The sequence below is a fragment of the Barbus barbus genome, assembly GCF_936440315.1.
Source record: "Barbus barbus genome assembly, chromosome: 45".
In the NCBI taxonomy this organism is placed as follows: domain Eukaryota; kingdom Metazoa; phylum Chordata; class Actinopteri; order Cypriniformes; family Cyprinidae; genus Barbus; species Barbus barbus.
The window spans coordinates 12,512,615-12,566,844 of record NC_136723.1 but is presented as its reverse complement, the minus strand read 5'-3'; the positions used below and the strand labels follow the sequence as shown (position 1 = coordinate 12,566,844).

At 38.7% G+C, this 54,230-nt stretch overlaps 2 protein-coding genes across 2 annotated transcripts in view; both read right to left on the bottom strand.

Moving 5' to 3' along the window:
• Positions 1–12,751: 12,751 nt before the first annotated feature.
• On the bottom strand, positions 12,752–37,928 carry LOC306864334 (melatonin receptor type 1B-B; the record flags this gene model as incomplete). Its single annotated transcript, XM_079408297.1, has 2 exons — positions 12,752–13,599; positions 37,733–37,928. 2 exons carry the CDS (start codon positions 37,926–37,928, stop codon positions 12,752–12,754), a joined length of 1,044 nt encoding a protein of 347 aa, XP_079264423.1.
• Positions 37,929–52,544: 14,616 nt separating this feature from the next.
• LOC306864323 (protocadherin Fat 3-like) overlaps positions 52,545–54,230 on the bottom strand; it is a gene marked incomplete at its 5' end in the record, with an annotated part of 58,146 nt that continues 56,460 nt past the window's right edge. Inside the window, 1 exon segment of the mRNA XM_079408280.1 lies at positions 52,545–54,230. This exon segment is cut by the window's right edge and continues 838 nt beyond it.

Genomic DNA, 54,230 nt, shown 5'->3' with positions numbered 1-54,230 from the left:
TGAAACTATCAGCAAGGTACCACCATAGTACTTTTTTTGTTAACAGAAGGCAACTTAAAATGGGACTCTTCAACCCTCATAGGATATAGCAGGATATAGGAGACACAAATGATGTGATTTCTTGTTCCAGTTGTTAGACTGCAATAAGGTTAAATTGAGAGCAAATGAAAACATTTAAAGAGAAAAAGACCTCAATAATTTCACATGTGCCTATTTAGTTTCATGCGAGATCTTGAATGTCTCAAACTGTCTTCACTTTTGCATGATTAAAAGATCTCAATATGAACTGAAAAACGTCTTAGACCATTTAAAAAAGCAAATTAAAAGGGTCATATGACGATGCTAAGAATAACATTATTTTGAGTATTTGGTGTAATGCAATGTGTTTACGCGGTTTAAGGTTAAAAAAACACATTATTTCCCACATAGTGTACATTATTGTTGCTCCTCTCTGCCTCGCCTTAATGAAACGCATTAATTGTTACAAAGCTCATCGTTCTGAAAAGTGTGTGCTCTGATTGGCCAGCTATCCAGTGCGTTGTGATTGGCCGAATACCTCAAGCGTGTGACAGAAATGTTACGCCCCTTATACCGTATTTGGAAACACACAGCATCTCCACGACATGGCGGCGGCAACAATAATACAGCGAGAATAAAAGTTGCGCCTTCTTTTTTTTACGGGAACATTTGGGAGGTATTATTCAAATCTTCCAACACAGTGGCGTAGATATGTGGGGCGTGTTTAAATGAGGCGTTTTAGGAAGGTGTGGATGAGTTTTAAAAAGAACATCTCTTTGAGACTTTAGTCTTTGCAACTTTACGGATCTTATGTATGCAAGAACAGCTTGTAACACTCCAAACCCCTTTAAATGCTTAATGCTGAATTAGGTGAGAAACCATCAGGAACCATTTAGTCATCATTTTCCAGAACTGCAACCTTCCTGGAGTGCAATGTATCAGGTTCTCAGAGAATTTGCGGGTAAAAAATGATTTAAAATGGCACTCACTGAATAAGAATAACATGCTGAAGTGTTGTGAAATACATGAAGACTGATTTTTTTGTAGGCATTATGGACAGATAAGTTGAGAGTGACTCTTGAAGGACCAGCATCACATCCTCTTGTGCCACTGTTTGAAGAATTTATCTTCCAGAATCTGGCAGTAAGTTTTAGGAGCTCATTTTTAATTAATCCTGCATGTATTTCACAACACTTCAGCATGTTATTCTTATTAAGCGAGGGCCATTTTAAAGAATGTTTTACCCAAGCAACGTCTCTGAGAACCTGACACATTCCACTTCTGGAAACTCCAGGAAGGTTGCAGTTCTGGAAAATGATGGCATTGGAGACTAAATGGTTCCTGATGGTCTCTCACCTAATTCTTCACATTTATTCTTAATTCTTTTGCAGTTAATGTGTATTTTCTTCTCCGCCTGTTTTTTCTGACCGTGCTGACCCAATGAGCATTTCGCTGCCCAATTGTCATGCCTTAACTTTGCTAATTCTATTATTGCATAAGTATTGAATCCTTCTCATGGGCATTTAATAATTTTTCTACTTTTATTCTTGAGTTCAATCTCTTTTTTGGCTCATTTTATCTGTAAAAGAAAACCTGCCTAATAATTCTGCACACCTGAAATAAGGAGTTTTTGACTTTCAGCCTTCATGTACAATTATATATCACTTATAAATGATTAAATACAAAATCAATAGTTATTAAGATTGATGTGGTTTGGAATTGGTAAAAAGTTCTTGGAAAAAAAATATGACCAGAATATCAACTTGCCTAATAATTCTGCACACACTGTATTTTAAGTTTGCATTCCAACGCTTTAACATGTAATGTAAATATGTTTAATGGGGTAAAATTTGATATACTATATAACACAATAAAAACACTCAAATATATTATATTAATATAATATAATATATAAAATTTTTTTAAAGTTTAATTAATTAAAATGTATGTATTTATTTTTTTATTTATTTTTTTATTAACCATGACAGCACTGTAATGAAAAAATATATACGTGCTTACATGCAAATTTATCCCTCCTTCTCTCACCTACTCTTAACTCCACACATCTTGATTGAAACTGATTTATGTTTTTGGTCTTCAAAAGTCCCCCTCCCATCACACTATCCATCCTTACAAGCTTTGAGTGCAATTACTCAAGCCTGGTCAAAAGAACAACAATAGTATTCCAAGGTCATTGGCAACGAGCTGAGCTGACAGTTGGCAGGCCGCACAGATACACAGTAATTTACTCTGTCCTTCAGGACATCTGCCTTTCAGGAACCTGCCACACCACCAGAACAAATGCTCTGTCATTACGAGCATCTTCTCTCCAGAACAACCCAGCTGAGTTCAGAAGTGTGTGCTTATTATTTTATTACAGTGCAGATGGCATGCTGATGCACCTGTGGTTTTGCATGTGCACTTATGGGTGTTGTGACTTCCAGACATGTTAGAGCTCTGGGTTTTTGTTTGGGTTCGTGAGGTCACAGTTTGCGAGAGGATTTAAAGTCGCTGGAGGAAGTGAGGTTTATGATTTCGGGCTGCGGTTTCACACTTTTTCACTCAAATAGTTTGTGAGTGTGCACATACAGTGCCCTCCATAAGTATTGGAACAGTAAAGACAAAATTGCTCTGTTGGCTGTGGAGTCAAGACTTTTGCAAATATGATTAAAAGATGAATATGAGACAAAACTACAGAATGTCACATTTTATTATTAGCCGTTTCAACACATATATGTTTTACCAAATAAAAATAACAGCACTTTTAGAGTTCATCCCACTCATTGATGTGAGCATAAGTATTGGGACAGTTGAACATAAGGCAGATATAAAAGATTAAAAGCTATTATTTAGCTGCAGATTCCTTGCGCACAATCACAGCAGTGAATCTGTGACCCATAGACATCACCAGACTCTTGGTCTCATCTTTTGAAATGCTTTTCCCAGCCTTTAATGCATCCAATTCCAATTGTTGCTTGTTTTGGGGAGTTTCTGCCTTTACTCTCCTCTTCAGCTGGTCAAATTCATGTTCAATCGGATTTAAGTCTGGAGATTGACTTGGGCAATTTAAGACTTTCCATTTCTTTGCCCTTACAAATTCCTTGACTGAACTGGCAGGGTGTTTTGGGTCATTGTCCTGATGCAATATGAAGCACTTCCCAATTAATCTGGTGGCATTTTCTTGAATATTGGTAGGCAAGATGGTTTTGTACCCTTCCAAATTCATTCTGCTACTGTCATCATACATTACGTCATCAGTAAAGTTGAGAGGGCCTGTTCCAGAGGCAGCCATGCATGCCCATGCCACGACACCACCTCCGCCATGCTTTACAGATGAGGCTGTATGCTTTGGATCATTTGCAGTTCCCTTTTTTTCCTCCACATTTTTGCTTTCCCATCAATTAGATAAAGGTTCATCTTTGTCTCATCGGTCCATAAACACAGTTCCAAAACTCTTCTGGCTCACCTTTATGTTTGTTTTTTTGCAAACTAAAAATTAATGCAACAGGACACAGCTGATCACTTAGAAAGACCTGTGAGGCAACTGTTCCAATACTTATGCTCACATCAGATAAAGGGATGAAACTCTAAAAGTGCTGAACTTCTTAGCTGGTAAAACATCTATGTGTTGAATCACCCAATAATAAAATGTGACATTCTGTAGTTTTGTCTCATATTCATCTTTTAATCATATTTGTAAATGTCTTGACTCCACAGCCAACAAAGCAATTTTGTCTTTACTGTTCCAATACTTTTGGAGGGCACTGTATATACACACATTCAAACGTGCAGGCACACATTGAGCCTAGAAGCTATATGGACTGGTCTCAAATTAACAACTTAATGCATAATATTATAATATTTTATAATTTATAATTTAGTACCGTTAATGTGTTTTCAATTTGACATTGCAACTTAACGGGATAGTTCACCCAAAAATGACAATTCTGTCATTATTTACTCAGCCTACTGTCATTCCAAACCAGTATGACTTTCTTTCTTTTGTACAACATAAAAAGATATATTGAAGAATGTTGGTAACCAAGGAATTTTGGGGATTCCATTGTATAGACAAAATAACACTGAGACATTGCCCAAAATATCATGTTCCACAAAAGAAAGTAATTTTTTGGAACAATGATCAAATGATGACAGAATTGAACATTTTCAAGTGAACTACACCTTTATTGCTCCACCCAGAGTGAAATCTTACGGGTTCAAAATCATTCTCTTCATAAATGTGCTTTAAACATTTGAGCCTATTTGGAACTTGCACACTTGAAAAGAAAATGATTGTTATTGTAAACTAAAAGCAAAACTATTTTTAAAAACCTTTCGTTAATTGAAATAAAGCTGAAATAAAATATAACACACAAGAAGCCACAAAGACATTTTATTATTGTAAACTAAAACTAAAACTATCAAAAATATGTTTTGTTAAATGAAATTAACCTAAAAAAAAATAAGACATAAATGTAAGATGAAAATATTTTATTTTAAAAAGAAAATGTTGCCTTAGCAACTAACTGAAATAAACTAAGTTTGAGTACTAAAACTAAAATAAAACTCAGAAAAGCAACAAAGTGACTAAAACTTAAAATGAAAAATTAATGTAAAAAAATAAAAGCTAATAAAATCATAAAAATAAAGGCTAATTAAAAATAACTTTAAAGCCAACCAATATACTATAATAGTATATAAATAATACTAAAATATCAGTGAAGAGAAGTGATGAAAACGAGTATATACACACAGCTGACACTACTATAAGTAAGCAGACATGTATTAGATGCTCTTATCCCAAGCAACATATAGGGCCTGTATACACCTGGTCACTTCATGCATTTTCTCTGATCAGATAGCTATCCAATCTTGAAAAGACCAGGTGTAAACACTTTGAGATGTATTTAAGTACGATCGCTCAAACCACTTTAGGTGTAAATGCATCTAGTTGTTGAAACCACATATGCAAATTTTACTCCTCCCAAATTATTAAAATAATAAATGTGTGAGAGCATTTTATAGGCAATATGGCATGTTACAGTCAGATATGACAGCACTAATGCAACATGCATTGCTGCGGATGAGTAGCTGAGTATCTCTTCAGCAAGCCGATGCGCAAACTGCCACAAATGAAACTGAAAGTAAGTCGCAGACGCTCAACATACAATTATCTTCATGAAAAGTAGTGAGACTAACCTATCTTTCTAGTGCTGATGCCACGCTCTCTCCTGTTGCGGTCTTTGATCTTGAAATGAGCTGATAATGAATAAATGCAGCACTTATCTGATGCTTTTGTTAACGTGAACTCCGTTAAATTTGCATATAGCATGGAAATTGAAGACCAGATTATATATCTGTTTAGACACATTTATGTGGCCAAGTGTAAATGGAAATTTTTTTAACAAATCAGATAGATATCCGATCAGAGAAAACGCCTGAAGTGACCAGGTGTAAACATTCCCATACAGTACAATTCATTTGTCAGTTTAAGGGGCTTTCTTTAAGGACACAAAAGTGTTAACTAATGGCTCACCCCTCATGGGGTTTGATTCTACAACCAGGCAGACCATTATTTCAAACTGCTGAATTAAAGCACATCCTCATGATCTTTTTCATGAGATCGCTGAAATGTTCTTCAGCTCTCTCATTAAGAACAAGCAGCAGCTTTGCGTGCCACGTCCACGCCTTTAAGTCATAAATTATGCCTCTTTAGTCATTAGGCTGAAGAAGCATGAGTGCAAAATTATTCCACAGCAAGAAATAGATTTGCATAGAAGCTGAGGAGGAAGCTTTTATCATGTCGTGCAAGATTCAGATCAACATTTGACGGCAGTGGTGCTGGAACCCAGGGCGATTTTGTGTGTGTGTATGGTTGAGTGTTTTGCTTATTCATGCATGCATGTGACATTTCATGAGAAGGCGGTTTACATCAGAGCCTGTCTGTGGCCAAACAGCATTTCCTGTTTGTGGGTTGGCAATTCAATATCACATTTTCACAAGCCCAATAACCTCCTTTGCGATTTTGGAAAGACAAGGTCATAAAAGGTGACATCTAAAGTTTGAGAGCGAGAGCTAACCGATGTCATGATGTGTCGTAAGCGGTTGCTGATCCCTGTCATTTATGACACTCCCTCTTGTGCACTGTGGGACACAGTGTGTCTGTTTGTGTTTGTTTAACTCTTTACTGCATAGTGTCACCCTGAGGCAATACAAATTATTTTTGTAAGCAGTTGTTTACTTGATGTTTTAATCCAAAGTGACACACTCATTACATGGACAGTCTTTCTGTAGCGACCTGGGGTTTAGTGTCATGTACAAAGACTCAGTGGTGATTGCTAATGACTTGCTCTTTTTTTCATTTTAGCTTGTGATAATATACAAGGACATGTACTATAAGGACAGACAAATAGACAGAATAACTGAAGTTCTATAAACTCACAAATTGTTTTTTTTTGTTGTTTTTTTACATTACACAACTTTTTTAATTTTTTGATTGAACTTGTGTACCAGTTTTTTATCAAACTGACAAAGGTATTTATAGTCATTTCTATACATCAAAATAAGTTGTGTACTAATCAAAACACTAATAACCCTAATGGTGACTTGAAGCATGCAACTTACAATAAAATGTAAACACAAACACTACATAGACCTAAAACTACTTTTAATTACGAATAACTAATATTTATGTCATCATAACACATGCTGTGACCAAAACTGCTAATTATTCAAGTGCAACGTCAGCCTGTTTGTTTGGACCCTGATCACCAAACTTTACATTATAAATTCTTGATGTTTAATATTTCTAATATTAAGATGCTCATGCTAAATTGCCTTAAAATTTACTCTATTTAAATATGTATGTATTGTCAACAACAATCAGTAGTTAAATCTACCTTTAAAATAGAGTTTTTATATGATAAAATGGAACTTGGATTTTTGGTAATTTTCCTTTAAAAATACCTTTATTCAGCAAGGACACATTAAACTGATCAAATTCGACATTTATAGATGTTTTAATTTATTTAGAAATGTATAATGTTACAGAAGATTTCTATTTATATTAGAGTTTTCTGTCACACTTCATTTTAAGGTCCAATTATCGATATTAAAAAAACATTAACTATGACTTTTGCCTCAATAAACACCTAATTTGCTGCTTATTAACAGTTAGTAAGGTAGTTGTTAAGTTTAGGTACTGGGTAGGATTAGGGATGTAAAATATGGTCATGCAGAATATGCGCTTTATAAATACTAATAAACAGCCAATATGTTAATAATAGGCACGCTAAGAAGCAACTGGTTAATAGTGAGATTTGGTCCCTATACTAAAGTGTTGGCAAATTTTCTATTCATCAAAGTGTATTACATTTTACAAACATATATTACCATTAAAATATTATTTTGTATACTACTACTACTACTACTACTTTTACTTCAAATAATAATTGTAATAATAAAATGTTTGTTAATATATTATTTTTCATATATTTATTGGTTATATATTATTATTATTATTATCGATAACAGACACTGTGCAAGCTTGCTTGTATTCTACACACTTTTGAGATATGCAGAAATGTGCTTGCAAAAAGTATGCTGTATAGGCAATTTTAAGCAGAGGAGATTATTATTTGTATTATATGTGTATGATGGTGGGGGATTCTCCATGCTGAGGGTTCTGATGGGCTGGTCAAGGTCCCAGGTTTGTTTTTAGTCCCAATTCATCCCTGAACTGTTTTGACTACATTATGAGATATACTTGACTTTTTGAAGAATAATGAAATCATGCAAATGTACATGAATGTGCATACAGTTTTTCTGGCTTCATAAGAATGGAAAAGGGAAGCACAAAATGTTTGTGATATGCGTGTCATAATTAACTATGGCCTCTTTTTAAAGTGTTTTTAGAAAAGTGCACACAAGCAGGTTTGTGTTTAAGTGAAGTACACTGACTGCATTGTTGTAATGAAAGCGACTGCTGAATGAAAATTAGCAGTATAAATATGAAGCTGTGTTACGCTGCAGTGTAAACATGTTGAATACAAAAAAAAAATGTATTTAACCTCTTCCATAAATAATCAATTTACAGCACACAGGGAGCATTCAAAGGGATGAGGTCTTTTCTAAGAGCTACAATAGGAATTGAGCTCAAACAGATTGCAATAACTCACCGACCCATAGTTGAACCTGCGATTGCTTTTGCTCAATCCCATGCATTTTAGAAGTGTGCATGTATACACTCAGTCTTTGTGTGTACATTCATTGATTTACATGCAAAGTGTTTCTTTAAGCAAGTATATGTGTGCATGTGTGAATGTTTACCAGTCTCAGGGGCCTTAAAGTGTGCTGCATAAATGTTTTTAAATAAGGTATCTGTATGAGTGTAAGTGTTCGTGAGTGTGTTTGAGAGATGAAAGCAAGAGCAAAGGTAAATTAGAAGGCCTTGTAGTATGATCATTTTCCCACAGGGCAGTTTCATCTGCTGAGGGAACCGCTTAGTTCTCTCACTTCACGCTGTGCTATATGGTTTAATTTGAAGTTTAAAAATGACTTGTTACAATATTTACTTTCATTATGATTTTGTATGTGTGTGTGTGTACTGGCAGAATAGCTGTCTGTATGTTGCATTCAATACACCAAATCTCTTATATCTGTGCGAAATATGCTATAATTGTAGGCTGTTGTTGTGTTCAGTCCAAGATCCATCATCTGAATTTATTGAATATAACATAATACATGTGATAAACCAAAGTGCAAGATGATAGTGCACAAAAAAAGGGAAAGCAGCACATGGTTGCGTTATACTATCATATGACTCAAAGCTTCATATCTGTGTATTGATACATGATTTATGAATCAACACACCCAATCAAGATGAGTATTTAATTAATTAATTTATTTTTTGGGGTGCAGAATAGTTGTATTTTTATCTTTAGGATGTAGAAAATTAATTGTGTGTGTTTGTGCGTTAGCTGCTTTTAGATATCTTTGACTGGTTTGTCAAGTTGCTGTGTAAAGCAAGAGTGTTGTAAGGCAGGGTGAAGGGAACTCAATCTCAGAGTCTCTCAGCACAGACACGGCACTCCGACTGACTCACGGCTGGAACATCAAACCTGAACTTCATTCTCAAAGGTACTAGTTCTGATCCAAGAAGTGACCCACACACTTTGTAGTGCTGTATTTTTGTGCTCTGCCAACTTTCACCACTTTTAAATGACAAGCTTTTTTCCCCCTCAACAAGTAGTGGTATAATGCATCTAAATTCTACGTAGATATAATTTTTACAGTACCGTCATTAAGATCTTTTAATGTTTTTGAAAGAAATCTCATACAGTATGCCTGCTCACCTAGGTTACATTTATCTGCTCAAAACTACATTAAAACGATAATATTGTGAAAATTATTACAATTTAAGATAAGAAGTGTCTATTTACACTAAGTGCAAATAGCCCGCCTTTTTGGCAAAGGCTAACTCCACCCACCAATTTGTGATTATGCTAGTCAACTCTAAAAAACGACTCCAGTTAACATCAGTTTCAGTGGCGTAGCCGTAGAAGGTAAAACGCATGCTCTTTGACGCGATCGACACGAGTTCGAGCCCGCCTTTTACAAACTTTTTTTCTTCCTTTTCAAATCTCATATACGAAAGGCATTTATTTTCAATAAAAATGAAGGAAATAATCAAAAAGTTGAAAATAAAAGTATCGGGTAGGGTTAGAATAGGATAGGTGTAGGGAGGGCTTTATTGTCCCAATAAGGTGGCATCCATTTAATAATTGGAATTAAAACTATAATTTATACTTTATTGCATACTGTTTTATAATGTACTACAATACTGAGGTGCAGATAATTGCCACTATTTTCAATAAGTAGTATAAATAGTAGAAAATCATGCTATTTTAACATAGTGTAAATAGCATCCATCGCTAAAAAACATGCTATTTACACAAATAGTCGCTACCTTTAAAATAACAGTTTTCCATTTTAGTGTGTGTTAAAATTTGATTTATTCCTGTGATGGCAAACCTGATTTTTTTTTTAGCAGGCATTACTCATTCAGAAATTATATTATTATACTGATTTTTAAAAATAAATGTATTATTATCAATGCTGAAAACAGTGTTGCTTAATATTTTGTAAACTGTGGTGCATTTGAATACAAATCAATAGAATGTTAAAAAGAACAGCATTTATTTGAAATTTTTGAAAACTTGCGTAATATTATGTTTTAAATTATTATTTGTAATATAATGTCGTTACTGTGACTTTTGATCAATTGCCTTGTTGAATAAAAGCATTAATTTCCCATAGTAGCCTATACCATGGGTGTTTTAAATTTAGAGTATATATCCTTTCTGTAAATTATGGTTTTGTATTTAAATGTATATAAATTTAATATAAATTTATGTGGAGGCTTGACGCTGTCACTCTAATTAAGATGTGAGTGAACTACATTAAATCACGAGTAGTTTGTTGCAAAGTAGCTTGAAATTGTCCATGACATATTTATTTTCCTCACAAATAATCTTCTATATTCCAAAGCCTTGTCTGGTACAACTGCCATTAAATTTCTGCTGTGGTTTTCAACCAGATTCCCTCCCTGCAACCCTTCTTGATAATGCATTCAGCAAATTGACGACAAGATCGCTCTCAACTTGGCCAAGTGTTTATGTTATCAACTACCTCACTCCACCATCTGCTGGGGCGCCAGCCACACATCCCCCATAATTCCCTGTGCAAATGTGGCCATAAGGAGCAAGCTCATCCCAATCTCTCCATGTAATCCCTCTGCAGCCCATTCATACCAGAGAGAGGTTACACAATCACCAATAGACTTGGCTTTCATCAGTTTGGTTCTTTTCTTTTATTCAGGTCAATGGTGAAGCATGTTCTCACGCAGTACAATCACGCTGCATGGAACGTCTCATTATGGCGGGAGGATTAAATCGCACATTGTCAAATCAAGTGAAAACAAGCACAGATAATAATACATTCGAACCATGTCTCATTAATACTTTCCCCTTTTACCAGTAACCTTTATCTTAATCGGAATTCCTGCTGCGTTTTACTAGCAGGTAATTTGTTGAAGAAAATATATGGTTTCAGAGTCATGCATATTTCCTGGCAAAGTCATTACCCCAAAGTCATGAATGACATTTAATGTTTGAAAGATAAGAGGTGAACACAGATTGAAACCGCTGACTGACTGACCGCACATTGTCACCATTCACTTTGAAAAAGCTAAATTTCTCTTTGCGGAAAACACATGAAGTGCTTTTTTTTAAGTTTGTGCTTTATCTTGTTGTGCTGGAAGCTCTCTGCTCATTAAAGCTCTGTTGACGTTACATTTAAATTAGGATGCTCTCAGAATCTCATTTGGTTCGATATGATAAACTGATTTGGTATATCAGATACCTACTGTCAATGCTTTAACATTTGGCATTTTTTCATATTTCATGTGAAAGTTCAAGTGTAAGGCAGAAGTTCTGAATTGAAAATGACTAAAATATGAGATGCATACTGATTTATACAACATATATACAACAGACCCACAAAACTGTACAAAATGTCTTCAATAAATAGTCATGGATCATAAACAGTCCATAAATACATGGATTTAAAATTTACTTTGTTTAATTTTCAATATAAATTGTGAGTTAAATATTTCAAATTTTTCTTAATGATAATAATAATAATGTTCTGAAATGGATCACAACATCAAAAATATACAACCAAGGCTCACTGGAACTGCCTACATATTGCATTAACACATCTATATACATAATACAATTCGCTGTCCATTCCAGGTGAAATGAACACTAGAGACAGTAAAACAATAACTTTCTTTTCTTTTCACACAAATTGTGATTATGGGGCAGATTATTGATGAATAAAAGGCTTGTTTTTGCACGGTTCCTTCCACAATACTATGCAATGGCCTCAAAACACTTATCATACTGCATGATTTGTAAACTAATATGTTTTAACATTTGCATCACATAATTTGCTCAATTTGAATGGTTTTTCTGACATAGTAAACATTCTCGGTAGGTACAGCATTGCATTGAAATGCTGGTACGAGTCACGACACTCCACAAAAGAGCTCAAAGCTTTTAAGCTAAAATGGCATGGTTGCTTCAGCAAATGATTTCACCTGACATTTGCTTGTCTTAACACTGTCGGTAGGGTTTAGTGTAGGTGGTAAATTAATTTCAAACGCAATGGAGCATTTTTGCGCCACTAACCCGACATTTCATTTCTGATTTGCTGTGTTACAAACAATGTAATAAAGCATTAGCTAATTCATGTTCAGCTGTTTCAGAGAAAATTTAACTTGCTAGACACTGGATATTTTGCTTAGAAACTGCTGTGAAACATGCTACAAGCAATGCAATATCATTTTGCAACTATTTCATACACACAGGAATGTCATTTTTAAAAACTGCATCTCCAATGGAGAAAAAAATATTAAATGGCTTATAGCGCTGTTTGTAGATGTGTCACCTGAAAAATTCAGTGAAATGTACCCAAAGCAACACGTTTCAGGTTTTGCAGAAATTTAGGCACTCACAAATTTCCAATGAGCCTAGGTTGAAAATAAAATAAGCACCCTGAGTTGTACACAATGGTTTTGTAGCATTAAAAAAAAGAGTTCACATTTCAAAGCATATGAATTTGCTTCATGCACCCATGACTTTTCCTCCTGAACAGTGATTGGAAACAAAAGTCACTCATTGTTATTGATGGCTGGTGAGGGTTTGCTCCTCATCCCATCTGTGGCAGCCCTGGAGGTCTCAGTCACAAACCTCCTAGGAATCCACACTGACGTCATGATCCGCACATACTCCTTTCGGAAGTTCCGATTGAGGAGTCCGTAAATGATGGCGTTGAGGCAACTGTTGAAATAGGCCATAAAGTAGCTGACCACAAAGAGCCACTCTGGAATACGTGGAGCCATGGCCTCTGGGTTGATGGCCACCACGAGACCGATTAGATTGAGTGGAGCCCAGCAGATTGCAAATAAAACGAACACCACAAACATGGTGACGAAGTTGCGCAGGTCGCTGGGCCTCACCCTTGAGCGTTCCTCGCTCTTTACCTTCCTTCTCACCTGTATCACCAGAACCCAAATCCTCAGGTAGCAGAAGGTCACCACCGCGATGGGCACCAGGAAGTGAACCACCACCACCACCACAGTGTAGGAGCTGCTGGCAGTCTGTGTGAAGGTGCAGGAGTAAACGCGCGGGTCGTAACTCAGTGAACCCACAAAGAAGTTGGGAAGAATGGCGAGCACAGTGAGCGCCCAGATCAGGGCCACTAACAGCAGTGTGTTACGGAAGCTGTAGAGACGTCCGTAGGCAAAACTGTGACAGATGTAGCAGTAACGGTTGATGGCGATGCCAGTGATGTTGAAAACCGAGCCGATCACACTCAGGCCCATTAGGAATCCGCTGACTTTACACTGGGTTTCCCCCAGAGACCAGCCGTCATGGAAGATCGCGTACAAGACCAGCGGGTAGGGATAGAAAGCCACCACCAGGTCAGCGAAGGCCAAACTGACAACAAACACGTTGCCTGTGCAAAACAGAGTGAGAGAAAGAGGGCTTGTTAATAATCTCATTTCTACGAGCACAGATTGATGTCAATATGATAGCACAGTTTGTTATGTCTATTGTGGCAAAATCGAAATCGAAAAATGTATTACCTACACCTGCTCCTCTGTTCTGTAAAGTTTATTTCCAACCTATTTCAGCTCACCTGGCCTGTGATTTTTCAAGTGATCCTGAAGAGTGTGATTAGCTGGTTCAGGTGTGTTTGATTAGGGTTCAAGACCTCGGTTGTATTATGTGAATAAAAATGCTAAACTCGTGTTAACGACAAGCTGAGAACCAGTGAGCAAATAAGAGAGGAAACAAGAATCAAGACTGACAAAGGTACAGTGTGAAAAGAAAAGACAAAGAATGAATCACATCAACTTCAAAAAGCAGGATTCCCAGGGAGTGTGAAGCCTTTGATTACACTGTGACAACAGAAAACACATCGCTCTGTAAAACAATGCGCTCTCTTCTAGCCTCTGCCCTCTCAGATTAATCTTATGCATGGTCTGCTGTGTTAAAAGTTCTGTTATGTCGACCAATCCATTTGCTCACTTTCTCATGTTAAACAGTCACTGTTTACAGCCGCTGTAGAGACCGCTGACTGAGTCATCTAATTAGTCCAGATAGCCCTTCATTCCATGTTACTGGTAGCAAATATCTGCATACAGATCCATTTGCTACACATATATTTAAAGTGTAATTTTTGTGTTTTTCCAGTTGATTTCCCATCAGAATAATGAAAGTGGAAGGTTGAATCTCACAAAAACATGTCCAGCTCACATTTTACCCCAAAACTAAAAGTGAAAAATGTATTTAGCATAAAATAACAAGTCTATTTTCAGGATCAATAAGATTTCTTGAATTTTATATATACACACACACACACACACACAAATATTAATACTAATACTAATACAATTTTTATTTAAAAGCAGCATAAAACTTACATGATCTATAATTAGTGTAAAATATATTAAATATGCTAAGCCATAAATATTTGCTTTGTAATATGGTAATGATAGTTTTGGGAAATATGTGCTTAATTATAATAACTTTGCTTAATAAAAACTAATCTTTATGGTGCTAAAACTAAGATTAATTTTCTTTATGCAAAATATTCTTATTTTTCTTTTTGGAGTGAAATGTGATCTTGACATATTCTTGCCAAGTTTCAAGAGACTCACCTTTAAAAGAATAAGAAATTATTGTATCAAAGGCATGAGTGGTGAACAGCTTCAATGAGGCATACATTTTCCCCTCATCGCCTACAGCTTTTTAGACAACCAGACCATTTAAACATTCAGTCTGTGTCTTTCCCCCTCCCAGCCCTAAGACTCTGGATGAAACGTGAGGGCCATAAATGTAAGGACCCCCATTAATCAGATTTTCCTGTTGAAAGAGAAGCATAACATTTCACTTGGATTTTGCCAGATATCTCCAACAGCAAATAAAAAAATTAGAAGGGGGGAAGCTGTTTTTTCCCCATCCTTTTCAGCAAATGCCAAACATTATTCCCGGCACTTCTCAGCATGACATTAGAGCGATCATAACCCAATATTCTCTGCTGTTCATCACGGTGGCTTTTAAAAATGATCCAAAAACCTAAAATCTGTTTCAGTCTGTCATGTTGAAACAGCACTCACTTTACTCTTTTCAGCTATTCCCTTTTCTTAGCTTTATTCAGAGGATAAAGCTAGAGTCTATGAAATGATAAACACAATTACCCTGACCTACCTGAGCACAACCTTTCTTCTCTGAGCTTTCTTCTCTTTTCTTTAGACTTTTATCCCCACTATAATTCAACCAGAGACGAAGCACATTCAAGGTCATAGCGCTGCTCTGTAGATGAATGTTTCGTGAAATAACGCACGATGTCAGCAGGTATAAATGGTATTTTTGTGTTCACATATGTGAAGAAACCAACCTGTGTGTAACATGCATATTTTTAAAATCACTTAAGCCACTTAATGTGTGAACTTCACTATAATCCTCTAACAAAAGGTTATTTTTTTGTAATGCCTTTGGTCATAATAAAAACTCCTGTTTGAATTCATATTTATTTATTTACCTTTATATAACTCATCTCTGCATATTTAAGCATTATAAAGAGATAATTATGCAGAATATTGATGTGGTTTTAGACAAAGCTAAATACGTAAATGCTGCCAGAACAATAATTGCAGATCTACAATACAGAACTACATATAATGAAAGATAATATATTGTGTACACAGCATTTTTTGCAAGCTCCAACTCGCTCTGTCTTAAATATCAAAATATGACAACTATGAAAACTGATAATGAGAACCTAATGAGTAATGAGCCTGTGTTTGATTAATAGTGTACTGTGTGTGTGTGTTTGTGTCAGTGACAGAGGGAAACACAGCAATCTAGTCTGATGTGAGTACGTGCACATGACGTGAATAATGTCTAGGTGAAGTAAGAATAGAAAGAAAGCTAAAATGCCATTCAGCTGTGCTCATACACCTTACCACATTTAAGATCATGCACCAGGGTTCCCACACCTTTTGACACAAAAATGTCCATGATTGTAGCTGATGGAGGCTTTCAGATCTGCGCTTCACAAAAAAAAAATATAATTTTTGGAAACCTACATGATAGAGATTGTCTAAAATTTCCTGATAATTCCAGGTTTTCCAGGACTATCAGAACTCTGATACTCGTATTTAAAGAACAGTTCACCCAAAATGTTCGCTCAAAAATGTATTCACCCTCAGGCCATCCAAGATGCAGATTATCTTGTTTCTTCAAATCTCGTTTCAGAACAGATTTGACAACATTTTGCATTAGATCACTTTGCTCACCAATGGATCATATGCAGTAAATGGGTGCCGTCAGAATGAGAGTCCAAACTGCTGATAAAAAACATCACAATAATCCACAACACGACTCCAGTCCATAAATTAACATGTTTGTAAGAAACAAATCTATCATCATAAAGCATTTTAACTTTAACCCATTTAATCCCACCGGTCACAATTGATAGTTTTCACATGACGTCACACCGTCATAGGAATGCCCACCTGGCGGGCAAAACGAAGCTTAGCTGCACTGACCGCCAGCTATTTTTACACAGATTGCATCAAGTAATAATGTAAAACGCAGGTATTAAAAGGCGAGATTCAGTGGACACCTTATTGATGATATATATTTTGTACAGGCAAGAAGATGAAGCCAGAATATAAACGCAATGTGCAAAGTTTCACATTAAATGGCTTCCCATAGAAAACCATTAGAAGGAAAACACTGAACCGTTAAAAGGATTGCGTTCATATTCCTGGCCTCATCTGCTTGCCTGTGTAAACTGTGCATCATTAATGTGGTGATTACTGAATTTGATCTTTTAATATTACTGTTTTAAATATATTAAGGCACTTTTAAGTGTTTTTACAACGTTTTGACGCACTGTTTATGACTGAAATATTTCCGCTTAATATGGATTGCAAATAACCAAAACTTTCATTTTGTTCAGAAATACCTTTGTTTATACTTTTGAGAGGTGATCTAAATATTTGCGGCTGGGAAACAGATTAAAAATTGACACGCTTGTGCAGCAGCTCTGTGGATGTTTTGCCCTCCAAGTCTTCGAGACGGTCACATGACTGAAAACTATCAATAGTGACCGTAAAAAAGGTTTTCATTTATAAAGCTATAAAAACCTTACTGACTGCTGTTTTAGTGCACTTCCTGCAAATATGGAAAAAATAAAGGGTCTCAATTAAATTTGATTAGTGCAAATTGTCACATGACCAAAGCAGTTTATTTCCTGTTTGCACCTTGAGATAATGATGGCTGCATCAAAGCTCCAAAACAAAAGGCTAGTAAAGTATGTTAACATAAACATATGACAAAGATTTTAGGTATACATGATCTTTTGGGTGTCTAGTATTAATATAGGCATTTGCATATATTTAGTTTTGTTGAGTGTGGACATAGAATGAGTAAGCGTGTTGACGGTCACAATAGTGACCGGTCGGATAACAGTGAACTTAGGTATACAATATAAATAAAAATTGCAGTTGCTAGTGAAAATGATACGGAAGCGTATTGCATTCACTTGAGGAAAAAAAAATCTACTCTGTTTTTCTGAATTAACGAGTTAATTATCTCAGAATTACGAGAAAAGTTTTTGCTCTGTTTGAAAGCAACAGTTGAAAAACAGAGCAAAAACTTTTTTTAATTAAAAATTATCTCGTAATTCTGAGATAATTAACTCGTTAATTCAGAAAAACAGAGCAAAAACTTTTTTTTATGAAAAATTATCTCGGAATTCTGAGATAATTAACTCGTTAATTCAGAAAAACAGAGTAGATTTTTTTTTCTCAAGTGAATGCAATACGCTTCCGTATAATGACAATAAAATGTTGCGATGACAAAATATTGCACTAAATTAAAAATTCAAATGTTACAAAAAATGTACAATAATTATGTTGTAATACTCGTAGCATTAATATAAAAATTTGATGTTATATTTTGCAAAAATTAACAATTTTGAAATGAGGTGATGGTTGAATTTTTTAGTTTTTTATCTCAGTGTTCCTATCAATGTTGCATAAGGTTTTTTGGGTGTAATGCTCTGTTCAATATTCCGCTCTATGAATATGCATTCTTCTCATTTACTGCTCATACTCCCCGGAAAAGCTAAATTCGCTCAAATAACACGCCGACAAGAAATGTCTATGTAGTTGTCACGGTGCACACACGAGGGAGGAACCAGGAACACGCAGACGAGGATATAAACTCAAATAATAGTCTTTACTGAAGATCAGGACAGGGCAGGACAAGGCAAGGCAGACAAGGACATCACACACCGGGGTTAACGAGTAGACCAGACAAATTGTAACTCAACAGACAGGACTAATATACACAGGTAAATCATAGCTAATGAGACAAACAAGGCTGGACAAGAATTAAACTAATGATATGACAGGAAACAAACCAAATATGGACACAAGGGGCAGGAACACATGACACACACACGACAGTTCCCTGACATAACTCCCCCCTCCCGAAAGGCTCGTCCCGAGCCTTAACAGTTCCATCAGGGAGGGGGGGTGGGCGCTCTGGAGGCCTCTCAGGACAGACACGGACCACAGGACGGGGACCTCCAGAGCGGAACAGACAGACAGGACCCATGGCGGAGCAGGGAGCTCAGGAGGCCATGGCAGGTGGTAACTGTGGCCATGGCATCCTTCTTCGGCCCACCCACTCCACCCAGAGCTCTACTACCCCCCCCCAAAATTTCCATGGGGAATCCAGGGGGTATCAGGAGCCCTCCGGGGCTAGACAAACAAAACAGTACAAGACACGACATGAAACCCTCCAGGGTCAGACAAACACGACAGGACATCCCACAGGAACCAGAAGCCCTCCTGGGCTGGCTAGGAAGCTGAGTCTTCCTCTGGGCTTGACGAGGAGTCAGGGGCCCTCACAGGGTCCCTCAGCAACCTCCTCCACTTCTGCGACAGGGGGGGCAAGCGGCTGCGACTGGCCTCCATGGCCACAATTCAAGGAGCCGCCTGCCCCAGACGAGTCTCCATGGACAAGACAAGACATGGCATGACAAGGTGTTTCAAATGTTCCTGTGGGCACAACGAACACAAACACGGCTCTCCTGGCCGTGACATGTGGACTTGATCCACGGAGAGGGTATCGGCGACCGGCAGGCTTGAGTCAGCGGCAATCCGGTGGGCTTGAGTCAGCGGCAATCCGGTGGGCTTGAGTCAGCGGCGGACCGGCGGGCATTGAGTCAGAGGCGGACCGGCGGGCATTGAGTCAGAGGCGGACCGGCGGCGTGCACAGGGGAGCCGCGGACGGCGGCGTGAACAGGGGGAGCCGCCGACGGCGGGTTGGCTTTCCCCGCGGACGGCAGCGTTGATCTCCCGCGAACGGCGGGCACGGTGAAGCCGCCGACGGTGGGTTGGCTTTCCCCACGGACGGCGGACTTGGGTGAACCGCAGGTGGCGGCGTGAACTCCCGCGAACGGCGGGCTCGGTGTGCCGCGGACGGCGGCGTGAACTCCCGCGAACGGCGGGCTCGGTGTGCCGCGGACGGCGGCGTGAACTCCCGCGAACGGCGGGCTCGGTGTGAGCGGCGAGGTTGGGATAGCCGCGGGCAGCGGCGGACATCTCCCGCGATCGGCGGGCTTGACTCAGCGGCGATCCCGCGGGCTTGACTTCAGGGCTCGCGGCCAGCGGACTCGCGGCACTCGCGGTGATCCCACCAAACTCCCACGCCCACTTGACGCGGGCTAAGGCAGGATGACGAGCGGCGACTTCCATGCCGCGAGGGACAGACAAACAGGAACAAACAAAAGACTTTTAAAAAACGGAAAACAAAATGAGGTGAAGGGGCGCCGCTTACTGTTTGGGTCTGGTCTTCTGTCACGGTGCACACACGAGGGAGGAACCAGGAACACGCAGACGAGGATATAAACTCAAATAATAGTCTTTACTGAAGATCAGGACAGGGCAGGACAAGGCAAGGCAGACAAGGACATCACACACCGGGGTTAACGAGTAGACCAGACAAATTGTAACTCAACAGACAGGACTAATATACACAGGTAAATCATAGCTAATGAGACAAACAAGGCTGGACAAGAATTAAACTAATGATATGACAGGAAACAAACCAAATATGGACACAAGGGGCAGGAACACATGACACACACACGACAGTTCCCTGACAGTAGTATACTTGTTCCTGTTTGCAGTAGCGCTACTGTGCTGTGGCATGCTTTAGTACAGCTGTACTGGATGGGCAACGCTGGTTAAATCTCCTTCACTGATCTGCTCCCCGCTATGCTCTGCTCACATGCGCTGATAATATAGCTTTGCCAGGGTTTTTATATTTGTATACATGTTTACTTGATATTTATTAAAACAGAATCATCCTTTCTATTAATTTCCCACTGATTTACGCGATCTAATGAGCATTAACTCATATTACGCGATCATATCTCTGTATGAATGAATGGCAGAGACACGCGTTTTTACACAACACAGAATTTCTGAGGAAAAAGAAAACATTTCATAAGGCTATTTTAAGAATAAATAACTATAAAACATTAGGTGATAGAAACTAAACATAACTTTATAATTGTCATTTTCTTTAATCATAGCTATAATTATTATCAGTGTTGGGGAAAGTTACTTTTAAAAGTAATGCATTACAATATTGCGTTACTCCCTAAAAAAGTAACTAATTACGTTACTTAGCTACTTTTTATGGAAAGTAATGCGTTACATTTACACTTTTTAAATATTAATACAAGAAGTTTTAATTATTGCAAATGTAAAAGCCCTTTCACACCAAAAAGTGTAATGAATAAACCTCAGGCTGAAGGAAAAGTAAATTCACGTCTGTAAAGTAGAACGTAGGAGAAGAAAGTTCAACACTCTTCAGCAATAAAAAACAATGAAGCACAATTGTTAGTTTATCTAAAGTTATTTTTGCTTATTAGTATGGTTGAACTGGATCATCAGAGGTCAGCAGCAAAGACATTGGTTAATAAAATGGGTTTAGATACATTTGTGTTAACATTTAATTATTGCAGGTTTGCGTCAGTCTGTGTGACTGTTTTTATACAGTCTGTTTTTATACAATACTAAATCTGTTTTTTTGTGAGTGGGATGAATTAATGCTCATTCACATTTAGTCTAGAACTACAGTAACAGCATGTTCACACAGCCCACTGTCAGTCAATAAATGGGAAAAAAGTCATTGGCGTTACTTTTTTGAAAAAGTAACTCAGATATTTTCTTGTAAATTAAAAGGTAATGCGTTACTTTACTAGCTACTTGAAAAAAGTAATATTATTACGTAACTCGTGTTACTTGTTACCAACACTGATTATTATAACACCTAAAATATGTTGCATATAAAAGTGTTTGTTTCAGCCAGTTGAAGCGAGGGTACATTGTGTGCACATGATCAGGATCCTACCACCTCCGCTGCATTTTGAGAAAGTAAAAAACCCTGTTTGCAGGACTATACATTATTTGGATGATTAGTCAAAAACAACAACAACAACAGTTATGTCTGATTCTGCTGCATAGAACTGAATAAAAATAAATAATACATTGATATTTAATATTAATATATTTTCTGTTCCATTTTCTTTCAATAAAAGTGTGGTTATTTTATTGGCTTGTGTTTTTTAAAATTCTGTGTCATTAAAATTAAGTTAAATTAAAAAGTCTTACAAAATTACTTTATATTATTTAATAAAATAAATAATTATTACAAAGAATTTTCAGTTTCGGTTTTCGACCAAGCACATCAAGAATTCTCGGTTCCGGCCCAGAATTTTCATTTCGGTGCATCCCTACCATTTACTGTAAGTACATACGGAGCACTGTGTTTGCAAACATGCTCCTTTAAAGGATTACACACACACCGGTATGCAGAGAGACATTTAAGAAGGTTTATTATCCAAATAACTTTAAATTGATGTTGCTGAAAAATGTGTTAATAAATGTTATATGTATGGACTCTTGTTTATGTTCCACGTTAGTTTCCTGTCCACTATTTTTTGCCTCTTACAAAAGCCACAAAGCCTTCTAAGAAGACAGTAAAGGCTTATGTCATGCCCGAGCTGTAGTTAGGCTGAATCTTGAAAGTTAAGTTGCACAATGTTTAGGTTTTATTTTTATTTATTACTATTATTTTTATTTATGTCTTAGTTTTAGGTTGTAGGCCTACTATGTTTACCTTTTTTAAAGGAGACATATTATGCCCCTTTTTACAATATGTAATATAAGTCTCTGGTGTCCCCAGAATGTGTCTGTGAAGTTTCAGCTCAAAATACCCCACAGATCATTTATTATATAATTTTGAAAATGCCTATTTTGAGTGGAAGCAGAAACACTCTGATTTTCGTGCCTTTTTCTTTAAATCCAAATGAGCTGCTGCTCCCGCCACCTTTCCAGAATAGAGCTGCACCATTTCAGCTCGCACCTGCTAAAAACATCTGTTTTGGTTCAGATTATCATGTTTATTGCGCTGAAATCATTCATTTTAAACCATATTAGTTTAAACTTCTGATATACGGTTTTCTGAGTGCACAAATCCGGAGCACATGGACAGAAAGCAGCTGTCACAGCATGTGAGTAAACTAAGTTCTCATTCACACACAAGTTTATGTTAAAAACACACGAGTTACAAAAACAGTCAGTTATGTCTGTGAAGGTAAACAGCTGGGAAATAAATTGCATGATTATTTTAGATCTGTGTGGCAGCAGCAAACAGTAAATAAATCTATAAATCCACTGCTCTCTGAGGCTGGGACTAAATAGTGTTCTGTGCTCGTCTGTGCAGCCAAAGACAGAACAGTTTGCATGTTTTGCTCAAACTTTCACCATGTCAGTAGAACTGTGCACTGTTGTCGCTTGCAAAATCAAAATGACGGCGCAGCGGGTAGAAACTTACAGATTAAGGGGCGGTAGTATTATAATGAGATCCCTTTGCCACGTCACCAAGGGAGCAAAATCAGACGCGCTCGTTTTTTCAGAAGCTTGCAGAAAAAGGCTTACTAAAACAAATTTACTGGGTTAACCTTTTTCACGTTTCCTTGGTTGGTGGATGCACTGGGGACCTGATTATAGCACTTAAAACCTGGAAAAGTCAGATTTTCATGATATGTCGCCTTTAAAGTAATTTAAAATAGATTTTTATATTTTTAGATATTTGTATGTGCCTTTTGAATGTAATATGGCAATTAAATGCACTAAATGGGGTTAGTTTTCACAGTTATTAATATATGCAATTTCAGCAATAAAAAATTACATTTTTCTAAAAAGGAAATAAATTACTTGTTCATTTTAAGAGACCTGTCTTATTTTCTCTTGTATATTTAGTATGGCTCTTTAATAAAGAAAAGTTATTCTTATACGATTACTCGATTAATCAATGGAATTTTCGGTAGAACACTCGATTACTAAAATATTAGATTGCTACAGCCCTAATTTGTTTATTACAAAAAATGCAGTTTATCGTTTCACAAGACGATAATTGATGGACTAGAGTCACGTGAATTACTTGTGGATTATTGTGATGTTTTGAACTCTGTTTGAACTCTCATTCTGACGACGGCACCTATTCGCTGCAAATAATCCATTGGTGAGCAAGTGATGCAATGCTAAATTTCTCCAGATCTGCTCTGATGAGAAAAATCTTTTAGAAAACTTTCATTTTTAGGTGAAGTATTCCTTTACAAGCATATGAATGTCACATATTTAGATATTAAGAGGAAGAGTGAGATAAGAAAGGCAAGTAAGGACAAGAAGATGTTTAGTTATTTCCTATTTAAAATAGTTACAGTGTAATGGAAAACCTCACAGAGGAAGCTGGGGAAAAGTTCTGGAGGGAGAACAGAAGGCAAGGGTTCTTATTCCATGTCTAAGGCTCATTATAAAAGCACTTGAACAGGGTCAGGCTGGGTTATGAAACCCGCAGAGTACAGTATAAAATGATACGTGCGTGCCATGCTCACCTGTCAAAGACTTTAAGCGCAAAAAACAAGAGCTACAGCTGTAAGACACATAGACACTTCTGTTTCAACATGCCCACAAGACAGGTGGCCTTTTTTGCTTTTCCTTGTGGATCTGGACAACCTTTGTAATTTTCTGAAGCCATGCCAAGCACTATAATACATCTTGACCCTACATTTTCTAAAGATTTCTTCAGAAATCCTTCATTGTGCATCCAGCGAGGTACAGGATCTCTTGGGAATGAATGACCACACAGATCAACAGAATAAAAGTAAATGAGAGTCAGTATGGTGCACTAGAGCAGGGGTTTTCAAACTGTGGGTCGCGACTCACTTGTGGGTCGCAGAGTGGGACAAGGTGGGTCGCACAAAGTCACTTGGCTGCAGCTAAATTTGCTTTTCAATGACACACACAGTTCAGTCTAGTGCTGCACGATATACCAACATTCATTACTAATTGCGATATTGCTTAGTGCCTAACAGAGAGGGTCTCAGAGCGACGGTTCATTAATAAAGGCTTGGTCCACGTTATTGTTATAATGGTTATATTTTGTTTTGTTTCTTTAAGTTAATTTAGAAACATGATTGGAACATTTTATGTTTGTTCAATTCAAGTTGTATTTATTTTTTAAATACCAAGCGGCCAGCGCCAGACAGTGAGTTGAGCATATGTTTGATCAGTTTAGCCTACTCAAATAAACACGTTTGAGACATAAAAAACTTCATGCATTTCTCAATGTAAATTTACAAAATTTAAGATAAATGTGTGATAAATATAAAACCGTGGACATTTCAAGGACATGGAGGCGCTAGCGAGGTCACTTGCATTTTTTAATAATAGAGGAAAATTAAAATACGGCGTTAGTTTTTCCTCATAAAGGTAAGAGTACACATCATTCAAAGCTGCAAATAGTTTTATTTGTGTGCACTCACAATATCAACAAAATGTTTTGCTTTTAAAATAAAGAAAACAAATGGTGTCTTGATCTTGAGCAGGAACACTTCACAAAAACTGAACCGAAACTTAGCAAATACTTGCCTCACTGACATGATAAATATATTTATAGAATGCTATAAAATACTACTTTACAACAAATTAATTCAAATCAAAAATTAAAAACTCTTTCATTAGCCTATGTAATCCGTAAAGATGCATTTCTCTCTAAAGGCGCGTCCAATGAGGAGATATGGGGAGTCAGGATCGTCAAACTTAATACTATTTTATTTTTATTTATTTTTTTGTGTTGTTTTGTTTTTGGGCCGCTGTGCCAAGATTGTGTTTGCATGCAGTGCAAATACCCTACAGCGGCATTTTAGTGTCACACTGAAAAATCACTAAATAAGATTAATAATAATTTAATAAAATCAAAATTACGATAATAAAATCATATTATATTGCGTGAAATTAATGTGAAAATTACACTCTGCAAAAAAAAAAAAAGAAAAGTCTGTGGCATCCAACCTGTCATTCTTAACACGAAAACAGCAATAACACGTAGGCTTATAGATATTTTTGAAACTGTAATTGATCGATTTCATGAGACATTCGTTTGTATTAATTGTTCAGATTTTTAAAAAAAAATATGCATTCAAATATTTATTCATGTTTATTTTGTGATGCAAGTATTAAAGAGGAAAATATCATTGATTCACATGCCGCTTGAACTGAGGCTAATGTAATTTCCAAGCATTTATACCGTAATTAAAACAGCTTGTGAATAGTCACGTAACGGTATTTACGTCAACAAAATCAACAAGTTATGCGAGTTGGAGCCCATATCATTTTGGGGGCCCGTACAATTTTTTTGCATATGGACCAGGCGCTGAACCCCGCGATGAGCTTAACAACACTCGCTCACTCGACTCATTAACGTCTGTAAATGAAGAAATTAAAACTAAAATATTAGTTGGGAAATTTTGCATTTGTACTATGAAATAAAATGTTTATTTTTCTTAATTTCCACCATATTAAACTTTTAATTAAGAATAAGCTTACAGTAATTTCAATTGTTTTTTTTATTTTTTATTTCAAATATTTTGGTGGGTCTCGAAATAGATTATACTTGTCTAGGTGGGTCGTGGAATGGAAAAGTTTGGGAACCCCTGCACTAGAGGGTCCTTTCATATAAATGGCTATTTGACATTTTCTTTACAAGGTCAGTATAACTAGAGAATATGTAGAGAATATCTACAGAAAATGAATCCAAATCATCAGCAGAAATCCATACTGATATATCGTAAGACTTTATACTTTAACAGTGTCCTTGCTCTGTCCATGGTGCTGAAGTCAAGCACACTAAATATACACTAACATTCAAAAGTTTTTAGTTCAAAAGTCGGCGTCAACGCCTCTCGTTTACTTTGAATGGAGTGACGTCAAGCGTTGCCAAACTGAATTGTGGGTCCGTCGCGTCGCTTCACTGGCGTTGCTCTAGGCAGAAGTTGAAAACGTTTCAACTTTTCAAGTGCCAACGCAGGCGTCAGCCAATCCGATCGCCTTATGAATATACCCTAGCGCAGATGCTAGCCAATCCCGTTCATGCATCACCAGAAAAGTATGTGAATGGCTGTTGTCACTATGACGGCACGTTAGTACCAAGCTTCAGACACTCCCTCCGTCAAGCGTTGATGCCGACACCCCGTGTGAATTCGGCATTATGCTCACCCAGGTCGCATTTATTTGATGAAAAATGCAATAAAAATGATAATATTTTTACAATTTATTACAATTTAAAATAACTGCTTTCTATTTTAATATATTTTAAACTTTAATTTATTCCAGTGATGACAAAGTAGAATTTTCAGCATTTCAGCATCTTACTGACCCCAAACTTTACAATGGTAGTGTATTATTCCAGATGTAATGCAAGAAAGCTATTTGGAAGGAGAAAGAGGTTGACTTGTGCTCTGAATTGTTTCATGTTCCTCTCATTAAACCCAAAAAGAAAAACCTAACTTTGAATGATTTTGCCCAAAATAAAACTTCTTGGTCTTTCAGAGAGTGAAAGGTGATCCATGCGTAATTAGAGGAAATTGAACCTCTGATGCCCTTGTTCTTGCTGAGCATGGCTTATCGTTCACTTCGAGCTCAATTCCACTTTAGTTCAAAAAGTGTAATTACTAATGGAGGAGGATGACCTTGAGGAACTTCACATGCAGCCTAATTTATGTGCTCATTTGCACAGCATCTGCGCTGTTACTCATAATTGATAAAAGCTGATAGCACATGGAGACCCCTCGACTGCATATGATTAAGGATCAAGACAAAAAAAAAAAAAGAATTCAGATGAAGATCAAATGTTACAGAAAATTAATTTTGAGCCTTGGTGTTGACACAATATAATTGACAGCGATTATATTATTGATATATTTGGTTCTTCAATATATATATATATATATATATATATATATATATATATATACACATACTATTATACGTTTATCATTATTGATGAAATTAAAGAAATAAAGACAGGATGAGGCATGATGCAGAACAGATTCAAACCTGGATTACCAACAGTTTTCATTTGTCATAAGAATGTGTAATACATTACAAATAAAATAGATAAAAACAATTTTAAAGAATTAAAATAAAATTAAAATAATATATTATTATATTTTTTTTATATAACATTGTTTCCATTTAGATGTTAGTGGGTGAGCTCTTGAAAAATGAAATATTGGTTCAGTGCAGTATGCAACAAGAATGATCTTCTTTTTTACTCAAAGATTACTTCCCGATTCAAGAGAGAAAAAAACGACGTGTCTTTGATCACAACCTTTTTTCATTTCAAAGGTTTTTATCAGTGAAGAGCTTAGCATTAAAAGAGTAGTTTAAATGTTCAAAGTATAAGCCTTGATCCTGAAAGGTTAAAGCACTTATCGATATTAACCCTGTTGCGTATTTTACTCACTCCAACAATTAAATTTTCATTTATATATTACAACATGCAGCAGGGCGAAGGACTCGGGTCAAGGCAAATTACAGAGGAACCACTTTTCTGTTCCTTTGGTCATTTCATACTAGGTAAAATATGGAAATCACATTATAAGGCTATTGCAACTTTTGGGATATGCAGATGAGGATGGTGACATGTTTTTGTTGTATTTTTACGGATTGCAAATTGTGGCAGGGGTCCAATCCTCGGGGATATAAGAATTAGACATGATGAAAAACGGCTCTGAGACCCAAATAGAGCGGCACCAAGGGCTAATCTTAATTGGTACCCGGAAGCATGCACTCTCAGTAGCACCAAATGACAAGCACTACTATTGTGCCCTTGAGCCATGGCCACTGCCACTGCAGCTTCAAACAGCTGCCCTCACTTCCAAAGAATGTAATGTCCTGTAATACCCCTACAACAGGGGTTCCCAAACTCAGTCCTGGAGCCTCCCCTGCACATTTTGCATGTCTCCTTTATCAATCACACCTGATTAAACTCATCAGCTCATTAGCAGCAACTCCAAGACCTGAAATGGGTGTGTCAGATAAAAGAGACATGCAAAATGTGCAGTGTTGAGGAGGCTCCAGGAACGTGTTTGGGAACACCCTGCCTTAAACTGTTTATTTCATGACCAATTAATAAAATACATTGACATGAACTGGCATGAAAGAACTGTAGTTGAATTATTATTATTATTATTGGGGTACTTTAGTGAACGTGCGTCGACTGCCACGAAAGAGAAGAAATAGTTGAATAAAGTCGTTATTTTAGTTTACTTTGCGCACAAAAAGTATTCTTGTAGCTTCATAAAATTACGATTGAACCACTGGTGTCACATGGACTATTTTAACAATGTCCTTACTACCTTTCTGGCCTTGAATGTGGTATTTGTGTTACTGTCTATGCAGGGTCAGAAAGGTCTTCATTTGTGTTCTGAAAATGAACAAAGGTCTTACGGGTTTGAAATGACATGAGAGTGAGTAATTAATGACAGAATTTTCATTTTTAGGTGAACTATAAGTACAAAAAGCTCCCGTCGCATACAAAAGCTTGCCCTTTCTGCTCTGGAATTTGATGTTTTCCTCTTAAAGGATAACTGCTGCTTGAATTTCACGTCATTCTGCCAACACAAATCGAAAAAGACTATATCCCACCTGTATGAATCCACACCGGCTTCTCTACAATCCACCCTGTGATCAGTCAACCCACTCTGAACCTCAGCGTTCCTTCCAGCCAAACACTATTACATCACAACAGCCACATAAAAAACAGTATCCTCGTTGAAGGCCTCTGTCAAAATGTCAACAGGCTGACCTTTGACTCCTTCAAAGTGAATCAGATGAGTCATGGAGTAATGTAAATAAAATGTCTCAGATTGTGTTATGTAACAGCAGTGTAAACGGCACAAAATTTAAACTTAGGCTGTGTTGAAAGCTTTGGTAGGATGATATATGTTACATTGAGTTTGCTTAATTTTTTCTCTTTTTTCTGAACAGTGTGGATTTTTATTTCATGCTGATGTTGAAGTAAAGCTTTAAAGGGTTTAAAATGCTTGAGGCATGCAATCTATGATCAGATCAAAATTGGGGTTCATGAAATTCAGATTGTGTGCCTCAGCCCACAATTCCCAATGATCTCAGTCCAGAGCTTTGCATTATTATCACTGGTTGTAGGGTGTAGAACGATAGATTTCATTAAACTAAAGTTATAATGCCTCAATGTACGCATATATAATTGGATCTCAAAAATCTTGACATGCAGCACATTTTTTGATGGGTCTCTGGTTTGTGAAATCAGGAAGCCTCAGCCTGCCTGTCCAGGGTTTTGCTGTTTTATCTCGTGCCAAGATACAGTCAGCATGCAGCATGTAAAAGAGAACGTTTGCCTAGAATGCAAAGTAAAGTTTGCCAAGCTCCGAAACCCTTCAGATTTAATTTTGTTCAGTGTAATTTAACATGCTTTATTATGGGTGCATTTTTACAACATTTCCACAATAATAATAATAATAATAATAATAATAATAATGGTTGAAAGAGGGAGGGGGAAAAAAAAACAGAAAAAGATTGTGAGTGGTTCCAGGACAAGTGTTATTGTTACTGCAACTATCCAACTGCAAGACCTTTGGTTTAAAGTGTCTCCCGAATGATACATCCTGAGATAACATCATCATGGTCCACTGAGAATCAGGGACGCATCTGTTAAATTGGATGGAAACAGAAAGGGTGGACATATTTTTGTTTCATGCATTCAAATTCAAGCATCTTTCGAAAAGTTTAAAAGAGGCTGCTGTCCTGAGAACAAACAGGCGGAGACAAACAGTTACTGCTGTGAACCTATCATCAAGTAAACCTGAGGCAAAGCCGAAACTCTGTCTCCTATTTGAACCTGCGGTAGAGCAAAACAAGAACTGAATACAAACGCTTCGGTAGAGATTTTCTTTTTCTACCTGTTAAATTTCAAATGCCACTCTGGGCAATGACATTTGCTGGTACATCAGTGAGGAAAAGACTGGGAAAAAAAAGAAAGGTGAAAGAAGGAACAAAGGACACCAGCAAAGCTCTGTTGCATTGGTGAATTCACTCGTGACAGGCTCTCCTAGTGTCACTGTAGCTCAACCGGGCTGAATGGATTGAAGAGAATTATGAGATATTCAGAACCTTTTGGCAAAACAAGTCAAATTCAATAAGGAAGATATAAGCCCTTTTCACAGGGGGTGTAATACAAAAAAAAAATCACTTAACATTTACTCTGTCAATCATGTGATGAAGTACATTTTCATGCCCCATCTTATACAGCGACGTTCAAAAGGTCAGTACGTTTGTTAATGCTTTAGAAAGATGTCTCTTACGCTAACTGAGGCTTCATTTATTTGATCACAAATACATGCAATAACATGAAATATAATTACAATTTTAAAGAACTGTTTTCTGTTTTTAAAATGTAATGTATTCCTGTGATGGCAAAGCTGAATTTTAAGCAGTCATTACTCCAGGCTTCAGTGTCATGTGATCCTTCAGAAATCATTCTAATATGCTGATTTGATGCTCAAAAAACATTTCTTATTATTATCATAATGAATGCTAAAACCAGGTATGCTGGTTAATATTTTATAGAAGCCATGATTTTTTCTCTGTATACCAAAAGAACAGCATTTATTTTAAGTAGAAATCTTTTAAATCATTGAAAAAGGCATTTAAGACATGTGCTGTATAATCAAACGAATGTCCTTACAGAATAAAAATATTAAAATCCAATAAAAAAAATCTTACTGAACACAAACTTTTAAACAGTAACATTTGACAAAATATATAATGAACAAAATTTCACAAATTTTTAAGATAAAAGATTATTTATCAAAAATTGCATATTATAATATTAACTGAAAATGTGTGTGACTATAAATCATTTCACTACTGTGGCTATGTCTCTAGGTCCTATTTGACTTCTGACATAAAAAAATAAATAAATTAATAAATATTCCAAATATGTCTTCTTTATTTTCATTTCTCTAATTAAAATGTTGTAAGCAAAACATTGACAATGTTATTTGAGAAAAGTGACATCATAAATCAATGGAAATTTCAATGGATTCTGTAATATTTTGTGGACTTGAACGATCCATGCTGTCCTGAATTTTTGTATGATAATCAAAAATTTTAAACAGGGTTGCAAACTCGTCAGGAGTGAAAAATGTGTGTAAAATCCCCCAAACAAGACAAAAACTCAAAGTAGGAAAGCATTTTTTGCAGTGCACCATTCAAGGATAAACACCTTTATATGATTAAAAGACGTTTGAGCAACAACTACGGTCTACAATCAACAAGGATTGTTGTTAAGATGTTACACGAACTTAGTCAGGGGAAATTAACCACTGTAAATCTTCATTTCAGCACTCTTAATTTTTTAAGCAGCTGACGGGCTAAACGCTAGGTGTTTCTCCGTGTTGAAACAGGCTGTTACAGGCTGACACCTAGCTATGGCTTAGCGCTGTCTGACTTGAGCTGAGTGATACTAATATTACTATACATTAAACTGTATGTTTTACTTGTAGGTCGAACAGTTCTCAAATCGACTTCATGTCAGAGTAATAGCTTACTGATATGTGAGACAAATGTTAAAGTCGAGACTGAGGAGCATTTTTGCAAAGGGTAGCGAACTAATGTAGAGATAACGTAACTTACAATCTTCATAGCTATCACAACAGCAGCCTCACGCAAAACAAAACAAACAAAAAAAACAGCAGCCTCACACGCTAATCACCATTTAAACTGGAGCACCATAATGTACAGCAGACACAAATGCATTCCATCCGAAATATGGACAGTTGCCTGCAGCGTCTAAAAGTTAGGCTTCAGGAGTGAGATTGGTTGGATGAGGGAAAGAACATTAAGGTAAGCCAATCAGAGGCAGAGTAGGGCGGGTCCATTCCTATGCCAACAGAGAAAAAAACCGCTACAGGTGACATGACACAGATGACTCGCAGATACGACGACGACTATGACCCCCCCCCCCCCCCCCACACACACACACACACACACACACACACACACAAACACACACACACATTTTATTTTTTTACAGATCTACACGATTCACGTGAATAACTTATATCAAAGTGAAAACAGCACACTTCGCCAAAAGGTGACAAGTTTGCACCCCTGTTAAAAGATGCATTGTCAATAAATATCAAAATGTACTCAACATCCTCAACCTTATGTTTATTTCCTGTTGGACATTCTGCTCATTTTTATGTAAATAAGTTATGATTAAATGTCTGACCTTGAGAAAAAAAAAAAAAAAAAAATATTATTTTACATAAATTATTATATTAACATATTATTTACATTTATATTATTTATAAGTCTGGTACACTATTTTATAAATGTAATTCAAACTACAACTCAAGTATATTCATTTTTTCCAAGTTATAAAGCTCAAAATGTACTGCATAACAGAAACTACCCTACTATTTTGAAAACAGTAGAACAAGAACAAGGTTGATTTGCTCTCGAGAAAAATCTCCAAAAGCACAGCAAATCATCTGCTACATTATGATCTTAAAGGCCTTGTGTTTAAAATCCTTTGTATTGACTTTCTTTAAAGTGCCTAAAAAATCTTTGTGTTGCTTGTCTCAGAGTAGACCTTAGCCATGTTAAACTGTAATGCTTCCGGAAACAGTTTTACTGCCATGTGAGGATGGACTCTAGGCACTAAATAACAGCAGGTGGGATATTTTCTCTCTCTCTCTGAACACTGTTCACACAGACTTTAGTCTGCAATGTGCATCAAATCCACAGCGCTCCAGCCCAAACCCACTTCCTAACTGATTTGCTCAAGGGTCCTACATGACAGTTACATAAGTTTTTTCTAAATGATTTACAAAGCATTCAAGACAGATATAGAAAGGGTTTGGATTTGAATGACTGATCCATTGCTGTCCATGGTGCTGAACTGGGTCAGACACATGCTATGGAGTTACATTATCTTCATGCTTGTCTCTTGTAGCCAACTGCTAATGTTGCTGGTGGCGGTCTTTCTTTGAATGCCCCTGTTCTTCCTTTATTTCCTGCTTCCTCTAAATGTCAGACAAACAAACACCCATCCGTTTTGCTATTGGTGTTAATTTTCTTGGTCTCTCTGCGTGTGTCTGTTTGCGAGACAGGCAGAGGTGTTTCCACTCTTGAGCAGGACATGAACACCCCGGCAGGTGGTGAGGATAGTTCACTTTCACAAGGTTCAAAAGCCAAGACGAGAAAAATCAAGGAGAAATTCAAAATCGCACGCTCAAAGAGAGAGAGCAAAACCAGATACACCTTATATTGGAAGCACCACAGATGCTGAAAGACTTTGACAACTCTGCGGATGGACACTGACCCGATTTAAGTTTAATCATGGATAGCCCTGAGGCTGAGAGAAAAGCAAGAGTGCACAAAATTCCCCTAGAACACAAACAGAACAAGAATCAAACAGAATATTTCTCCAAAGATTTCTTAAAGCAATAGTTTACTCATAAATGAAAAACATCCTCCTTATGTTGAATCAAATCTATTTTTTGTTGAAAGCAAAAACAGGATTTTGAATAATATTCATGCTGTTCTTTTCTACACAATGAATATTTAAAGTGACCAGGAATATTGTTGCTTTTAATGTTTAAGAAATCTTCTGCTCTCCACATATTAATGTAAGTTATAGTACTTTAAGACAATGTCAGGGTGAGTTAATGCTGACAGTTTTCCATGAATATGAATTCGAACCTCAAATCTCTCACAGCTAATGCCATGCCGGTCACAGTCATTTACCAATCACTAATCTCCTCCAAAGTCTTGGCTTCAAGCCCACTAATGTTTTATTTTATCTGACCTAAAGCAAAATTACAAGGCTACACTTCCCTAAACACAGAACAGGAACACTCTGTCTGTCTTCACTCATTTTTATGGTCTCCTGTGGTTTACAAAGCCATTTTCACTACACGCATACATCAGTGCACACAATCACGTGCTGACGGTCGCGCTGACCACTGTAACGTCCATATTCATGTGGCACAGCAAGACCAGCCAGTAATCTGACAGCAGGAGGACTTCACTTGGCACTCATCCCCCTTTCAAGAAACACTATTAGATAACAACACAGGGGACAGTGCAAGGGAGAGGGGTCAACGGACAGTGATGCTCCAGAAGCCCTGGCTGCCATGTGCCTTCAACTGACAGCTGTTTGAGTACTGGTGAAAGAAATCATTCACCCAAAATTTAGCTGAAAATATATTCATACTCAGGGCATAGATATAAATGAGGAAACAGGGAACAGATTTGGAGAAATTTCACATTACATCACTTGCTCACCAATGGATCCTCTGTAGTGAATGGGTGCCATCAGAATAAGAGGCCAAATAGGTGATAAAACATCACAATATTCCACAAGTATGCATACGACTCCAGCCAATGATCAACTTGTCACACGAAAAGTGTATTTTTCCATAATCCACAATAAAAGTCCATTCCGTGTTGTCCTCTCAAAATCCACCGACATATTTGTTTAGAACTGTTTTATTTTGGATGTTTTCAGTTGTGAACGGTGCTCATGCATATTTCTCTCCTGACTCAGATGAGACTTTTTGACTGGAGCAAGCAATATTATGGATAGAGGACTCATATTTTAGCCAGAAGCAATGGTTTTGAAGTTAAAACATCTTAATAATGAATGTGTTTAGTACAAACCTGAGGTTTTCCCTTTATGTCGATTCGATGTGGACTGTTGTGATGCTTTTAACAGCTGTTTTGACTCTCATTCCGACGGCACCCATTTATTGCAGAGGATCCAAAGTGATGTAATGATAAATTTCTCCAAATTTTAATTGGATGAATCTACATCTTGAATGGCCTGAAGGTGAGTACATTTTCAGCAAATTTAAATTTCTAGACGAACTATTCCTCAAATGTGATCTCGACATGGAAGTCTGACTAATAAAGCATAGCATCTGTTCTGCATAACATACACGGAGAAGCAAAAGACATGGAGGGAAGAGTTTTTTTATACAGTCTCTTTCATACCCACCCTCTCATCAGAATGTGCTTCGTTATCGTAAAAGACTGAGATTTTTACCAGTCATAAATCTTTTATGTCTGCGCTTCACACGGGGTGATTACGCGGTGAATCTGCAAACAGTATTCTGGGAACATACGATTTTACTTCCGAATACACTTGTTTGGAGAACGAGGCTTTCAGTTTCTGTCGTTTCTCAGCTCTCTGCCCTTGTTAGTTGACACAGCGCACACCACTAAAGATCCATGTGGCGCTCCATGCTGCTTTAATGCTTCTTTCGGCATTAGTGACAGTGTTATTGCTTGCGTGAGATGTCTGATTGGCCCTGGTAATGACAAAGGGCTGAAAGACGAAGGAATAAATTCTCCTCCTTCACAGAAAATACACTCAGGTGAGAGGTGAGAAGACAGAGGCAGTCGCCACTCGCCACGGCCATCAGTGGGTGTGGGAACCATGCACAAAATCTGACAGCATTCATACTCAGTCTAATGAGCCATTGATGCCACCTCCATGAGCTCGAGTTGCTTTGGAGGGGGAAGGCAGAGAGAGTCAGGAGTGTCTATGAGACAGAGGGTGATATAAGACTGTGAGTGTGCCTTTGAAGCAGACAGGTCTGGCTCTTGCTCAATGCGAAAAAGCATGAGCTTTGAAGTGCGCTCTTGTGTGAGCGCTCTCCATGCTTATGTCCCTGCAGATGCACAAACTGTCAAGGGGTTCTGAATGCAGTCCCACTCAATTGCATCAGTGGTGTGTGGAACAACCCCACAAACACACACACAAGCATACGTACACACATTGTCACAGGCACTGAAAGAGAAGAAATCTGTCGTCCTCTGAACCCCTCAGTGTCACACATCGCAAGTCCAACAGCAGCGTGACATCATAGTTCAACAGTTGTTCCCAAAAACACTTTTTAGACAGGATTATGTGTGAAAACACAATGTGTTGTTAGGGGTCATTCAAGTGGGTAATTAGATTTAACATCAATTTAAAAACATCAAACACATCCATTTACAATTAAATAAAGGGTCTAATACGGCTCTGGAGGGTGCCAGATTTTCACTGATGTACACGTCCAATTATGCCAAACTACAGTCGAAAGTCTTTGAAGCCCATACTGCTGAGAGCGATAAGCTGCAGTAAATTTTTCATGACATGGTCAAGGTGAAGTGAACTTAACACTACCAAAAGCTCAGACTTAAAAAAAATGCTGAAACAAGGAGTTTCTCCACAAAAACGAACTTGTGAGTGACAAAAATATTGATGGTGGCTGGAAGCCTCAATATTGGTATGCATGAGCATATTCAGTACTAAAATGTTGCATTTTAATGCAAACAAACTTTTAGCTGTTCGTTAATTTGTCTACTTAATTTTTTTTTTTAAAAAGCTGACGTTTGCTATTTGGATGGAATGGTTATATAAGATGTTTGCCAATTTCAAGACATTTTCTTGTTATTGATATAAAGTAATCCTTCACTGACACAACATGAAGTGAAGTGAAGTGAAATACGGCCAAGTATGGTGACCCATACTCAGAATTCGTGCTCTGTATTTAACCCACCCAACGTGCACACACACAGCAGTGAACACACACACCATGAACACACACCCGGAGTAGTGGGCAGCCATTTATGCTGCGACGCCCGGGGAGCAGTTGGGGGTCCGGTGCCTTGCTCAAGGGCACCTCAGTCGTGGTATTGTGGGTGAAGAGAGCGCTGGACATTCACTCCCCCCACCTACAATCCCTGCCGGCCCGAGACTCGAAACCCGCAATCTTTGGATTACGAGTCCGACTCTCTAACCATTAGGCCACGACTTCCCCACTATGATGTTTGTATGAACAGTATGAACAGTTTACATTTAACTACAACCCTTAAACCACACAGGCAAATATGAAGTTTTTTCACCATGTATAATTTACACTTAAAGCAGCATGTAAAATGAGATTCTTGTCAAGTAAAGGGGAAACAAGTCGACTAATTTCCTAATTCATTACATTATTCATTATCTGTATCCCCATTCAACACTTGAGCCTAATGGCACGTGAAGCGCTACTTCAATGAACAGCGCGCCAATGTAGTGCGCGTAGCCTAGAAAGATAAATGAAAGCTCACCAGCATTTCTCAGTTTCCGATTCCTGAACACCGAAATTATGACTAACAGGTTACCCAAAACATCCACCACAGTGGTGAAGATCAGCACGCTGGCCAGCACCGCTATAGCCCAGGCGGGGCGCGCGCTCGAACCCAACGCGCGACCGACGTGCCCCAAATCTGTGCTGTTCGTCAGAAAAGCGATATTGTCTGGCATCCCGGACCAACTTGTTCTCCGAGGTTTGGTTTGTTAAAAGTTATTCACGCGACCTGAGGAAGCAAGGAGAAAAAAACTACAGAATGTACTGTACCGCGCATATTAAACAAAAAGCGTTTGTACTTGAACATATTGTATAATTTCTTTCTGTTTCTATTTTCCATACTTGTAAAAAGCGAGTCATTCCAGATGGCTTTCAGCAGAAGTTGTGAACAGTTGAGCCATAAATCTCTGTCGCCTCTGGTTGATCCGCTTTCCTCTCATCCCTCTCTCCAGAGATGCGAGATAGAGTCCGTGTCAACATCTTTTAGCACCTCAAACTCTTGTCTGTCTTGTAGTTCAGTTGTTTGTCTAGGGCGAATGTTCAGCTTGCTTCCCCCTCACCTTAAAACTGCTAAGGAACAGGAGAGTCTTGGCGCCTTGTTGCCCCATGGCGACCGTTACATTCGCTCCAAGTTATTTTTTTTTAAAGCAGCTGCTCGGAATTGTAAATCCAGCGCGCGATCAGAGCGGAATCTAGCCAGATGATTGGCTCACGCTCAGAGCTGAGACAAACCACAGCACAGCATCTTTTATTTGCGCGGGAGTTGTCATAACAACCCCTGCGCTCCTCTAACCTGAAGCACAAAGGTGGGTGTGTGTGTGTACACTGTGTGTGTGTGTGTGTGTGTGTGTGTGTGTGTGTGTGTGTGTGTGTGTGTGTGTGTGTGTTTGTGTGTGTGTAAAAAAGGCGTTTTGTCAGGTAACCAAAATGTACTAAACGTGGTAACATCTAAATGAATTTTATTCTTTAAATATGGACGGAATCAGAGGTTAGACCAACAAAAGTTGCATACTCAAGATGGTAAATTAACTGTTTTATTTGGAAGACAAAATGCAAAGTCTGTATGAATGTCATATAAAAGTAAAATTTTACATTCCAGTTTTGAATAAATACAGCACAATTACATATGAAATTTAAAATAATGTAGGCTACTGATATAGAACAGTTTCATCAAAATGTTGAATTAAATATTTTCAATTTAAAAAATTAGTACACTTCCAGAATTAATATTTCCTGATAATGTTTACTCCCATGTTATCCAAGATGTCCATGTCTGTCTTTATTCAGTTGACAAGAATTTGAGGTTTTGAGGTAAACATTCCAGGATTTTTCTCCATATAGTGAACTTCAGTGTGAGCTAACATGTTGAAAGTCCACATTTCAGTTTATATGCAGCATCAAAGGGCTCTACATGATCCCAGCCAAGAAATAAAGGTCTTACGTAGTGAAACGATCAGCAATGTTCTAAAATAAATAAAAATGTATAGGTTATACTTTAACCAGAAGTACCGACCCAATGTTTACAAAGCGAACGTGCAAAGAAAGTCAAACGGCCTTTACAAAAAAAAAAAAAGAAAAAAGGTTAAACAATGATGTGGGGCGATTTTGAAGTTGGAGGAGAAAATTAAATTTTGAGAGATGAGTTTTTCTAACCCGATCTCATGAATGTGCATTTATGGCATGATTTTCTGTTTGCGTACTATTTATATGCAAAGAATGGACTTTGGTGTGCATATGATACGCAATTGGTAGGTTTAGGAGTGTGGGGTATTATATGCACGCCAACAAAGTGCGTATCATCTGCACACAAAAAACTGCGTATTATGCTGTATGCACGCCAAAGTCAGTTTCTGCACTCTAAAAAATGTTGGGTTAAATACAACCCAGCGCTGGGTAAAATATGGACGAACCCATCGATTGGGTTGTTTAGACCCAGTGGTTGGGTTACTGCCCAGAAGCTTGGGTTAAACATTTAACCCAACTGTTGGTTGAAAACAACCCAGCATGTGTTCTGTCCAATATTTACCCGGCACTGGGTTGTATTTAACCCAGTATTTTTTAGAGTATGCGTATTAATAACAGGTAAAACACACACACACACAAAAATAGTGCTATTAATACGCATTTTCAGGAGACCTTACCTTTTTCAGCTGGGAGTGCACAGAAGAAGAACAAACCACACGTGACCTTTCCAACATGATTATGTAATCACAGAGCTAGAGCAGGGTGAGCATTTTTGGTTAAAAAATATTTTTAATTTTTATTCATTTTTAAATTTTTTTGGAAAACGACCAATCATTTCGCTAGATAAGACCCTTATTCCTCAGCTGGAATTGCGTAGCTGTAGAGCCATTTGAAGCTGCATTGAAACTGAAATTTGGACCTTCAACCCATTGGCTCCCATTGAAGTCCACTATATGCAGAAAAAAATCTGCAATGTTTTCTCAAAAACTTTAATTTATTTTCGACTGAAGAAAGAAAGACATAAACATCTTGGATGACATGAGGGTGAATAAATTATCATGACATTTTTATTCTTAAAGTGAAATAAACCTTTAAAAGCATGTGCATTAAAGTATAGCCAACAACACATGAGGTCAAGGTGCAAATTAAAAAAATTTAACCGCACAAAGGATTTTAAAACAAGAAAGACCCACAAACAGGTCGTAATATTGCATAAATGGGTAAAACACGTATTTATTAATAGGGTACATGAAAAAAAATAACATGTCAAAATAGCATATATCTCATATATTCAGCTGAGTATATAATTCATAGCAATTTAAGATGATTTTTACAACAAAAAACCTGAGGCCGTTTTTGTACTCAATTTATTTTTGTGCTCCTTTACTTGTGAAGTCATTTTGTATTTCGATGACTTGTGAAGACAGCATAGAGTATAATTTTACTTTTAAGTGAAGAAGTCAGCTAAGGAGCAGTTGATAAATACATTATACTTGTGAAGTAGACTGTCACATAAGATTAAAAATCATATAGTCATAACAAGAATCATGAAAATCACAACATTTTCAAGACTAATCCCCACCACCTCAGTTCTGACCTCACACACAAAAGGCTATAATTCACACCTGCCCAAGAGTGCTACAGGGATGACTTATTTTGCAGTCCAAAACCCGCAAATGAATTAGCATTTTAGCATTTCTGGTTGTTTTGTCCAGAAGTCATTTTGTTTTTTTTTGTTTAAATGCCTGATGTAAGGTCTGCAGTTAACACAAGCTCAAGATGTTTTCATGTTTTATTCTGCAGCAAACTATTGTGTGATTTTAAAGCACTTACTCGTCTTGTAATAGGTGGTTGCTTACAAGTGGTTAAATGGGACTAAGAGGTTATCTGGGACTTGCCGAACAGGTAAACAAATCTACTCACTAGTCTGCTTTTAAAGATTTGTCATGTTTATAAATGTGCTTTTGAAAACTACCTGAAACATTTAGGGAAAATGTAAAAAAAAAAAAAAAAAAGAGAGAGACTGAGAGTGTTGTCAGCGATTGTATTCAAATGTCATAAAAGATTATCAGAATTAACAAAATGTAAAAATCAAACTTGCTTACAGAGCTCATTTTCTGCAACCTTTTTGTCCCTGAGGTGAACCAGGGTGATGCTAACTTCTGCATTGGCCTACAAAAATAGTCATCACTACAGCCCTTTATTGGTTATCAAGAGCTGCCTCAGCAACGAGTGTTGAAACACTACAGGATCCCAACAACATGTTGTGTTTGTCATCACGGAGTAAGATTTCCCTCCATTCCATTGAACAATAAACACACTGAGAAGCCAGAAAATAGCAATAAATTATTGCATTATGTAGTTGATTTTTTTTCCCAAAACACTATGTGAAGTAGCTTTTTTTAAATGATGTTATTAACTGGTATCAAACAATGAAGTTGAAATTGCAATACAAGATGCCAACACAGTGTCATGGCAATTTGTGACTATGTTTTAGCGAATTTCTGGCAAATTTGATCTGCTTACTCCCCACAGATGGTTAGGTTCATGAGTGGGTTTATGGGTGGACATTAATGCTTACTTTTCGTACAAATCAAATTGCATGAATTCATAAAAAACAGTCAGCTCAGAAAATACTTAAATTTTCTCATGAGATCAAGTGTTCACATTGAATAATTGGGACACATATCAACTTTGCCACCAATTAATAGAGACGTCAAAGTCTGTGTATACACCAAGACGGTTCACTTATATTACTACGAATGGGAGAAAGTGTATCGTGCAACATGGCGGAACAAGTCCTGCCTTATGAAAGTCAGAATCTCTTGGGACTATACATGCGCATTGGCTGGACCAACATAAATACACAGTTAATATGAGATTTTGTTACTGATTTGAAATAGTTTATTTAAACGTAAGTTTGACTAGCAGTTTTTGTGACTTTGTTATTTCCCCATGAAGATCGTTGGTCTTGTATGTCCAAAATAGCTTCCTGAAGGTATTGCAAATATAGCCGCCAAATGAAGTGACTTTCCTTAAAGGGGACTTTGAAGATGTCCACAGAATTTATGATTTCTGGCAATGCAAGTCAAAACAACCTGCTGGTAGATACCAGGGGCCCCATTTATAAAGTGTGCGTACACACAGATTTAATCTTAGAGTGTGCGTATGCTTAAATCCACACTAGTGCTCATATTTGTAAATACTGTCTTTGACGTGGAAAATTGCTTAGCGTCACTTCAGGGTCTGAGCAGACGTACGCACTTTTTCTTGTCAGAGTACTGCAGGTCGTTAAGGTTTCGAGGCTGACGTTTGGCAACTCGAACCTTCAGCTCCCTCCACAGATTTTCTATGGGATTAAGGTCTGGAGATTGGCTAAACCACTCCAGGACTTTAACCCTCTGGGGTCGGCTGTATCGCCGGCGATACCAACTCGTTTTTTTAAGATAAGTGCAAAAGACACTAAAAATACTCTGTTGATTTTGGTCACACAAATAAGTGTTATACATCAATCGAAACTGTTAAGTGTCTACTTTTTTTTGAGTACACTCACGATTACAACAAAACTTTGTGGTTTTGGAAAAAAAAAGAAAACCAACAGGATGCGCTCTCTGTCTTCTCCGTCTCCGCGATATATTTATAGTAACGCGTCACTAAAATGAAGTGTAACTCAGCAAATACTCAACACAGAAACATTAGAGTTATCTCTATAGAAAGCCTGAAGTGTCTGCTTTCAAATGAAGTAAGTGTTATCGAAAACAAATGTTCTGTGATAAAGTAATCAGTATGAAACCGACACCATGTTCAGTCTGTCCAGTCTACCTCATTATTTCTAATGAGATCCCGCCCCCTCGTGTTCACATGTAAATCACCACGTGACGCGCGCGCGCGCGCTTGGAGACGCCCAACAACAAACAGTCACGAGACTCTGTTCATCTCTGCTGCTGTTCGTTTCTGGAAGAAGACGCGCTGAGTAAAGGCTGGCTTTACCTCAGAATAAGTGCAAGAGTTCATCCAGAAGATCGATCTGAGTAAGTAATGCTTCTTTTTGAGCCACTCCTTTGTTGCCTTGGCCATGTGTTTTGGGTCATTGTCATGCTGGAATACTTCAATGCCCTGGCCCTGATGGTACATGGCCCCCGTCCATCGTCCATTTCATGCAGTGTAGTTGTCCTGTCCCTTTAGCAGAAAAACACCCTCAAAGCATAATGTTTCCACCTCCATGTTTGACAGTGGTGATGGTCTTCTGGGTGTCATAGGCAGCATTCCTCCTCCTCCAAACACGGTGAGTTGAGTTGATGCCAAAAAAGCTGGAATTTGGTCTAATTTGGCCACAACACTTTCACCCAGTTCTTCTCTGAATCATTGGCAAACTTCAGATGGGCCTGTACATGTGCTTTCTTGAGCAAGGGGAGTTTCAGAATTTCAGTCCTTCACGGTGTAGTGTGTTACCAATTGGGTCCCAATTGTCAGTGGTCCCAGCTGCCTTGAGATCATTGACAAGATCCTCCCGTGTAGATCTGGGCTGATTCCTCACCATTCTCATGATCATTGAAACTCTACGAGGTGAGATCTTGCATGGATCCCCAGACCGTGGGAGATTGATAGTTATTTTGTGTTTCTTCCATTTGCAAATAATCGCACCAACTGTTGTCACCTTCTCACCAAGCTGCTTGACGATGGTCTTGCAGCCCATTCCAGCCTTGTGTAGGTCTTGTTCCTGACATCCTTGGACAGCTCTTTGGTCTTTCCTTCTTTTGTTCTTTCTGAAGACCTGGCACACATCTTCTTCGCTGATCTGAATTTTAGGAGTGGGGGAGAGGAGGGTTGCTGGAGGTGTTAATGGTTGTGTGGAGAGGTGTTCAGGGCGGGTGTGGGGTGATTTTTCAAAACGACAATAAAACTTGTTCAAGTCGTCTGCCAGTTGTTGATTCTCCAGAGTGCTGGGGGATGGTGACTTGTAACTGGTGATATCCTTCATTCCTTTCCACACTGAAGCAGGATCACTGGAAAATATTTTTTTCCTTAGCTTGTCAGAATAATTCCTCTTTGCCACTCTGATCGCCTTTTCCAGTGTGTATTTGGCCTGTTTGTACAAGACTTTATCCACCTTTCTGTAAGCATCTTCTTTGGCCTGACGGAGCTGTCTGAGTTTTGCAGTGAACCATGGTTTGTCATTGTTGTAGATTAGATGAGTCCTGTTAGGAATGCACATATCCTCACAGAAACTGATATAAGATGTTAGTCTCTGTGAGCTCGTCCAGATCGATGGCAGCAGCTTCAAAAACAGACCAATCAGTGAGAGAGAAACAGGCTTGTAGATCCCACTCTGTTTCATTAGTCCATCTTTTAACAGATCTTAATACAGGCTTTGCAGATTTAAGTTTCTGCCTGTAGGTCGGAATAAGATGAACCAAACAGTGATCAGAGAGTCCTAAAGCTGCTCGTGGAACAGAGTGATATGCGTCCTTTACTGTTGTGTAACAGTGATCGAGTATATTACTGTCTCTGGTGGGACATGTAACATGCTGTCTGTATTTTGGCAGTTCACGGGAGAGATTTGCTTTATTAAAGTCCCCGAGAATGATTAAAACAGAGTCCGGGTGTTGTTGCTCACTCTCTGTGATCATATCAGTGTCACGTATTCTGTGGGTGTGCCCTGGTTGGCCACCAGATGTCACTGTCTTGTCTGAGCACATGGGTTGTGTTGTGATTGTTCCATGTGTTCCCCGGTTGATTGTCTAACTCCGCCCTCTTGTTATCTCGTTATTGGTTTAGTGAATTCACCTGTTCCTGCTCGTTTGTGTCCCTATTTATGTTCCTGGTGTTTGCAGTTCTGTTCGGCCACGTTGTTACATGTTGTGTACGGTCAGTCGTGTGTGTTTCCTGATTCTTGTTTCTTGTTTCTGCCATGCTCTGTTTTCCCCCTCGGGGTAATTTATGTTTCGGTTTTGTTTCTTTTATAATTAAACCACCATTTCCCTGCACTTGAGTTCTCGCTTCATTTCTCTGCACGTATCATGACAGAACGTGGCCGACCTCAGAGAACTCAGCGGGGAATGGATTCTTCCCATCCTCCAGCCCCTAACGTGAGGAACCCCACTTTTTTACGGATCCTCCAGGTCAGGACGCTGCACTCTCTCCGTCAGAGGGGCACTGACGTCAGGATGTTTGCCTGGACGTTTTGTGAGGCAGCAGAGGGTTTGGGATACAACGAGGTGGCTCTCAAGGACTTCTTCAACCTTGCCCTTGATGAGCCCCTCGATGAGGAGTGGATGAGGGAGTTACACCACTTGACTTTTGGGGAATTGGTGGAGTTTTTGACGCTTCTCCAAGCGGCGGTGCCCGCTCACAGCGCTCCCGAGGCGGCGGTGCCCGCTCACAGCGCTCCCGAGGCGGCGGTGCCCGCTCACAGCGCTCCCGAGGCGGCCGTGCCCGCTCACAGCGCTCCCGAGGCGGCCGTGCCCGCTCACAGCGCTCCCGAGGCGGCCGTGCCCGCTCACAGCGCTCCCGAGGCGGCCGTGCCCGCTCACAGCGCTCCCGAGGCGGCGGTGCCCGCTCACAGCGCTCACGAGGCGGCGGTGCCCGCTCACAGCGCTCACGAGGCGGCGGTGCCCGCTCACAGCGCTCACGAGGCGGCGGTGCCCGCTCACAGCGCTCCCGAGGCGGCCGTGCCCGCTCACAGCGCTCCCGAGGCGGCGGGGCCCGCTCACAGCGCTCCCGAGGCGGCCGTGCCCGCTCACAGCGCTCCCGAGGCGGCCGTGCCCGCTCACAGCGCTCCCGAGGCGGCCGTGCCCGCTCACAGCGCTCCCGAGGCGGCCGTGCCCGCTCACAGCGCTCCCGAGGCCGTGGTGCCCGCTCACAGCGCTCCCGAGGCGGCCGTGCCCGCTCACAGCGCTCCCGAGGCGGCCGTGCCCGCTCACAGCGCTCCCGAGGCGGCGGTGCCCGCTCACAGCGCTCCCGAGGCGGCGGTGCCCGCTCACAGCGCTCCCGAGGCGGCGGTGCCCGCTCACAGCGCTCCCGAGGCGGCCGTGCCCGCTCACAGCGCTCCCGAGGCGGCCGTGCCCGCTCACAGCGCTCCCGAGGCCGTGGTGCCCGCTCTCAATCCCCTAGTGGTGGCCGAGGATGCCGCAGCGGCGCCCCGCTCCCGGAGACGGAGGAAGAGGCGGAGGAAGGCCTTCTCCGTCCCACAAGGCCAGGAGGCTACCCAGGAGCTCACTGCTGGCCAGGAGGTCGTGCCAGAGCCACCCGTGCTCCTCGCCCTGCCGGCGCCACCCAAGCGCCTTGCCCTGCCGGCGCCACCCGAGCTCCTCGCCTTGCCGGCTCTACCCGAACTTCTCGCCCTGCAGACTCCACTCGAGCTCCTTACCCTGCCAGAGACCGTTCCTGAGCTCACTGCCTGCCCTGTCACGGCCACAGAGGCCGTTTCTGAACTGACTGTCTGCCCTGTCACGGCCACAGAGGCCGTTCCTGAGTTCACTGCCTGCCCTGTCACGGCCACAGAGGCCGTTTCTGAACTGACTGTCTGCCCTGTCACGGCCACAGAGGCCGTTCCTGAGTTCACTGCCTGCCCTGTCACGGCCACAGAGGCCGTTTCTGAACTGACTGTCTGCCCTGTCACGGCCACAGAGGCCGTTCTTAAAGTCACTGCCTGGCTTGTCCCTCCGGCCCCACCCTGGCCGTGCGCTGGGGTTCCTGTTGGGCCGGAAACCCCCTGGTCCGTCCCTCCGGATCCGCCCTGGTCTCCTGCTCGGCCTTGGTCTGCGGGCCCCCTGCCTCTGCACGGGCCTGGCCCACCATCCCTCCCCCTGATCTGTCTCTTGCCCACCTCCCTTCTTGACATTTTGTATTTTCATTTTTCATGTTTTTGTGTTCTTAGTGTTGCAGGTGGAGCATCTGGGAGCTGCTCCTTTGTTGGGGGGTAGTGTCACGTATTCTGTGGGTGTGCCCTGGTTGGCCACCAGATGTCACTGTCTTGTCTGAGCACATGGGTTGTGTTGTGATTGTTCCATGTGTTCCCCGGTTGATTGTCTAACTCCGCCCTCTTGTTATCTCGTTATTGGTTTAGTGAATTCACCTGTTCCTGCTCGTTTGTGTCCCTATTTATGTTCCTGGTGTTTGCAGTTCTGTTCGGCCACGTTGTTACATGTTGTGTACGGTCAGTCGTGTGTGTTTCCTGATTCTTGTTTCTTGTTTCTGCCATGCTCTGTTTTCCCCCTCGGGGTAATTTATGTTTCGGTTTTGTTTCTTTTATAATTAAACCACCATTTCCCTGCACTTGAGTTCTCGCTTCATTTCTCTGCACGTATCATGACAATCAGTGAGTTTCTGTAAAGCTGTGCTCACCTGCGCTTGCGGTGGAATGTAGACACCCACGAGAATGAACGAGCAGAACTCCTGTGGCGAATAGAACGGCTTGCAGTTAATGAAGAGCGTTTCTAGATCTGAACAGCACATCTTCTTTAACACAGTTACATCTGTACACCACCTCTCATTGATGTAAAAGCACACCTGCCGCCGCGAGATTTCCCCGTTGATTCCGTGTCGCGATCTGCTCTGATCAGCGTGAAGTTAGGCAGATGAATCGTGGTGTCTGGTATGTCGCCATTTAGCCAGGTTTCCGTGAAACACAGGGCAGCAGAGTTAGAAAAATCCTTGTTTGTCTGGCAGAGCAGAAGGAGTTCATCCGTTTTGTTGGGTAGAGAGCAGAGATTTGCCAGATGGATGCTAGGCAACGGCATTCTAAATCCGCGCTGACGAAGCTTCACGAGCGTGCCGACTCGCTTCCCCCACCTGTGCCTCCTGTATCGTTTAACCAGAGCTACAGCTCCGCCAACTACAATGCCCAGCAAAACGTCCAAAAAATCTAAATCCGGTAAAAGATTTTGTGGTGTGTTCTGCCGAATGTTCAGCAGGTCATCCCTGGTAAAACTGATTGTATTTGAAAAACAAAAAACTGGAAAAACAAACAAAAACAGTACAAACACTGGAGAGCAACACACAATAGCTGCCATCTTAGCAGTAAAAGTGCAGTATAGATAGGACAGTAGAGAGAGACAATAGGAAAGCACAGGGATGAGAAAGGGGGTATGTTCGGCAAAGGACCTTGAGACGGGAATCAAACTCGGGTCGCTGTGAGCACAGTTGCACTGTATGTCAACGCACTAACCACGAGGCTATTGGCACCAACCAGTAACAAATGTTTTTAAGGCTCTTGAAAGTGTAATACTTTTCTCTGTTTGCTACCTTTACAGTGATCAGTAATGACAAATGCTCCAGAAGCAAATTTGCAGCTCCAGCTTTTCCACTCCCAGATGTCCTGCACCAGCCGAGCAGCTGCCATTTGTGACACCTTTGGGTTCAATCATACTTTTTTAATTTTTAGCTGTTATTTAAGCAGTATAGAATATCACTGACAGGCATGACAGTCTGACACGGCAAAATAATATTATTTCCCTCTGTCCCTCTCTAACCCTACTGAGTTCAGTAATACTGGACGGAAGCATGTGTAATTACTCTGCATTGATCTAAGACTTCTCACCCATGGACACTCGGGTCTGCTGAAAATATCCTCAGGGTATTTTTCTTCATTCCCACTACAAAGTAGCATAAAGACTTGATCTGACACTGCTTGGCAATGATATATTCAAAGAAAATGTGGGAAGCTGGAAAAGTGTCTGAACTGTGCTCTATGTTTCAGTCTTCACAAGCTGTTAAAATAGAGAAAACAAGGCAGCTCTTACATATGAAATTTGCAGGAGTAAAATATTATGAAGCAACAGTTTCTGCTGTTTTGCAACAGTGCTGTGCCTTTTAACTCACCACAAGCTTCTGTTGGAGACTTTTTTCCACATTGTAATGTATTAATTAAGCGTTTTATCGCATAAGCACCAAGGGTTGGCTGCAATACCTATGTTTTTTTCCCAGTATAATCATCAGTTGTTTATAAGCACAACCCCTAGAGACTGAGGAAATACATTGGATAACAGGGATGAATAGACTCAGTGTTCTCAAGCCGAATCACACTGGTACATGGATCTCCATCACTGCAGGAGATCAGTTTAATGAGAAGACTGCTATCTGTAGTGGACTTAAACCCAAGAGCAGAAAACATGTGCTCTGATCTCATTTACACTAATAATAAAAAAAAAAAAAAAAAAAAGACAGAATTTTTTTCCAAAGAGAATTTTACCACTGTTTTAAATGCATACACAGGAGTTTCAATTGTTTTGGGGCTTTTCTATTGTTTTTCTATGTAAAGTAAACATGCACCAGATGGACAGATTTGACCACTGTGCTAGGGTCTTGTGCCTTAAGTACCATTTTGCACATGACAACATTCTAAAAGCACGGTGCTCAAATGAAAACAAGTTCACTTAAAAAAAAAATATATATATATATATATATATATATATATATATATATATATATATATATTTAGACCTTCCTTTTTCTTTAATTACACTTCCCTGCAACTTTTCTATGCAAACACGTTTGATGGCACTCGTGATTTTTGCATGTTACAAAAATGCTGTGTTGAAGTTAAAAGCACTTGTTTATAGAACCGTGTCTCGCAATAGTTTACATGTAATTTGGGTTCCAGTGATAGTTTAGATAAATGTCACAATCTAGCATGCTTTATGACACGGAAGTGATACAGAAAGCTGATTGGCTGTAAATTTTTTATTTCAACACGCCTCACTAAAATAATAATAATAATAATAATACATTTCCAACATATCCAAAACTTCTATAACTACTATTATAAAATAAGGGAGGCAAATTAAATTTAGCTTCCCATATTTTCCCATACAATTGTGTAATTGACCTTCCATTATTGGTCAGTTTAGTAAGGTGTAAAATAAATGTGTGGTTTACAAAACATTGTACGGATCATTCAACTGTGTCAACTGCTAACAGGAGAAGGAGAGAGAGTGTGGTTCACAAACAATTCCGCACAGGAAAACATCGAATTAAACTTTTCTGCTTAATTTCACGTAAAATTTTCGTTTTACCTACCAATTCGTGCACTGTTAGTGAATGCGACAATTTTTAAATAAAATGTACCAATCTTTTACAAGTAGGCTTAATTGTATTTATTTCAGCGGAGTTATATTAAATATAAAATGCTATATTTAATTTAATTCACTTAACCAATATTCATATTTTGAACGAGGAAATTATTACGAACATTAGGTTTTACCACAAATAAAACCAGGGTTACAGTTAAACCCTGGTAACCACAAATTAACCATGGTTTTGCTACACTGACCATAGCTTAACCATGTATTTGTATTAAAACTGTGGTTATGGTAATCAATACACCAAAAAAACATGGTTACTACACTTTTACTATGGTTACTGTCACCATGGTTACTTTTTTTAAGGGATGCAGCCAGAGGTAGCCAATGAGAAACAACTGAATAGTTAATCTCTGAATCCTTCTGCTCAGCCTGCTCTAACAATCATAAAGTAATTAGTCTATACCAATTTAAGCATATTCACATTGACTTTGTCTTAAGTTTCCTCAAGTTTTGTTGTTGTCGTCTGAAATGTAGGAGAAACTTTTCCCAATTATCCCCTCATAAAACTAACAATTTCCCCATTTAAAAAGTCTGGGGAGATTTTCTATAGCTACATGTGTCAGCAAAAGACAAAAAGGGAAAATTTGGCACACCTGAGCACTCTGTAAACATGTCTCTGTTGTCGGTACGTCTCCGTTTCTGGCGCGTGGTGTTATAAGCTTGTGGCGTATGCCAGCAGCATCTGTTCCAAAGCGATGTGTTGAACATCCATGGTGCCAGAGTGCGCGTGCGTGTGTGTGTGTGTGTGTGTGTGTGTGTATCTGTCTGGAGGCAAAGGCAGATGTTTTGCGTGGAGATGAGACCTGGTAAGTGTGTCTAATCTGGGTATTATTCAGTAGACTGTGTGAGTATAATCACCCCTAACTCTCTCATGTCTCTGAGCAGAAACAGGGGAACGATAATCCTGCATCTCTCCCCCACTGCTTATATAACCAGCCATCTTTCTGTCAGTCCAACGGCTTGTTCTCACTTGTTTTAAAAGTCAAAGGAAGGGAGTGTGGATTCTCTAGTGGTTGAGTATATTTAAAGATGTTAACACCAGTATTAATTCAGAGGGATTATGACTGGTTTCATTTCCTCGTAAATTATCCTCCTTGCATTCTGCGTTGCATGTTTGATTTAGTGGAAGTCGAAGCAGCTGTGAGATTGTGGTGGTTTGACCTTGTGGATCCACTGTGCTTAGGCTTAATTACCCATCAGTCTTCGGTGTTGGAATGTGATTGGCATCATTTTGGAAAGCAGTGAAATTGTTTAACTCACAAGAGACTATGGAAAACAGAGATAGCCTATTGTAAAGAGGTGGAAATGAAACATTTTTAATGAAACGATTTTGTGATGTTATTGTGAATTTGCGTAATGTCCGATAAAACAAAAGTATCAAACTCAATCTCATTATAAAACCTGACTTTTTTATGAGGTGGCAATTTCATATTTCGTACAATGTGATTAAAACAGAATAAAACATATGTATGATTTTAGAAGAAATGTAAGCAACCCTAAACCTAACAGCCAACAGCAGGTCAGATATAAATTCATATGAAATAGCCAGTTATTTGCCAAAACATTACATTTATGGAAGCTTGGTGGAAGCTCATCTCTGATGAAACCAATGTCTTCTTGGAGAAGTCCCAATACAACAAAGTGAAAAGGCCCAGAAATGAAAGTGTCATTATGTTTCGATCATATAAGCCGGATTCCTGGAATCTTGCCCATAAACAAGCTTTGGATCATGCAATCGGATTGTGTTGTCTCCTGTACAGTTGTCTCTTTAAATGCACAAATAATGCATTTGGAAATTCTGGAGTGTCTTAAATTGTTTGCGTTCAACAAGAGTGGCCTTTTGTGCACTTCTTCCACAAAAGATGGAACACAAACAATGATGTGACAACTGCATAAAAAACTGGAAACTTGTGGCTTTCTGTTGTGCACAAGGAAGACTGGCTTGTGCAAAGATTTGTTTAGCTCATTATGTGTAATAACGTCAGTCTAACTGTTCAATTAAGTGTCAGTCAGGAGGATTTTAATAGGAGCAGAAATTTTCATCAATTGTAAAATCACAAAATTTGCATAAAGTAACTGTTTTTTTCAGAGAATAGAAGCTTCTCTCGTAGAAGAATTACATAAATATGAGTTAATCTTATAGCCATGAAAAGATTGTGATGAGCAGTTGTGCCAAAACATCTTTACTTTTGAGATATACTCAGAAATCCTTGTTAAATCAATGTGAAGATGCATGGTAGCTGTAGTTCTTTTTTATTTTACACTGGACAATGCATTTTATCCATACATACAAGGTGATTTCTACACATTAAATGGACAACATTAACATGTATGAGCACAACACAGATCATCAGAACCTCTGACCCACAGGGTCATCCTGAAAACCATTAAAATAATCAGATATATTGCTTTAAAAAAATATTCCTTGGTTTGTTTACAGAAACAAACTAAATTTAAAATTAAATAAAACGTTCTTCATGCTTTTTCCTTTATGCTTATGCCTTGTAAAATGACTCTGGACTCTACAAAGGCGCTATAAAAACAATAATAAAAAAAAATAATTCCATAAGTCTATGCATGATCACTAAAACGAGGTATTAAAAATATCTAAAATATTTATCAAGGACAAACAAAATAATAATTATGTCATAATTAAAGAAACATTTCAGATTTAGTTTTTCAGTATGATTTTTATACTGTATATATTATATGGGCAATTGCTACTGGGCATGAAGGAAAACAGAGATATAAGCATAGTATGAAAAAAAATCCCTTTTGTAGCCACAACCTCAAGGTAACCTTAATGAGAACTTTTTTCTTCAACATACAGTAAGTCTATAGCATTCTAAACCATGTGTCAAAATTGCTCCCTCCTAAACTAAATCAAAATCACAAAAACGGCAGCATAAACAGCAAAACACTAAAATGCCAGCTGTGCGATGAGAGATTAATATGTACTTGTCATGTATACAAACAGCTCTACATAAACAGCTCTTCATTTATGTAAAACGCACCTGTGTGCTTTCATTTCTGGAATCATTTTGTGTATGCATACATTAGAGCCATACAAACCTTGAAGCTTTGACAAAAATGTAATTACATGAACTTGTTTTTCTCCACAGCTTCTATATAGTCCATGGTATGAAACAGGTTTCCTCTGTTCTTCAAGACTGTTGTCATAGCAAAACACTGGCTGTCCAAGGAGCTTTATGGAAGATTTGGTCCTCCTTAGTCATAAATATCAGCAGCACTTAACCATTTTGATTCCAAGGTCACGCATTGTCCACAGGATTATTCAAAGGCCCCAAGACTTTTTACTAAAACTAAGACTTTATATCCAGTTTTTCTTAACTGTTTTACTCCATTTCTACCTGATAAAATAATAATTTCATGGCATTTTATGCATTTATTAATTTCCATCAATTTAGTTTTCCAGGTCTAGTAATAACACTTTTAAAATAGTCTCATATATCCATGTTTTCCAAGACTGTAGGAATCCGGTATTTCTTTTTTCAATTAAAAAGATGTTGAGGGGGTCAAAAGAACAGTATCTTGGTTTTAAATCTTTTGACGTCATCTTGAGACCCCCTTGTGAGTTTGCTGAGGTCTCCTGGTTGAGAATCACTGCTGTATATGGATTCCATTAATAAAATATGTGGTTTCTCAATAAACACAGTTGCATACCTACACAAACACACTATCACCATGTTTTTCAGATGCACTCATGGAAAAGTATGAGTTAAGAATGTTCTCACACACATCTAGTTAAAGGATAGTTCACCCAAAAATGAAAATTTACTCACCTTTACATGGTTCCAAACCTGTATGACTTTCTTCAGTAAAAAATAAAAGATGATATTTTGAAGAATGTCTATAAAGTCATGGGATCCATTGGGTTTGGTCCTCCAATCCAATTGGTTTGGAATTAAT